The following is a 60,552-nucleotide window of genomic DNA, read 5'->3' as shown; positions in this document are numbered from 1 at the left end:
AGTTTTAAATACAGAGTCCCTTCAAGAACAGTTTTCCAAAGACAGTGTTTTCATCAAAACTTTTTGATGACTTCTTAGTTTTCCAGTTTAGTAGACTAATCTACTTCACGTAGATTAAAATGAAACAAAACCAACAGCCTTTAACATTTTTACACTTCTTAAAGATTGTATGCTGGGGCAAGTATTTGGCACAGTGGTCAGATTGCCTCTTGGGATATCCATTCCCCCGTTAGATTGCCTGGTTTGTATACTACTCCCTCAGTTTCTGAATCAGCTTCTGCTGATGGCAAAATAACCTTTTTAAAAATGTTTGCTAATTCAGATTAGTGATCTTGGAAAAGGCAAGCCTTCTTGAACTTGAGGTACTTTCTTCTCCATTAAAGAGATTAAATGAGTGCATTAATGTTATAAAATTCCTTCATTATGCTCATTCCAATTTACAGTTGGATGTTTATTCATTTTTTGTCCGGTTAACTTTTTCGTGTTTGTGTTCCCTTGTATATTGATAGTTTCTGTTTTTGACCAACAATGAAATTCATATCTCTGTTAGATAAAACCTGTACCAAAACAGTGACTAACTTGTTTGTTTTGCTTATTGGTATGGGACCTGATTAAAACAGTTACTTAAATTGGAGTACCTGAAATGTAAGTTACCTGCATGGGAAAGACAGTAGGTAAGATTGTGGGAGGGACCAGATGGCAAAAGATAATTTGAATTGTCTTTCATCTTCTAGACCAGACCAGAATTTATCAGAGTACCGTTTCTAGATCAGCAGTATCTGCATCACTGGGGGTTTTTTAGAAATACAAACTCTTGGTCCCCAATCTAGACCTACTAAATCAGAAACTCTAGAAGTGGGGCCCAAGAATCTAGAATAATTTCCAGATTGTTCTGCTATATAGTAAAATGGTAAAGACAGCATGGTTTTCTGATAAGTTAGCCTTTTTTTTTTTTTCTCCTTTTTATCAGTGTGATTTCTTTAAACATTTTACTTTAGAACAGTTTGGGCTTTGTATAAAAACTGTAAAAACAGTACATAGAGTTTATGTATATAACACACTCAGTTTCCACTATGAATAACACATTAGTAGGTACACTCATTAGAATTATTGAACCAATGTTGATTCATTATACTAACTACACTAAGTTCTTGTTTTAGTCAGATTTTGATAGTTCTTACCAAATACATTTTTTTGTAGTCCAAAAATTTTTTTGAAGTCTACCTAGAAGACCAGATTATATTTAGTCATTATGTCTCTTGGGCTGCTCTTGGTATTGGGGCAGTTTGTCAGACCAATCATTATCTGTAATCAGGGAAAGAAAAACCACAGAGCTGAAGTGCAATTCTCCCATTGTATCAAGGACAGACTATAAACATGAATTGTCATTTTGATCAGCTGCCTTACAGTAGTGTTTGTTTTTTCATTGCAAAGGTAGTTGCCCCAACCCTCTTCCACTGTTTGGAAGGAAATCAGTATATGCAGCTCATATTTAGAAGTGGGGTGGGGAGAAGAGACAGACAACAGTAGCATACTCCATTTCCTTGGGAATTTTCTACACAGGGTATTTGTCTCTTCCCCATTCACATAATTATTTACATTAATATGGACTCATGGATATTTATGGTTTGATATAATCCAGTATTACTTTGTTATGGTGTTCAAATTGTTATTGTGGCCTTATTAACTCCTATTTTCCTTGTGTCAGATTTTTTTGTATGTTTTTTTTCAGTGTTTTGTATTCAGCACTTATTTTCTGGTATTTCAAGATGTTTGAAGCATATTTAGTTTATTTACTGCCCAAATTCTAGAATCAGTCATTTCTCCAAAGATATCTGGTTTCTTTCATGGGAAAACAGTATTGGAAACCAGTATCTGGGTATTTATTGCTAGTGGGGTGTCTTTGGTTATAGGTACTCTATTTTATAACAAGGAAGTACATGTGTAGAGACTAACTTGTATGTATGTGTATATGTGTATATATACACACACACCTATATTTCATATGTACCGAAGTATATGTTAGGCTAACCATGAGTTCATACGTTTCCAATTCTAACTCATTACCACATAAATGATTCCAGCCTCTTCCTTCATCTCTTGAACTTCTCACTACAGTGAAAAATCTGGTTCCCAGTTTCTGCTATCCATTTCCTTAGTTATCTAGTTCCAGTATACATATCTAGCTTTTTCAGAGTTGTTTACCCAGGTCCCTATGAGAAAAACTTTACCAAGTACAGCACTGTGTATGTGTATGGGTTGGAGGAGTGCATGCATAAATGTGAGTGTATTTCAAAATGTCCACAGAAAAAGGAATTAGAAGTTTATTTTGATGCAAAAAAATTTGGGGGGAAATCCATGTATAGCATTTTCATTCATTTTCCACAAATTTTTGAGGGATCTCATTACATAATTTTTTAACATTCTTAAAAATAATTTCTAAACTCCTACAGACATAGTTAAGCACCTCCCCCACACACCTCTTTCATGTATTTGTAATAGAGCTTGCATTTTATTTTAGAAAGATCAGTTTGAAGGAAAGAAACAATTGGAGGTGTGTAACAAGACCAGTTAGGATGAAATATAGCAGAAGCAGTAGGTAGAGGAGATTAAATTCAGAAACCTTGGATCTTGAAATGAAAGGAATTATGAACTGAAGAGTAAAATCTTGGATAACTCCCATGTTTTGGAATAGAGGGAGAGTCTAAACAAAAGTAGGGAATTTAGACAAAGGTTTCAGAGACCATGTTTTTCTCTAGAAACTGCTGAGTCCAACACATTACAATTACATCCGCTTGAAGTCTTCCAAGGCTATTGGTAAGATCAGAAGCTTTCACTGAGGTTTTGCCTGGCTCTTAGGATTTGGAAGTCATAAGTAGACAGGCCATGTGATGCATCTAATACATCGCTTCGCTAACTTGGAGGATGCAATCATTCTGAACTTCTTTGAGGGCATATTGACTTAATTAAAAAACAATGAGAAGCCCTGCCTTTGAGTATGCTACAGTAGGAATACACAGGCTTGGAAATGAATAAATATAATAAAAGATTATTTGGGCACACATAGTAAACATTCACAGTGTGCCACCAAAATCATCTATAATGGATCTTAAGTATGAAAGAAAAATTATTCTTTAGAAGAATGGGAAAGGACACCTGTGTGGGTGTGACACAGACTTCAATTTTAATTCTTAGAATATCAATGATAAAACACTTTAGGCAGACATGCTGTATTTTAAGGTAGATGAAGTGTGAAAGTTGTCAACTTAAATTTCAATTCTTTAGACTGATCATAATTGAGATTGTTGCAATTACAATTTTATGAATAACCTTACAAGATTACATGGGTGGAGTTTGCATTGGGACACTTGCATCCATTTTGGAGTGCCTAGGTTTCGGTCAGAGCTCCTATCCCAATCCCGATTCTTGTTTTTTGTTACCATGTACCTTGGGAGACAAGCTGATGGCTCAAGTAAGGTAAGACCCATAAAAAGATTGATCCCAGACTGCCTACTTTATATTAGAGGCCAACCTGGACTGTTTTTGATACCTTAAAGATCCCTTCAGGTCCTCCCAATACACCACCTAAATTATAACTGGAAAAGACTGCATAGGGAAACAAATTTAAGGGGGTTAGGGAGACTGAAGCAAATGACAGGATAATAAAATCCGAATTATAAGATACTTAGGTGGAATTCTAGTCCAATTTTTTTAGGCAGTAATTTGAAACTTTCAGGAAAAGTGTGTAATCACAGGACTTTTACAATACACTTATTAAGAGGACATTCCAAAAAATCCTGTTTGTGATTGAGGTTTGGGAATTTAGGAGGCATTATTTGTAAGAAATAGTTTGAAGTTGTAGACAGTAATAACAAATTTTGAGGCACAATTAAAATATGACAAGCACTTTCCCTAGTGCTTCATGATGGCTTTAATTACTCTTCAGAAATTCCATGGTTGTGCTGTATATTGTTACCTGTTTTCTGAGGCAAAGGAAAGTTGCACTGTTTGCCTCAGGTCATAGCAAATGGTAACGGTTACTTTTAAGTATATGCTCTCAAATGAAGTGCTTTTGCAAGTATACTATGGCACCAAAATTAAATCCTTAGAATTGAGAAAACAGGAACTGTCACTGTGGTGTAGTGTGTGAAGCCACTGCCTGCAGTGCCGGCATCCCATATGGGCGCCAGTTCGAGTCTCAGCTGCTCTACTTCCGATCCAGCTCTCCTACAGTCTGGGAAAAGAGTAGAAGATGGTCCAAATTCTTGGGTCACTTCACCCCTGTGGGAGACTCAGAAGAAGCTCCTGGTTCCTGGCTTCGGATTGGCACAGTTCTGGCCATTGTGGCCATTTGGGGAGTGAACCATCAGATGGAAGACAGACTCTCTCTCTGCCTGTCTGTGATTCTGACTTTCAAATCTTTTAAAAAAAGAATTGAGAAAAATTATTTTCATAGTCTAATTTTATACATGTCATACATTCATTTATACTTAATAAATAGAATACAAATTAAGAATACTCTTCTCTTTAAGCAAAAGAAGAACTCATTTTTGAGAGAGAGAGATCTCATGTGCTGGTTCACTTCACAAAAGCCTACAATAGCCAGATCTGGAGCAGGCAAAAGTCAGGAGTCTAAAAGTCAGCCAGGTCTCCCATGTAGGTGACAGAGACCCAACTACTTGAGCCATCACCTCCCCCATAGGGTGCCCATTTGCGGAAGCTGGAAGCCAGAACTTAAAACCCAGGTACTTCAATATGGAATGTTGGTGTCCTAAGTAGCATCTTACTACTACTAGTACCCACTCCTGTGTTTAAAATGTATCTAGATGACTCAAGGTCATTATTGTGCATACTGTATATTTTATTTTGGAAAATCAGTAAAGTATCTTCTAGTAGTATTGAGATGTGTTGGAAATTTTTGTTCCTCAGCTAATTGCTACTCTTTAAAACATTTTTATTTCCTGGTTTTTTTTTTTTTTTTTTTTTAAATCATGGAAGACAGAGAAAGAGAAAGCTGTCTGCGGGTTCACTCCCCAAATGCTTACAACAGCCAGAGCTGGGCCAGGTTGAAACCAGGAGCTTCATGGGTAGCAGGACCCCAACTACTTGAGCCGTCCCCTACTATTTCCCAGGATTTGCATCAGCAGAAAGCTGGAATCAATAGCAGAACCTAGCGGCAGGCACCGTGGCTCACTTGGTTAATCCACCTCTGCGGCGCTGGCATCCCATTTGGGTGCCGGGTTCTAGTCCCGCTTGCTCCTCTTCCAGTCCAGCTCTCTGCTGTGGCCCGGGAGGGCAGTGGAAGATGGCCCAGGTGCTTGAGCCCCTGCACCTGCATGGGAGACCAGGAGGAGGTGCCTGGTTTCTGGCTTCGGATTGGCACAGCGCTGGCCTTGGCAGCCACTTGGGGGCTGAACCAACGGAAAGAAGACCTTTCTCTCTGTCTCCCTCACTGTCTGTAGCTCTACCTGTAAAAAAAAAAAAAAAATAGCAGAAGCTCAAGCCCAGGCACTGTGATAGAAGATTACAGACATCTTAAATGACATCTTAAAACTAAGCAATATGCCTGTCCCAATTGATTTTTTCTTCTGAGCATTTATACTACATCAAACTAAGCAATATGCCTGTCCCAATTGATTTTTTCTTCTGAGCATTTATACTACATCATTTTCTAAAAGTGTGCTATTCCAGTTTTTTAGATGGACTTTTGTATATTGTTTGTCTTTTGTAATCAGATTTACTGGGGCCTAGTTTTCCTGCAATAAAATGTACACATACATTTTAAGTATGAGCCGGTTCGACAAATGTATATGCCTGTGTATCCACCACTCAGCTTAAGACACCAAAAAAAAAAAAAAAAAAAGTTTCCTCAAGCTTCTTTGCAGCCATCCTCCTCTACTGACCACCTGTCTAGGCAACCACTGATCTAAGTACCAACAGAATACTATAGTTGTGCCACTTCTTTATATAACTAGATTTATATGCTGTGTACTCACTTGTGTCTGGCTTCTTTCCCTCAATCACAGCTGCCAGTAATATCGCAACTATTAACAGTTATTTCATTTGTATTGCTGATTATTATTCCACTGCAGATATATCACAGTTTATTCATTTATCTGATGATGCACATTTGGGTTGTTCCTACCATACGGTCAAGAAGGTTTTTTTTCCTTCTTGAGTAGACACCTACAATTGGAACTTTGTAGTCATATTTAACTTAAGAAGCTATCAAACTGTTTTCCAGCATTTAAAATGGTTATACCACTTTACATTCCCACTAGCGATTTCTGAGAATTCAAATTCCTTGTCATTAATTTCAGTTAAATTTCTGTTATTTTTTTTCCTGCCACATAACAGGGGCTTTTTGTTTTGTTAGACCAACACTTTTGTAATATAGTTATGAATATTTAAAGAGCCAAAAAGCTCTTTGCAGATGAACAAGATAGAAATCTAAAGTCAAAACGTGACATGTAAAGCAAGATTTTTGAACACTGGCTTCACGAGTTATTAAAAAGATGAATTTTATCTTCAGCAACACCTTTAATGGCTAGCCACTTGGCTAAGATCTTCTTATAATACTTCTTTGAGAGTTCCTGCTGCTGCTTGAATTGTGAAAGATGCAATAGAAATATGTTTTTTTACTTCTGTCCAGGCCAAATGAGGGTCTGCTTTATTTTCAATGTCAAACATAGCATCATAGATCCCAGGAAATGATTCTCCAGCATATTTGTTGTGACTACTTGGAGCAAAGATGATGTGCCTAGGAGAAAAGCCCACACACAAAAGTAAATTGAATACATGTATGTATATATATTCATGGAATGAATATATATATATATATATATATATACACACACACACACTTCCTTTTTACACCATATACCCTATCATTATGTTATTTGTTTCTACTGACTTTCACACAAGTTGTATGAAGCAGTTGTTGAACTGCTTGGGCATCCACAAACATGTTTGCTTTACGGATATTCTTAATAAGTGAGAAGGCAGAATTTTGTTGCATTTTTTTAGAGAATGCCATGGCAGTTGTTCCTGATACTTTTCAGACATTAAAAAGGAATTAAAAAGTATTCCAAAAATATAAATGATAGGATGATGAGTCACATTCCACAAAGGTAAAGTAGTTATATATGGTTTGCCCACAAAGACACTCAATTTCTCACCTAGAAGGAAAGTTTATTATTGCTTTACTATTTATCACATAACTAGTTCAAAAGATGCAGTTACTTTCCTCAAGTGTATGGAAGTTTGCCTTTTTTGAGAGGGACTTTTTAGTTTTTAAGATTCTATTTGAAAGGCAGAGTGACAGAGTTCTTCCATCTGCTGGTTCATTCCCCAAATGCTGGCAACAGCAGGGATTGGGCTGTGTTTTCAAATCAAAATACTGTATTTACCTTGTAACCATGTTCTGATTGTTGAACCTCCCTTTACCTGTTCCCTCATCTTAAAAATGACGGTGATACTATTACTATACTCAAAGAATCAAACTATGGAAAGCAGTCAGTATAACTTAGCATTTAATGAATATTAGCTATTATTCTGAGCCTAAACCCTTTCCATAATTCCCTCAAGGAAGAAGTAGGCAGTTAGCTAAAAGAAATGGTCAATCAGTGGGCAATGCTGAGGCAGTTCAAATTCCCTTTAATGAATGGTGAACCCAAGTCGCTATTCTAGCCCCATAATAATTCCAGCCCTAGTCTAGTTAGTTTCAAGTCTACCATGATATAATTCTCACCTTCCACAATGAACATTTCTGGCTTTGCAACAGGTAACTACTATAGCAGACTACCAAATACAAATGACACTCCCTAGTCCTATTTTTGCCAGCCTTTCCCTCAGAACATCACTGATGAGTTAGAATGTAAATAATTACATAAAGTATTTCTACATAATGACAAATATTATTTCCTTTTATAACTGACTATTTAATAGTTGCTGTTCTACATCAAGTATATCCCATGAAGTAAAGATGAAATACAACATTGTGTAGTAGCACTGAGCACTGGGTTTGGAAGCAGTTGCCTGGCTCAGACACTGATGCTGCTGTTTACTCTGTGTATCTTTGGGAAAGTTACTTAATCTTGCAGTGTCAGTTTTCCTATAAGTGAATTAATGAAAAAAAACCTATGTCTCAAAGATTGTTGTGGAGATTCAGGTCTTTATGAATCTATACATAATATATACATATATATAAACAGATGCAAATCACATGTATAAAGTTACATGTAAATTATAAATATACATGAGTGATTAGATATGTTAAATATATACACATAATATGTGTATGTAAATATAAATGCTTTAAAATTTAACACTATTAACAAGGATTTTTCTTTGAAAAGAATAATAGAAGTGACTGGTTATGAGTCACAAGAGGAAATTCTCAAGAGGCTTTGTCCATTTTTGTATCATGTAACTGCACAGAGTCTGAAATTCCTACATTGAAAAACAGTTGTTGGGGCCGGTATTATGGGGTACTGGGTAAGGCTGCCACCTGCAACAAGTCCTGGCTGCTCCACCTCTGATCCAGGTCCCTGCTCATTGCCTGGGAAAAGCAGCAGAAAATGGCCACAGTGTTTGGGCCCCTGCCACTCAAGTGGGAGACCCAGATGAAGCTCCTGGCTCTTGACTTTGGCCTGACTCAGCCCTGGCCGCTGTAGCCATCTGGGGAATGAACCAGCTGAAGGAAGATCTCTTTCTCCATGTCTCTCCTCTCTCTTAAACTCTGACTTTCAAATAAATAAATCTTAATAGGACAAAATAAGATGATTTGCTTGTAAATTATAAAAAAAGCTAATGATTAATGGAACTTAAAAGAACACTAAAATTGTATAATATTGCTTTATATTTTTATATAAAGACATAACTATTTCAGTTGTAATCAATGAATAAATGAACAATTATGTTCTGATAATGTATAAAAAGAGCTACCATTTACTGAGCACATCACACTGCGCACTAAATCCTTTATGTGCCTTAAGTCGACCAATCTATAGAGCTAAACAATTAGAATCCCCACTTGGAGCTGAGGAACCTGATGCCTAGAGAAATAATTGGCCATACAGCAGAGCTGGTTTCCAAAAGCCTATGTTAATCACATTTATTTTAAAAGGTATCAAATGGAACTGTGTTTTAATTGTAACTTGTTGACAATCTGCCTTGCAGAATAGCCACTATTGCCATATTAATTCATACAGGAAGACCATAGAAGTGACTTACACTAAATCACATATCTGTAAGTAAACTACAACACAGATTTTCTGGCTTAAATGCTAAAGCTTTTCTAATTTCCCACAAGGAACCATTGTATAAAACAGACCTTGAGAAAAGACTATCAGGGTCATGCAGATAAGATTTTGAAAGAAAACATGATGTGGGGGTACAAATAGAAAAACTGAGTATTTCTTTGGGAGAATATGGCAGCCACTTTTCAAAACCTAAAATGTTATGGATAAAGAGAGCTAGACTGAGTTTATTTGATTTTGGAGAACAGAATGGGGTCAGAAGGAGAAACTGCAGGAAATTGCTCTTTATGAAGTGAATTTTCTAATTATATTTTCCCTAAAATAAGATAGGCTTTCTTGGGGCTGGCGCTGAGGTACAGCGGGTTAAAGCCCTGGCCTGAGGCGCCGGCATCCCATTTGGGCGTTGGTTCTAGTCCCAGTGGGGTGCCAGTTCTAGTCCCGGCTGCTCCTCTTCCAATCCAGTTCTCTGCTGTGGCCTGGGAAAGCAGTGGAAGATGGCCCAAGTGCTTGGGCCCCTGCACCCACGTGGGAGACGCGGAGGAAGCTCCTGGCTCCTGGCTTCGGATGGGCACAGCTGCGACCATTGTGGCCATCTGGGGAGTGAACCAGTGCATGGAAGGCCTCTCTGTCTCTACCTCTGTAATTCCGTCTTTCAAATAAATAAAAATAAATTAGAAAAAAAGATAGACTTTCTTATGAGACCATAAGATTCCCATCTGAGATCTTATAAAAAGCATTCATGTAGAAGTTTGAACTAGGTAAGATCTATAATCCCTTCAAGAGTCTATGACTTGAGGTTGTTAAAAAAAATTCTTTTCCACTATCATTTTCTGTTTCCATACACAGCAACTCAATAAACAATGTGAAATTTATTTAGGGATACTACATAGTATATTATTAGATGCATCCTGTCACCCATATACCTTTAGTATATATTTTCACTTTCCACCTTCACACAGACTTTGGGTATGCTGTTTTTGGTCATAGTGAAGCATTTGGTGTTTGTTACTGGTGTTCTCCTTACCTGTAAAATCGCCTCCCTGGTAAACCAAGGGGATCAATGAATGCTCTTTCCAGTAGCATCAATTGGTCATTCATAATTCTCACTGCAATGGGACTTAAGAACAAGAAATACATAATTATAACTCTTACTATGGAACCATGTTTTAAAGTAATATTAAAGATAAAGCATGGGAAAATAAACTTCTAAAAGCAATGCATTTTTAACAGAATACACATCAATACAGTAATGATTTACATTGTAAGTTAAATATATCAAGGTCATCTTTCTAATATTTAAAATAAGCAGAGGGAGTCGGTGCCATGGCACAGTAATCTTCTGCCTGTGGTACCGGTATCCTATATGGGCTCCGGTTCTAGTCCTATCTGCTCCACTTCCAGTCCAGCTCTCTGCTATGGCCTGGGAAAGCAGTGGAAGATGGCCCACGTCCTTGGGCCCCTGCACCCGCGTGGGAGACCTGCAAGAAGCTCCTAGCTCCTGGCTTCAGATGGGAACAGCTCCAGCCGTGGCGGCCATTTGGGGAGTGAACCAATGGAGGGAAGGAAGACCTTTCTCTCTGTCTCTACCTCTCTCTGTAACTCTGACTCTCAAATAAATAAATAAATAAAATAAGCAGAAAGATTTATTGGGAAATTGTTTATTTTGGGGGGACCACAGATTTATGATTAAAAAAACAACAACAACAAAGTGATTGAGGGTCTTGGAAGTTGGTAAGAAGAGCCAGAGGCATGTGCACACCCTTGATGGAGAATTCTCTCTCTCATTCAAAATCTTCAGATTGTCTTTTTGAGGAGCTGAATAAATTCCCTGGGCTTTTCTACAATTCAAGGGAGAGAGAGGCTAATCCAAACAACTGATAGTGCTTTTTGCCAATATGAAAGGTGGAGGAGCTTATTCTGATTAAGTTCAAAAAAATAAATGTGACATGGACATTGGAATCCATGCTTGCTACAAAATGTTTTATTTGAATATGGCCATTTAAATTATTTTCAACCTTTAAGTGGCAAGAACTTATATGAAATACAAAAAAAGAATCAATAAAAAGAATTTCTAAATCGATACAAGCACAGCATGAAGGAATAAAATATATTACAAATGCATTACTAGACATAGTCAGAATTCTCATCACACAAACACCAAAATATATATCTCTGATGCTTGTCTTGACATGAGTTTTTAGCTTACTATTCAGAGCATCACTCCTCAAACTTTAATGCTAGTGTAAATCATTTGAGGATCTTGTTAAAATGCAAATGCACAGTTCTAATTCAGTATGTCTTGGGTGGGGTGGGATAGTCAGCCTTCCTGACATGCTCTCAGGTGATGCTGATGCCACTGGTTTGCAGACATAATGTAATAGCTATGATCTGGAGCCGGATGCTTCTAGGAATGAAAACAGTAACCAGATTGCTTTTCAGGTGGCCATCTGAACCTACTTCTTTAACTTACTTTGTGAGATCAGCTTGTGTAAGTCTTCTATGAAAGTCTGAAGCGGCTTCCGAGAAGTTTTTCACAGCAGAAAATAAGGAGTCTTTTTTGAAAAGAGAAAAGTAAATAAGCATAAGTGCTTCACAGTTCACAACTTCACTTTCCTGCCCTCTCCATTCCAGACTGATATGACTAAATAGAATTTGAGACCATCTTTATACTAAGCCTTGTACAGATTCATGATAAGTATTAGAGAAAAATCACACAAAGAAATATGGTATGAAAATAAAGAATAGCTAAACTGATCCTTAAGGAAATAGTTTTCAAATGTCTAGGATATAAATAATTCTTTAACACATAATTTAGCAGAAACCCAGCAATTATTATTTATTCATTTGTTCAGTATGTATTTATTGGGACAATTATTTTCTGTAGACATTGGCTATAGATATAAATAAGCTATAACCCTGGGGTTTATCACAGGAGAAACCAGAACCAATTCTTGTTTTCAAATAGTGTATTTTACATCTTGATCAAAAGTCAACCTGTGGGGGCCAGCGCTATGGCACAGCAGGTAAGCCGCCTCTTGCAGTGCCGGCATCCCTTACGGACGTCAGTTAGAGTCCCGGCTGCTCCATTTCCAATCCAGCTCTCTGCTATGGCCTGGGAAAGCAGTGGAAGATGATCCAAGCCTTTGCGCCCCTGCACTGCATGGGAGACCTGGAAGCTCCTGGGTCCTGGCTTCGGATGGGCACATCTCCAGCCATTGCAGCCATTTGGAAAGTTAACCAGCAGATAGAAGACCTCTCTCTCTCTCTCTCTCTCTCTCTCTCTCTCTCTCTCTCTTTCTCTCTCTCTCTCTCTCTTTGCTTCTCCTCTCTCTGTGTAACTCTGACTTTCAAATAAATAAATCTTTTAAAAGAAAAAAGCCAACCTGTGACAAACTAATGTATCCAGAATGATACATTTACTGATACTGATACATACAGACCAGTTTTGGTCTTTTTTAAAAAAAGATGTATGCATTTATTTGAAAGATAGAGTTATAGACAGGAGGTGGGAGAGGAGAGACAGAGAAACAGAGAGCAGGAGAGAGCTTCCATGAACTAGCATATGGAAGATCTCTTTCTCTGTGTCACTCTCCCTTTCAAATAAATCTTCAAAACCAAATGTCTCAAGAACTGATTTTGCCATATGCTGTATGACAGTTTTTGATTAAGAAGGCAATGGGGCACATCAGAAAGAAGGAATATTGCTTTTTCTAAGAAAAGATATGAGGGTATTTACTCATATACAAGTACAGATACAGATTTAAAAAAAAGATATGTTGCATCGCCATCAGCGAAGTATACAGTAAGTAAAAAAAAAACCTCCCTTTGAGACCAAAGGGAAAGAAAGTTTTAAAGTGAGAATATAATTTTCCTCATGGGCATTGTCTACCTTAGAAAAACTACTACAGAACATGCCTGTGACTATAGACTTGTAGTTCAGGCCACCAAAGATTAGAGATGGGACACGGGCACTCCCTTGATTTGCATCGTCTGGTCTGCTTTAACACAAACCAGGAGGAAAAGAAAGCTAGGCATCAGAAGCAATGGGTGGCAGGCCTATTAATGGCTGATCTGTACAGTGATCTGCCCTCAAGGAGACCCAACAGGCCAGTCCACTGCAGTGGCTTTCAATGTGGTAAGCCTGGGCTTCAGCAGAAGTCAGCTTGTGAAGAGCCCTGGCAGCTCTGCCAAGAGTTGGATCACTGGAAATGGACCTGCCCTGGAATCGAAGGATGCCCAAGTCAGAGCCACAGATCTTATTGGCTCTAAGCTGAAAAGCCCTTCACTCAGCCCAACTTCCAAAGTGACCACTGCAGCTGAGGGGACAGCCAAGTAGGGTCAGCAACATTGCAGGCAGAACTGTAAATTTCTTGTTAGAGATGCCACCTGCCTTTACCTGGCCAGCTCTCCTCCCAGGCCAGCCAAGTAATGAAAGTCAACAGAGTGCCTTCCCCTAGGAGGTTCACACCTCCCTTAGGATATACCCCATGTGAAGAGATAGATAGGTCTGGGCCTCTTAACTTACAAGGCCTAAAGCCCAACAGATTATTATCAAGCCCCTTCTATCAGGTTCTATTTGCCTCTCAATCAGAAAAATTACTTGTAGCTTAGACAGCACCTTTCTTAGCTCCTCTAATAATGACTCTGTCCTTTGTTCTAGACCCTGTCTAGCACACTTGGGCCTCATTCCTTTGTAATCGTAACCTCTACTCTACCACCAATGGCTCTACTCCCAACCTGTGTGTACTGATGGTCCTCTTCCCCACTTAATGCTGTATAATTGTTCAGACCTGGTTAAGGCCACTCTTAGGATCATTGGTTACTATCCTCAACCTGTCTTTTATGACCTTGTCTAAATATGATCAGAGTCGGCAAACTTGGAAGGCTTCCATAGCCTTGGCAACTCATGACGACAGCCTAGGGTGGTTACTGGCACCATAAACTAGAGTGTCAATTTGTTGGGTCAACAACAGGAGCCACTGTGCGCTTGCTCCTGATGTGGGATCTCTGTCCTTAATGTACTGTGCATTTTGATTTAATGCTATAACTAGTACTCAAACAGTATGTTTCACTTTGTGTTTCTATGTGGGTGCAAACTGTTGAAGTATTTATACTAAATTGATCTTCTGTATATAAATAGAATTGAAAATGAATCTTGATGTGAATGGAAAGGGAGAGGGAGCGGGAGAGGGGAGGGTTGCGGGTGGGAGGGAAATTATGGGAAGGGGAAGCCATTGTAATCCATAAGCTGTATACTGGAAATTTATATTCATTAAATAAAAGTTAAAAAAAAAAGATATGTTGGAGAAAAGTAATTAACAGATCATACAAGGTCCTTAAGAAAGTATGCAAGTAAAATTAACTTTGTGTAAAGAGAACCCTGCCACTGTTACTGTGTAGATTTGGTTTCTTAATTGACTCATACAAACTGGTAAGAGGTAATTAACCTGGGAAATCAGCATTTAGGAAAGCAACTGGATGCTGCACTGCCACAAAATTATGGATGTGCATCGTGCTGTAGGTTCTGCTTATTTCTCCAGGTTCATCCCCCTTCATTTGTTGTGGAGATACTGCAGTAACATTGATGGAAACACAATGTCCTACATTTTTTAGCTTCATTTAATTACAAGATTATAGTACAATCCTTCATAACATCATAAAGATTACTGATCCTTATAATACAAAGAAGTCACTACTGACTACTCCCTATCCATTCCCTGTGCTCTTATAGTACTTTCTTGTGCTCTATAACTTATCCTCCACGTTTTTTCAAAGATTTATGCATTTATTTATTTATTTATTTACTTGAAAGGCAGACTGACAGATAGCCAAGAACCCAGATCTCCACTATAGTCTCCCATATGGGTGTCAGGGACCTAGGTACTTGGGCTATTAACCCACTTCCCAGGCCCTGTATCAGAGAGCTGGATCAAAGCAGAGTAGCCCAGACTCAGACACTCCAACATGGGATTCAGGCATCCCATGCAGTGGCTTAACCTGCTGCACCACAGTACCTGCCCCTGCCCTTTGCATTTTGTCTTTCCATAACAGTTTATGCTCTTTGAGGACACTACATCTTATATATCCTAATATCTCCCAGATAACGACATGGTACAAAGTAGATGGTATATATTTGATAACTGTTTAACTGTAGTATATACTATGATCATGAACCCCTAGAAAACTAAAAAGAAAGTGGTTACAATAAAACAGTAATAGTAGGTAATACTTACTGAGCACTATGTGCCAGTCACCAGTGCTTCCATGTAACAGTTAACTGGATTTCAGGAACAATATTTGAAAATGTATTATTTTTATAATTTTTTATTATTTCATTTAAAGCTGACACACAGAGAGATTAGGTAACTTTCCTAAGGTTACACAGTCAACATAGTATAGCCAATTTCAGAAGCTGATAAACTGCTTCTGATGAAGGCAATGGGATAAAATCAATTAGATTTGTGAGCTGGAAGACCACACCTTCCCCACGTCCCTAGGTGATCTCACGCTCCTACCTGATCCCACCTGTATGCCCACCTGCCAATCAGGCTACATAACCACTCCCCTTTGGAAGTAGATAAAAGGCCTGGAACACGGTGGGCCCCTCCCTTATTGCCCTTGCTGGGCTTGTTGCCCTTGCTGCCCCGCGCTTTTGGGGCACCTGCTCCCTGCATTCCTGCCTGCATGCTTGCTGCACGTGGCTTGCTCTTGGCCTGCTCTCTGCTTGGTATGGACCCAACTTAACTTCTAGACTTCTCTTTCTCCCCTAAATAAAGCCCTCACTCTCCTGTGCATTTCTCTCACTGAATAAAAAGCTTAAAAACTTACCACGTTGTCTGATCTATTTGAGCCAGTATTCAGAATTCTCTGAATACATGACAAGAGCCCATAGACTTATTAATATTGGGAATTACTAATAAGCAGGACGGTATCACTTCTAGATTCAACATCAAATGCTATCATATTTCACTCCTACCTTAACAAGGAGTGAAGAGCAAGCGGGACTAGAACCCGGCGCCCATATGGGATGCTGGTGCCGCAGGTGGAGGATTAACCAAGTGAGCCACAGCGCCAACCCAGCAAAAACATTTTTAAAGGTAATAAGAGGAGGGCCCACACTGTGGTGCCGCAGGTTAACAACCTGGCCTGAAGCGCCGGCATCCCATATGGGTGCCAGTTCTAGTCCTATCTGCTCCTCTTCCAGTCCAGCTCTCTGCTGTGGCCTGGGATAGCAGTGGAGGATGGCCCAAGTTCTTGGGCCCCTGCACCCATGTGGGAGACCTGGAAGAAGCTCCTGGCTCCTGGCTCCTGGCTCCTGGCTCCAGATCGGTGCAGCTCCGGCCATTGCGGCCATCTGGGGAGTGAACCATCAGATGGAAAACCTCTCTCTGTCTCTCTCTCTGCCTCTCCTCTCTCTGTGCATCTCTGACTTTCGAATAAATAAATAAATCTTTAAATTTTTTTTAAAAAAGGTAATAAGAGGAAACACATTTACCAATCCAATATTTATGGCACTAAATCAGTCATAGTGAATTAACCCTACATAATTCAGATTAAATCAGGTTCTTTAGTAGGTGTTTGTTTGGAATATTTGTCTAGAAGTCATAATTAGTAAGCTTCACAAAGATAAAGGATGAAATATGAATTTATTGATCATAATAGGAGATGATATCTTAAAGATTATAAAATATCTGCATAACTGTTTCTTACCAAATGATACTCCATATTCTTTCAATTGTTGGTCATGTTTCTTGGATAAATTATAGATACTTGTTGCATAATTTTTCAAAGCTTTTGCATAGTCTTGAATATTGAAAGGAATGATTGTAGAGTCTGCAAGCTCATAAACCAATGATCCTCGTAACTGAGCCACAGAAAGCTGTTTTTTAAATGTGGGATCATAAAAATTCTCTACCAATTCAAATGTCTCATAAATTGTGTGGTATACTGGGTAGTTGCTGTACTTATCTGTTTTCTAAAAAAAAAAAATTGTGGGAAGAGTACAATCATAAACAAACATTAAATATTCAAGTTATAATATATTATGTGATCATAAAAAAGCTAATATGGCTTACCCTATTCTTAGTGTAACGAGCTCTGCCTGAAGCAATTCCAAGTCTCTGAAAATAAGCTTCAAAATCACTTCCAGATCCCAGCTTATTGATTCTAGAAGTAGAATATAAACAAATACATATGAACACATACATACACACACACACACACATACAAATAAATAATACAAAGTAAATAGATGAGCAATAAATCCTGTGCCAGGAATAGAAGGGAATTACAGAGTACTTTTATAACAATTAGAAAAAGGTTAACTGCCCTCAATACACTGTGTTATCATACACTGGAAAGTTGCTGTGATAAACCTACAAATCTGCAAACAAACTGCAAATTTGAATACAACCAGAGTGGGGCAGTGCAACCAAAGAATGCAGCCTGATGTTGGTGCTTTCTTCCATGTTTTCAGCATTTGTGGTTTTTTTTAGAGGGGAAAACAATGAAGATATGGGCCTCGTCCTGGGAGAACTATAGTAAAAAATTGCTACCAGGATATCTATATTTAAGCCAATGAAGAATCTAACTGTGTTTTATTTCATTTCAGAAATTAATATAATTACAACATATTTCTTGCATATAATTAAGAAATCCATGTACACAGATATATAAGATAAATATACATAATATATGATTTAATAATATGGAAAATTTTTGTGATATTATGGTAAACTCATAAAACAGAATATAAAATTATGTATGCATCGAGAACATAATTATATATTTCTCAACTATTAGATTATTCTATGTGTATTTGGAATTGAAACCTTGTATATTTAAAAAAATGTAGTCTCCTACTTTTGTTGAATAAGCATGTGAAACTTTAAATGGAAATACATTGAAACTTTCATAGAATTAATTTGGGATGTGGAAAAAAGTTATAAACTGCTACCATCATTTATTGGTTTTAGAAACAGCATTATATTGGGGCCGGCATTGTGGCATAGCAGGATAAGTCACCACCTGCAAGACCAGCATCCCATAAGGACTCAGGTCTGAATACCAGCTGCTCCACTTAAAATTCAGCTCCCTGCTAATACACCTGGGAAAGCAGTAGAAGATGGCCCAAGTACTTGGGCCACTGCACCCATGTGGGAGACCCGACTGGAGTTCCAGGCTCCTGGCTTTGGCCTGGCCTAGCCCTGGCTGTTGCAGCCATTTGGGGAGTAAACCAGCAGATAGAAGATCTCTCTCTCTCTCTCTCTCTCTTTCTCTGTTACTCTGCCTTTCTTTACGATTTATTTTATTTATTTGAAAGGCAAAGTTACAGAGAGAGATACAGAGAGAGATTGAGATCTTCCATCTTCCATCTGCTGGGTTACTCCCTAGATGGCTGCAACAGCGTCAGCTGGGCCAGGCCAAAGCCAGGAGCCAGGAGCTTCACCTGGATCACCCACATTGGTGCAGGGAGGGGCCCAAGCATTTGAGAGAACTTCCACTCCTTTCACAGGTGCATTAGCAGGGAGCTAGACAGGAAATGGAGCAGCCAGGACTTGAACTGGCACCAATATGGGATGCTGGCATTGCAGGCGCAGCTTAACCCATTATGCCACAATGCCAGCCCCACTCCTGCCCCACCGCACCTTTCAGACGAGATCGGGCGCGTTCAGGGTGGTATGGCCGTAGACCCACCGCACCTTTCAAATAAATAAATCTTTTTGTTTTTTTGTTTGTTTGTTTGTTTGTTTGTTTTTGACAGGCAGAGTGGACAGTGAGAGAGAGAAACAGAGAGAAAGGTCTTCCTTTTCCATTGGTTCACCCCCCAATGGCCGCTGCGGCCGGCGTGCTCTGGCTGGTGCACCGCACTGATTCGAAGCTAGGAGCCAGGTGCTTCTCCTGGTCTCCCATGCGGGTGCAGGGCCCAAGGACTTGGGCCATGCTCCACTGCACTCCCGGGCCACAGCAGAGAGCTGGACTGGAAGAGAAGCAACCGGGACAGAATCCGGCACCCTGACCAGGACTAGAACCCATGGTGCCGGTGCCACAGGCGGAGGATTAGCCTAGTGAGCCATGGCACCAGCCTCAAATAAATAAATAAGTCTTTGAAAATAATAGCATTATAGTAGAAAATAAATGAATATAAAGTAAATTCAAGGAAGCTGCTCTAGCATGAATAAGGGCAGAAAAATATTTGTATAAAATCTAAATGCATTATAGATAAATAAAAATACACAATTTTGTAGTAACTGATAATATATTTAGAAGCAAATAATGCATTTTTTTTACTTCACCCTTATCTTTAAAGATTTATTTATTTATTTAATTGGCAGAGGTACAGACAGAGAAACAGAGAGACAGAAAGAGATGTCTTCCATCCACTAGTTCACTCCCCAAAATGGCTGCAAAGGCTAGAGCCAGACCAATCTGAAGCCAGACCCAGGAGCTTCTTCCAGATCTCCCATGTGGGTGCAGGGGCCCAAGCACTTGGGCCATTTTCTGCTGCTTTCCCAGGAGCATTAGCAGGGAGCTGGACAGGAAGTGGAGCAGCTGAGACTCAAACCCCTGCCTATATGGAATGCCAACGCTGCAGGCAGAGGCTCAACCTATTATGCCACAGCGCAGGCCCCTACTTCACCATTATCATTTGAAGTTATTGTATTTCTTTTTTAAGATTTATTTACTTATCTGAAAGTCAGAGTCACAGAGAGAGAGGGGGAGCTTGCATCGGCTGATCCACTCCCCAAATGGACACAATATGGCACTGCAGGTGGAGGCTGAACCTTTTATACCACAGCACCAGCCCCTATTTTATTCCTTAATGCATCTACTACAAATCTAAAGAAACTTTATGCAAGAGTTAGTAAAATAATGACTAACAATGTAACAAATCACTTTGACTAAAAATTTGCAAAACTACATCTAGGTTCTGTTGTAGATTAAAAGATATGGTTGTGCTAATCAGCAAAACAAAAAGCTGGACAGAATTCCTTTGTTGTCTTTGCTCAAATCATTGATGAGACAACTGAGAATTTCCATATCTGGAGACACGAAGGGCAAAAGGGAATTAATAATTTATCCTCTGGTAGAAACAATGCATAATATGGGCCTGCACTGTGGCGCAGCAGGTTCACTGTGGCCTGCAGCGGCAGCATCCTATATGAGTAGTGCTTCAAGTCCTGACTGTTCCCAGTGCACCTGGGAAAGCAGCGGGCGCCCTGGCTTCAGCCTGGCCTAGCCCTGGCCATTGTGGCCATTTTGGTAGTGGACTGGCAGATGGAAGATCTCTCTCTCGCTCTAACTCTGCCTTCAAATAAATATTTTTTTAAAGATACATATAAGTAATTTACCTGGGCAAATCTTTATTTTCAGGTGAAGGGTCTTTTTCCAACCAGCTTTCATAAAGAGATTTACTCTCAAAACCATCATCAGGGCTAGAGATCTGGGAAGACAAATCAAACACTAAGAATTAGGAGTAGAACCAACTAAATATGCCCATACAAAACCATATATTTGTTGTCATCAGTTTACTGTGGATACATATACTTATCAGGCTTGTTTATAGAAAAAAATGTGCTTTTGCAAATGGCAAGAAAAAAATCTAGCACAATATCATTTTCATGTATGATGCCTACTACTGGTAATTTAGTCAAGTGCCTAAGAGAGAATTTTGGCTTATTTTCATAAACATTTTAATAGTCATTTTTTTTCACAAATATTTCTTTAGTGTTGGAAGCTTATATTTATTGTAGTGGGATGACATTGGGGAAAACTTGGGATATATTATTTCTTTTAGAAAATTCTTTTTCTCTAAGAACCACAGAAGGCCTCAGAATAGCATAGATGATACTGGATAAGAAGCTGAGCTTGAAATTGTTCATAAAAATCCTTGTTTTATTGGACAAACAGAAGGAGTGGGGGAAGAGCCTATTATTTTAGAAAACTTTATTACATTTAAATAAATTTGAAATTTTAGGATATAAAAATTCCACATAACCTCAGATTCCTACTTGAGAATTTAAGAGTATGTATGCTTATTGTCTTTGCTGTGGTTTGAATATGTCCCCCAAAATTCATGTTTTAGAAATGTAAAGCTTATTAATTTATTTATATTTATTTGAGTAGGGCAAGAAAAAGAGACATCTTCTATCCACTAGTTCACTTACCAAATGGCCACAATGGCCAGGGGTTGGGCCAGGCTGAAGCTAGGAGCCAGGAACCTCATCTGAGCCTCCCATGTGGGTATTAGGGATTTAAGCACTTAAGTTTATTATTTTGATTATTTTATTATCTGCTGCCTCCCAGGATCTGCATTAGCAGAAAGTTCTATCAGAGGTGAAGGCAGGACTCCATATCAGGTACTTTGATACAAGATGCAGGTTTACCAGGTGGCCACTGTTTAACCCATCATGCCACAACGTTGCCCCATGTGTTGGCTAAATGTAATCACTAGTACTATGGAAGGTTGAGCCTCCACCTGCAGTGCCGGCATCTCATATGGGTGCCAAATCAAGTCCCGGGTGCTCCACTTCCAACCCAACTCCCTGGTAATGCTCCTGGGAAAGCAGTAGGAGATGGCCCAAGTTTTGGGACCCCTGCACCCATGTGGAAGATCTGGATGAAGCTCCTGCCCCTGACTTCTGCCTGGCCTAGCTGAGGCTGTTGCAGCCATTTGGGGAGTGAACCAGCAGATGGCAGATCTCTATCTCCTCTCTGCTCTGACTTTGCCTTTCTTTCTTTATTTCTTTTTTTAAGGATTTATTTATTTATTTGAAAGTCAGAGTTACACAGAGAGAAGGAGAGGCAGAGAGAGAGAGGTCTTCCATCCTCCAGTTCACTCCCAGTTGGCTGCAATGGCCGGAGCTGCGCTGATCCGAAGCCAGGAACCAGGAGCTTCTTCTGAGTCTCCCATGTGGGTGCAGGGTCCCAAGGACTTGGACCATCTTCCACTGCTTTCCCAGGCCATAGCAGAGAGCTGGATTGGAAGTGGAGCAGCCAGGACTCGAACCGACGTCCATAAGGGATGCCGGCACAACAGGCAGCAGCTTTACCCGCTATGCCACAGTGCTGTCCCCTCTGCCTTTCAAATAAATAAATAAATCTTTTAAAGTGTATTTACAAACATACACTTTTCTTGTTTTTCTCTACTCTGAGAAAAGCAGGGCCATGTGGTAGGCATACTGGGATTGTGATGTCAAAAAAGGTCAATTTTAGTTCCAGACTATCATATTATTGGCTATATTTTATTTCTTTGCCTATAGCTCTGATTTGTTTACAAAGAGACCCAAGTCAACTCCACGTGTGGAACTCTAAAATCAGTTTAGTGTATTGTTTCCACTCTTTGGACCTTGGTTTTCTTACCTGTGAAGATAAGGATAATGGTACCTATATTAATCTTAGCATAATATCCTTTTATATGCTCTCTGGCCTTTATACAGAGTTATTCCCAATTCTGTTCTCCTATTCATAAAAAAATTCTAAAAATGTCTATTGGTGTTGAAATCAATATAAATGTGAGGGAAATAATGTAATTTCCATCCCCTTGGATCTCATAATATAATATAATTGGGGATGCACACACCAGACAAATAAATATGTAATACCCAATTATGATAAGCAATTCAAAACAAAAGAGAAAATTGTTATAAAGAGATGTAGATAGGAATGACAAAAAGATGTGTCCTCAGAAAAGGCCTTTTCTTAGAAAATGGCAGTGAAATTTCAGACTGGACTCTAGCCAAGGTGTTAGGTGTCAGCACATGTTTTCAACTTGCCCTGTTTCAGTCTCAGCCTATTTATTCATATGCATAAAACTGTTGTGCTTATTGATAACACAGGCCCTCAACAGATTTTAAGTAAAAGGTGAAAGTGGCGACCCCACCTCCTGCCACAGTGATGGCAGGGCTGGGGAACAATAACTTGTCCTGTTGCTTAGAGTGGATGAGATGGATGAAGTCCACAGCTTAGAAAAAGTCTCTTAGAAAAAGCCACTCCACAGGGACATTCCCATCCTCACCAACACATTGTGGCTGCAGAGATGGTCTATTCATCTCAAGCGAGCTGGCTTGGTTCTACTCTCTTCTCTGTTCTTGCTAATTTGCAGTAGCTGAGATTATACTGCAGTTTAAACATCCAGGTCGGATTGAATTCCCAGAAAAACCTTCCTCATTTACTGGAATTGTACTGTCAGTCTAGTTCTACCCAGAACTGCTTCACTTTCGCCTGCATAGTTTACAGTAGTCTTACCTGCCATCACTAAATGCATTGTCAAAACTAGTAGACATTCTCCGATGTGTTAACACTTTGCTCTATTTCTTGCTCCATCAGACACCTGATCTTAAATCTAAGCCCACTGCCTCACTCCTACCCTCCCCAATGTTGCCTACTTAGGGTTGAAAAAACTGTTAATAATCAGTTTGTAGGAAAGTAAAAACTTTTTTTCTCTGGTCCTGGTATGGCCACAGATAAACATTTGCTTTTGTTCAAAGAAACACAAACCTCTCTTCCTTATCAGCCCTCAAATTCTCATCTCTGACATCAAAGGCTGCTCTTTACAACCTCTCTAGGACAACAGAGTTCCTAAATGCAGATCCTGAAAAGTGGTCTCCCAAAAAGGGTTTTTCTTACTGATTGATTTTTATATAAGGTGATTTTATGGGATATTCTAATGAAAGAATAGAGGACATAAACTACTGAAGATGGTGAGAGTGTTTTGATGAGGATAATGAGACCACTTTTGCTTAGTTTTTAAAGATAATTAGCGGGGCCAGCACTGTGGCGTAGCAAGCAAAGCCGCCGCCTGCAGTGCCGGCATCCCATGTGGGTGCCAGTTCGAGTCCCAGCTGCTGTACTTCCTGTCCAGCTCTCTGCTATGGCCTGGGAAAGCACTGGTAGATGGCCTAACACTGTGGGACCCTGCACCCATGTGGGAGACCTGCAAGAAGCTCCTGGCTTCAGATGGGCACAGCTCTGGCCATTGCGGCCAATTGGGGAGTGAAGCAGCAGATGGAAGCCCTCTCTCTCTGCCTCTCCTTCTCTCTCTGCCTCTCTTTCTCTCTCTGTGTACCTCTGACTTACAAATAAATAAATAAATCTTTTTAAAAAATAAAGATAATTAGCAAAAAAAAGGAAGGAGCAAGAATAAGGGAGATTAGGAAATAGTACCTAGAGAAAAGTGATACCTTCTTTACACTATTGTCTAACACAGGCTTAGAAGCAAACATTTATGTAAGTAAATTCTATAGCAGACAACTAAATTAAGTATATAGATATTAAAAGAGCAGATTATGTAATTTCTAGAGATTCAGCATGCCCTAGTTTTTCAGCATATTGTTTACATTTATAGCATTTAAAATTCCTATGGAAAAGCAAACATGCAGAATGATTTGCATTTTGACTTTAGACTTAATACTATTAAATCTTTTCACTACTCTGACTTACACTAGTTAACAACCTTGTTTCAAGTTCTTTCATAATCGGGGCCAGTGTTTGGAGTAGCAGGTTAAGCTGCAGCTTTCAATGCCTGCATCCCACATCAGAGTGCTGGTTCTAGTCCCAGCAGTTCCACTTCCAATCCAGATCCCTGCTAATGTTTCTGGGAAGGCAGCAGAAGATAACACAAGTATGTGAGCCCCTGCCACCAACGTGGCAGACAGGGATGGAGCTCTTCGCTCCTGATTTTGGCTTGGCCCAGACCTGGCAGTTGTGGCCACTTGATTATTGAACTAGCAGATGGAAGAACTCGCTCTCTCTCTGTTGCACTACCTTTCAAATAATTAATTAATTTTTTTTTCATAATTTCTCTACCATCAGATTCCTAAACTCCTTGGCCTCTTTCATACCCTTTCTCTTATATTTTCCAGATCTTACACTTAGGCCATCTGAGCTACATTCTGGTCAGGAAATATGCTCTTTTATTTCTTCTTCTTTTTTTTCCTTCTTAGAATGAACTTTCCCTTATACATCCTTCCATTTGATAGTCTGAGTATTAATTATTCTGTTAGCCTCTTATGCTTCCCAACTTCCCCTGGATATCCTGAGATTTTAGATTCTCTATTCCATAACTGTTATATATAATTGCATACAGTGGCAATTGCTCTAGTGAGTTGTAATCTTCCACTCCCCCCCAGATTAAAAATATTTTGATTCAATGACCTTGTCCTGTTATCATTTTTGCAGCTAGAATTCATTTTACAGGCCCTGACAAATAGTAACCACTCAATGAATATTTGTTGAGTAAATGAGTAGTCAAAGCAATCTTTGAACTCAATGCTTTTTTATTCCAGTTCAGTGTTCCTTCCACTACATCAAAGTACCTCTGTCAGGTTAACATTATATACCCTATATATTATACCTACATGAACAATTATTATTTTTTTTTGACAGGCAGAGTGGACAGTGAGAGAGAGAGAGACAGAGAGAAAGGTCTTCCTTTGCCATTGGTTCACCCTCCAATGGCCACTGCGGCCGGCGCACCGCGCTGATCTTAAGCCAGGAGCCAGGTGCTTCCCCTGGTCTCCAAAGGGGTGCAGGGCCCAAGCATGTGGGCCATCCTCCACTGCACTCCCGGGCCACAGCAGAGAGCTGGCCTGAAAGAAGGGCAACCGGGACAGAATCTGGTGCCCCGACCGGTACTAGAACCCGGTGTGCTGGCGCCACAAGGTGGAGGATTAGCCTATTGAGCCACGGCGCCGGCCATACATGTACAATTATTAATAAGCACTATTGCTAGAACAATGAGACTGATGACACTATCTTCATAATTATGTAACATATGTAAACAGTGCATTAAAGGTTTGGTTTTTACTTGTTATTTATATAGTTAGATTCTGTCACTAGTTTCAAAATAAGTGCCTTTGAATAAGTGGGGAAGAAAATGTTATTCATTTATCTATACATCAAAGAACATATTAAGATAGGCGTCTTTATGTACCTCTTTTGTCAGTTTATACACCAATTGGTAAAGAAGGGGTGTACAGTCAACTCTTAGAGTATAATTGCCTGAAAATAAATAAAACATAGAGTATTGTTACACACTTCCAGATGAAATACCAACTATATTTAATTCTAATTTGCTTTCTAATTTTCAACAAGACCTAATAGTCTTCAAATTGAAGCCACCATTCCCAAGGACCAAAACGGGATGGGAATAGTTCTTCTTGATAGACTATAGCACATATTTTGCACAGAAGGTGGTCCAGGCAGATTCTAGTTGCTAAGACAGCAGCTCTCATAGTGATTATAAGGTCCTCTTAAACACAGAAGCTCTTAAGTTGACTTTGGCAAAGGAAGTGGTAGGGCTGCCACATTCCTTCCTTATTCTTTCATTCAATTCAACAGTACATAGTAATACGTCACACATGAACATGTCATATAACTATGTTCTGATACTTATCTAGAAATAATCACAATGCAATTGAAAGTCTAGAGACACAAAGGTCATATATCAGACTCAAAAGAAAGTTTGTAGTTTGAGCTTATTTCAAATTCATTCCAATAAAAAAAGGAAATATTTCTGTATGACATATTCTGTGAAATCCTTCTTCTGAAATATTTTAGCAAATTTATTTAACATCTCCATAGAAAGGATGTGGTTAATACTGAAGTTTTAAATAGTGAGCATACCAAAAAAATCACTAGCAACATGAACTCATGGCTTGGTTATGAATCATATTGATTCATATGAATGTAATTTTTAAATTTTTTTTCAACTTTTATTTAATAAATATAAATTTCCAAAGTACAACTTTTGAAGTATAGCAGCTTTTCCCCCCATAACCTCCCTCCCACCCACAACCATCCCATCTCCAGATCCCTCTCCCATTCCATTCACATCAAGATTCATTTTCAATTATCTTTATATACAGAAGATCAACTTAGCATATACTAAGTAAAGATTTCAACAAACTGCACCCACAAAGATACACAAAGTATAGAGTACTATTTGAGTAGTAGTTTTACCATTAATTCATATAGTACAACACATTAAGGGCAGAGGTCCTACATGGGGAGCAGGTGCACAGTGACTCCCGTTGTTGATTTAACAACTGACACTCTTATTTATGATGTCAATAATCACCCAAGGCTCTTGTCATGAGCTGCCAAGGCTATGGAAGCCTCTTGAGTTCACCAACTCTGATCTTATTTAGACAAGGCCATAGTCAAAGTAGAAGTTCTCTCCTCTTTTCAGAGAAAGGTACTGCCTTCTTTAATGGCCCATACTTTCCGCTGGGATCTCACTCACAGAAATCTTTCATTTAGGTCATTTTTTTTTTTTTTTGCCACAATGTCTTGGCTTCATATAAACGTAATTATTTTCTCTGTGCTAAAATGGAAAATTATTGCCAAGGATATCTGAAGCAGTTAATCTTTAGTCATTTACAGGCTAAAAGGATATTAACCACCTTAATCAATTAAGTCCCAAGTTTTCAATTCTAGGATTATTTCAATGACATTCAATTATAGGATTATTTCAAAGTTACCATAAATGGTATATTTCTTGCTCAATTTAAGTCTTCATATGTCATATGTATATATAACAATAAAACATAACATTAATAAGTCACATAAAATAAAAATTCTTTAACATTTTCTATTTATTTTATTTATTTGAAAGGCAGACAGAGTGTGTGCTCACAGACAGACAGGAAGCAAAGAGATCTCCTATCTGTGGTTCACAACTCAAATGCCTGCAACAGTGGGAGCTGGATCAGGCCAAAGTCAGGAGCTGGGAAATCAATTTGGTTGTCCCACTTGAGTGGTAAGACTCAACCATTTGAGCCAGCACCTTCTTCTACCAAGGGTGTTCATTAACATGAAGCTGAAATCAAGAGTGAAGCTGGGACTCAAACCCAGTTGCTCTGATATTGGGTGCAGATGTCCCACACAGTGTCTTAATCACTATGCCCAATGTCCACCCTGAAACAAAATTTAACTTTTGATAATTTATTTTAAATTAAAATGTAAGTTACCTTCTATAGATGAATCTGAGTTGATATAAGCAATGCTTCTCTCCTGGAGTATTTTTGCATTTTCCTACAGTTAAAGCAAAATTGTTATTTTATTCACAGTATTTATAATTGTGAAATATAAGCAAAATAATTTTGTGAAGAAGTATATAGAAAGTACCCTCATGAATCAAATACTTGTACCTACCTGAGACTATAATTTCTTAAAAAAATGCTTATAGCTTGTTGACTGACATTAATGCAATTAAGAAAGTATCATGAAAGATTGGCTACAGTTTATAGGAACAGCAGAGAGTTTCAAAGCAAGTATTTTCAAAATATGGCTCCTTGGGGCTGGCGCTGTAGTGCAGCGGGTTAACACCCTGGCCTGAGGTGCCGGCATCCCATATGGGTGCTGGTTCAAGACCCGGCTGCTCCATTTCTGATCCAGCTCTCTGCTATGGCCTGGGAAAGCAGCAGAGGATGGCCCAAGTCTTTGGGTCCCTGCACCCACGTGGGAGACCCAGAAGAAGCTCCTGGCTCCTGGCTTTCAATCAGCACAGCTCCGGCCCTTGTGGCCATCTGGGGAATGAACCAGTGGATGGAAGACCTCTCTCTCTCTCTCTCTCTCTCTCTCTCTCTCTCTCTCTCAATGCCTCTCCTCTCTCTGGGTAACTCTTTCAATTATATAAATGAATTTTTAAAAGAAAATGGCTCCTTGATTCTCTCCATCAGCATATGCAAAGATGAGGTCCCCAGATTTTGGGGCCAGCCCCCAACTAATGAATCAGAATTACTCATAGTAAGGCTTAGAAATCTGTATTTTCTAACAGAGGTCCCTGGTGATCAATCTTTATGTACACTGAACTTTGAGATCCACTATGGGGATATACAAGTAAAGTTATCATTTTAATGGTGATAAATAAAAAATTTCCACTGATCTAAATTTATTCAAAAAGTGAAGAAGTAAAATAATGTAAAGAGGATTAGAGGACAGGGACAATTAGAGGGATTAAAGGAGGGACAGATTAGAACAAAACCAAGACTCTCTCTCTCTCTCACACACACACACACACGTGCACAAATATACAGATTCAAGAAAAATAGACTAAAGTAGTCACACAGATGTGAACATGATGCTTCCATTTTACTAGATATAAGGTCATAATTTACATTATAATAGGTTTATAGTGAAAATGAAGAAGCTAAATATAATAAAGAATCTGCTATCTGGTAGTAGAAAACTAGAAAGAGTATTGAAATTGTCTTTTAATCCACATGTATGTAAATTAATGAAAAACATGCTTATTAATTTTACCTTAGATTTTTAAATCTTTATTTTAATCTGCTGAAATTTAAAAAAAATAGATGTATGCATGTGTGTATAACAAAAAATTATATGTATTTCCAATAGTAAGTGACCTTATGAATGAAATTTTATTCATCTAAATTGATGTTCTACTTCCAAAATGTATATTTATGGTACCAATTTAAGAATAAAAATTTGTAAGGTAAACGGAATGAACAAAGGATAAGTGATATCAGAGAAGTAGCTGTGTATGTATGAATGTACACCTGCATTTGTTTGATTTATATTATTAATATTTTTTATTTGTTTGACAGATAGAGTTAGACAGTGAGAGAGAGAGAGAGAGAGAAAGGTCTTCCTTCTGTTGGTTCACTCCCCAAATGGCTGCTATGGTCGGTGCTGCGCTGATCCGAAGCCAGGAGCCAGGTGCTTCTTCCTGGTCTTCCACGTGGGTGCAGGCGCCCAAGCACTTGGGTCATCCTCCTTTGCCCTCCTGGGCCACAGCAGAGAGTGGGACTGGAAGAGGAGCAACCGGGACTAGAACCCGGTGCCCATATGGGATGCCCGTGCCGCAGGCAGAAGATTAACCAAGTGAGCCACGGCGCCGTCCCAAATTTATTTTATTCTTAATTTAAAGTAATATAAGAGGAAATGCATCAACAGAAAAACATTTAAAAACTAAACATAATGCCATTACACATATACCATGTTTAATACAACTCTGTAAATCTGAACTCATAAATGATAAACAGCAGATAGTGAAGGGAAAGTAAGTACTTACACAGTGTACCTACCTTTATACAATGTATTAGCTTACCTTATACATTTAAGAACTTAGAGATTACTGAACAGAGAGGCTAAGGGAAGAAGAAAGAAAAGAGGTCTAGGAGAAAGACAGAAAAAAAAAATTAAGAGCACATGACAAGTGAAAACAATTATATCTGAAAGGGAAAGGAAACACCTCTGAAATTACAAAAGAAGTCAATTTATTAACAATCAGGCACACATCTGTTGTGAGTGGTAAAATTTACCTATGGTTGCAATTATATACAGAATCTAAATGTTAAATTATAATCAAAATATAATGAACTTAACAGAATATCTTATGCTGTTTTTCAGATGGAAAAACTGCACAGAATCCTCAGAAATGTGAAGATAAATTCCAAGGATCTGTACCAGTTCCTAGATCAGTTAATTGATTAAAACAGTTTCCTAATTTGGGAAATTTGGGGATATTTGAGCTTTCTGATTCAACTTATTTTTCACCAAAAAATTCAAATAGAAACTAACAAAGATCTTGACAAGAATGAATACATTTATTAGAGGTCTAGCAACAAGAAGGTATTCTATTTAGCCAAACTAGGTGTAAAAGTACATTTTACTGGATTTTGCTGGAAAAGTAAAGTCAAACTGTGTTCCTTAAGTTCTCTTGAATCATTCTCCAAATTATGATTCTATCAGACAATAGGATCTATTTGTGATCATCCTGAGATATATATACTTCTCCCCTGCTGACCAAGAAGGGAATAGGAACCTTTTCTGTCTGTCCTACCTCAGCCCATTCCGTGGAACCCAGAAGTCCAAATTCTTCTGCATCCCAGCTGGCAAAAATGATAGTTCTTCTAGGCCTCCAACCTGTAATCATTGTGAACATACATGGTTAGATACACCTGCCTAAAAATATAGGAAAATTAGGCCAGTCACTTTCTAACATCACCTACCGTTGGAATGTTATTTACCTTTAGTTATCAGTTTTCCAAAACTCTGGGCAATTTCTTGCAAAACAGCAGTCCCACTGGTTGGGTCAATACCTCCAAACACCCAGGAGTCCCGGTGACCTCCCAGAATAACATACCTGTCTGGAGAAGACAGTGTACTCAAAAAAACTACAACTTTTTAAACACATTATAAATATTTGTAATTCGTGTTTTAAAATTAAACTTTCTTCTCCTTCCATTTCTTCCATAGAAAAAATTAACATTATAAAGTAAAAACATTCCTGGGGCTGGTGCCATGGCGCAGTAGGGCAGTAGGTTAATCCTCTGCCTGTGGCACCGACATCCCATGTGGGCGCCGGTTCTAGTCCCAGCTGCTCCTCTTCCAGTCCAGCTCTCTGCTATGGCCTGGGAAAGCAATGGAAGATGGCCCAGGTGCTTGGGCCTTTGCACACGCATGGGAGACTAGGATGAAGCTCCTGCCTCCTGGCTTCGGATTGGCACAGCTCCAGCCATTGCAGACATTTGGGGAGTGAACCAGTGGAAGGATGTCTCTTCCTCTCATTGTCTGTGACTCTACCTCTCAAATAAATAAATAAAATGTTAAAAAAAGATAAAGTAAAAACATTCCTTCAGAGTTGTACACTTTCTTCCCAAAATTTAATAGTTTCAAATCAACCAGAAAAAGCATCAGTCATGTCTGAAATTTATCATGTTACCCTTTAATATCTGTAAAAACCAAATGTTTTTAAAAAGTTTGAAGACTCACCAGGTTCCACAGATCCTGTGATAGTTCCAATGACATTGTAAATTCTTGTAATTTTATTGATGTTGTGAACATGCATTCTAACCTTCCTAAAATTCCGGAAGGAATAAATTAGTTTGGATAGGGCATTATGTCTATATTTATTTCAATATCTTATTGTGAAAAAAAAATATCAAAACTATGGAAAACTGTACTTAGGATGATGAACTCTCATATACTCACCATCTAAGTGTAATAACTGTCAACACTATTGAACCACTTGTAAGGCAGTTACAGACATCACAACAATTTACTCTTGCATACTTAAGCAGATGCTTAAAGTTGAATTTTTAAATAAGATGAATATTTTACGTTCTTTTTCCTTGATAGTTTATTTTTGATATTTATAGTAATTCAAAATATTCTGTTTTTCAAAATACCTGGGTTATTCATTCTAAAATTTTCAAATAGTTATTTACAAAATAAGTAAGACAGCCTATTATGGAACAAAAGGAAAAGCATAGTCCTGTTATTTGGATGTGTGTCTTTACATTAATTCTGGCTGTTCAGGTGCTTTTTGCCAGATGATGGAAGTACCAGTATGAATGGACCTTGTTAAAAAAAAAAATGTCTGGGTGATGACTTTAAGAATGACAGTGAGGGGCCTGAGCTGTGGTACAGCGGGTTAATGCCCCGGCCTGGAGGACAAGCATCCCTATGAGTGCTGGTGCATTCTGGCTGCTCCACTTCCATTCCAGCTCCCTAATAATGTGCCTGAGAAAGCAGCTGAGGATGGCCCAAGACCTTGGGCCCCTGCACCCACAAAGAACACGCAGAAGAAGCTCAGCAGCTTCCTCTGAGTCTCCCATGCGGGTGAAGGGACCCAAGCACTTGGATCATCTTCCACTGCTTTCCCAGGCCACAGTAGAGAGCTGGATCAGAAGTAGAACAGCCAGGCCTTGAACCAGAGCCCATATAGGATGCTGGCACTGCAGGTGGCAATTTTATCTGTTATGCCATAACACGGTCCCTGACATTGGAATTTTTATATTTCTGAGTTTTCCTTGAACTGTGACTGAAATCATAGAACTGAAGCTAATGACAGTCACTCCCAAAAAGTTTGTAGGGGCAGGCATTTGGGGCAGTGTTTTAGCTGCCCCTCGGAACACCCTCATCCTATATCAGAGAGCCTGGATTAGAGTTGTGCCCACACTCTCCATTTCTGCTTTCTGCTAACGCCTACTCTGGGTGTTGGCAGGTGATAACTCAAGTACTTGGGTCCCTGCCACCCATTCATAGACTTGGATTGAATTCTCAGCTCGTTGTTACAGCCATGCCTGGCCTCAGCTTTTGTGGACACTGAGGAGTGAACCAGTGGATGGAAAATATCTGTCCCTCTGGCATTCCAAAATACATAAATAAATAAAAATAGTTTTTTGAAGATAGCTTTAAAAATTCATGGAAAGTGGAACTGAAATATTTTGGTGCAAAGAGTTTAAAAATCCACACATAGTTTTTCATAATGGGCATCTTCCATGAACCTTCTGAGGACACCTTGTGTGTTTTCTCTGTTTGTATAATTTTATGTTTGTAAAACAGAAAGGCCATTACCTTTCACTGTGTATGTTATATTTTCCTACCTCTTGAGAGTATAAATAAAATAGATAGTAAACTTAAATTAAATGAACTCTATTCTGATTGAATTATGAAAGTAAAGACAGAAATCAAATATTTCTAAAATTCTCATATAGTAAAAAAGGTGAACTTCTAATAGTGTAAATATATTGGAATAAAAATATTCCTACAAAAACTAAAAAACATTCTAAGAGTTTTAGTTCATCTAGTCAAAGTAAATTGTGAGGAAATAATGTGATTTAATAAACCTAGTTTAATAAAAACAGCTACATCTTCTTTGATGTGTCAGTGTTAACATTTTCCTCTCCTCCTGCATTTCAGGTAAATTCAATTCCTTAAGGTTCTGAGCAGACCCTGCTGTGTCACAGCACTGTACAAGGTGATCTTGCCACCTTTATCTCCTGCTTGCCTTAGAAACTCACAGTAAACGATCATTAAATGTTGGCGCCTTTCTTTTCTAACCCCTTCCTTGAGTTCATCTTGAGTTTCCATGCATAGATTTTGAAAATTGTTTTAAAACCTTTCAGTGAAGGCAGAACTAAAAAAAAAATTACTTAAAGCATTAAATCTCTAACTCAAATGTAATAATTTTTGAAACCCTATGAAACTAATATTGATATCACTATTGGAATAATCCAATAGTTTAAGTATTGTTTAAATCTTAAAAAATCAGTTGTTCACTAATGAAACAGAGAAAGAGATAAGCAAAATATTCCTCACAGAACAGTTATCTTAACATTTTTACATTAAAACACAAAACTTTTCCAGGCTATTAAAATAATACCACATTACCTGAAAGAATCACTGCCTACAAAGCCAGGCCCGATTCTGTAACCCACGTTAAGAGTTCCCTTCCAGCTCTCATCTGGTGGAGCAGTTCCTCCCAAATAGCTGTCAAGAGAACATGAAAATAACAGAAAAAGGCTGAGCATCACAATTTCCAAGGACAAACCATGAAGTTTGAAGATGAGATAATATTTCATTCATATATTTAAGAAATATTTATTGATCATTCATTAAGTTTCTGTAAAAACAACCTCCTCCCTGTGAGGCTTACATTCTAGTGACAGAGCTATAACTGAGATAAATAAATATAGAACATGCTAGTGATACGTACTAAGGAAAGAAAAAAAATAGAACAGTAACGGAAGATGGACAGAACCAGCCTTTTGGGGACAGTGTTGTGGTATAGCAGGTAAAGCCGCTGCCTGAAACGCCAGCATCCCAGATGAGGGCCAGTTCAAATATCAGCTGTACTGCTTTCCGTCCAGCTCCCTACTAACATGCCTGGGAAAGAAGAGGATGGCCCAACTGCTTGGGCTTCTGCATGCACATGGGAGATCTGGAAGAAGCTCCTGGCTCCTGGCTTTAGCCTGGCCCAGCCCTGGCTGTTGCAGCCATCTGGCAAGTGAACCAGTGTATGGAAGACCTCTCTCTGTCTCTCCTTTTCTCTCTGTGATTCTACCTTTAAAATAAATAAATGAATCTTAAAAAAAAGAACTAGCCTTTTTACTCTTGGCCTTACTACTTATATGGGGAACCATTGGGTGCAAGAAATCTTAATTCATGACTGTAAAGGGAGAGAAATTAACTTGCAAAGAAGCTGCTGATAACATTGTAGTCATTTGCTGAAGCAATTATTAAGCTGTGCTAATACAGACACAAGGAGGGGGGGTAGGAATGAGAGAGGGTAGAGCGGGAAGTATCATGCTCTTAAAACTGTATATTGAAACATGAAATTTGTTCCCTTTATATAAAACAAAACATTTTAAAAATGGAAGTTGGGATTAAATAAGCAACATCAGTTACAGAAAATAATAATAGAAAATGTTGTGCACCCTATCCTAGATACTGCACTAAGTACTTCACATATCTGAAGTCAAAGTCACACTACTGGGGAGAAACAATTACTATCTTCATTTTATAGATAAGAAAACTGATTAAAGAAAGATAAAGCCACTGGTACAGGTCACATCTCTAGTACTTGTCGGGCATTATCATAATTTGAATTATAGGCCAAGTATAAATATTTATTTAAGGGATATCTAAGAAAATCCAACCACTTGAAAAATCTCAAACTAGTATTCATTTCTTCTTGGAACATTTGACCATTTCATTTGTGGCCAACAGAGCACAGTATTATTTCTTAGTCACTAAATTCACTTCTCATTTTCTGTGGAATAAAAAAAAAATTGTATGGGTGTGGGCATTTAGCCTAGTGGTTAAGATGGCAGTTAAGATGATCGTGTCCCAAGTCAGAGTACTTAAACTGGATACTTCGCTATAGCTCCTGATGCCAGCCTCCTGCTAATGCATTCTAGGAACAGCAGTGATGACTCAAGTAATTGGGTTCCTGCCACCCACATGGGAGACTTGGGTTTAGTCCCTGGCTTGAGAAGTCAGCCTGTGCATGAGTGTATTCTCTCTCTCTCTCTCTGCCTCTCAAATAAATACATTAAAAAAAATTTTTAAGGTGGTATGTTCCATCATTCTTACTTCCAGAATTACTTTACCTTTAATATAATTATATTGGTTTTTGATTAGAAAATTGACACTCTCATTTGAAATATCTTAATCTCATATCTAAGTAGGAAACTATACCGTAATAGTATTTCTGCATCATTATATCCAATGGGATGTACAGGTATTTGGGGAATTCCCACTCCTTCTTCAACATTAAGTCTGAAAGTATACTCTGTAAAATCAAGCGCATAAGTGGAAACAATTGAGTAATATGAACAAGAGGTATTCAGGAATTTCTTTTAATACTACTTCAGATTCACTACACATTTGCAATTAAAGCAAAATTAAAAGTTACCCAAAAGTCCAACTATCCTGTTACTTAATACAGCCTATTTGATCAACAGTAAGGTTTAAATCATTCATACATTAAGGTAAAATCAATTACTGAGATTACAGTTTCCCAAATTTGTTTTGGCAGTCTGCATAATTCTCTTGAATTTTAAGAATATTTTATTTCCTCAAAGATATCTTGTATTCTTGTAGAAGCTCCAGCTAACCAGATATCTGGAAAATGTGTTCCAGATTTTGAAACTAGAAATGATTGGAAAAAATAAACAAAGGAAATTTGTAAGATCTTGGGAATTAATGATAAATATCTTATTCACAGTAACACAGCATTCTCTTTAAAGGTAGATTGAAAAGTATTGCCAGCCTTAAAATCTCACTGGGACTGGGGCTTTCAAAAAAGATGGAGAAAAAGAGACAGAAATTACCTTCATATTTGAAGCAATTTAATAATGATAAAAAATGTGAAACAATAGTTCTATTACAAGATTTTCTCCTTCTTTGTTTTTTATTTGGAAAGCAGAGTAACAGAGACAGAAAGAGTGACAAAGAGAGAGGGAGAAAGGGAGAGAAGGAGAGATCTTTCATCTGCTCATTCCTCAAATGGCTGCCATGGGCCAGGCTGGGCAAGGTGAAAGCTAGAAGCCTAGAACTCCATGTTGGTCTCCCACATGTGTGGCAGGGACCCAGGTACTTCAGCCATTTTCCGCTGCTTTCCCAAGCACATTAGCAGGAAGCCAGATCAAAGGATTATTATTATTATCATCATTATTAAGTATCTTTATAAAATAACTGACTGCTGAGGTCAGCTTTGTGGTGCACTGGGTTGAGCCACAGCTTGCAACACCCGCATGTGCTATTTGAGCTCTAATTCAGGTCCTGGTTACTCTGCTTCTGATCCAGTGTATTCTGATCAGTGTTTCTAAGAAATCAGTTCTCCTCAAATTAGTCTATATATTTCATTTATTTTGAATGTATGTGTATTTTTTTAACTTTTATTTAATAAATATAAATTTCCAAAGTACAGCTTTTGGATTATCATGGCTTTTTCTCCCCCATAACTTCCTTCCCATCTGCAACCATCCCATCTCCAGATCCCTCTCCCCTTCCATTCACATCAAGATTAATTTTCAATTATCTTTATATACAGAAGATCAATTTAGTATATATTAAGTAAAGATTTCAACAGTTTGCACCCACACAGAAACACAAAGTGTAAAGTACTGTTTGAGTACTAGTTATAGCATTAATTCACATTGTACAACACATTAAGGACAGAGATCCTACATGGGGAGTAAGTGCACAGTGACTCCTGTTGTTGATTTAGCAATTGACACTCTTGTTTATGGCGTCAGTAATCACCCTAGGCTCTTGTCATGAGTTGCCAAGGCCATGGAAGCCTTTTGAGTTCACCAACTCCGATCTTATTTAGACAAGGTCATAGTCAAAGTGGAAGTTCTCTCCTCCCTTCAGAGAAAGGTACCTTCTGCTTTGATGGCCCATTCTTTCCACTGGGATCTCATGGGATTTTTTTTCTTTTTTTCCAGAGTGTCTTGGCTTTCCATGCCTACAATACTCTCATGGGCTCTTCAGCCAGATCCAAATGCCTTAAGGGCTGATTCTGAGGTCAGAGTGCTGTTTAGGACATCTGCCATTCTATGAGTCTGCTGTGTATCCCGCTTCCCATGTTGGATCATTCTCTCCTTTTTAATTCTATCAGTTAGTATTTGCAGACACTAGTCTTGTTTATGTGATCCCTTTGACTCTTAGATCTATCATTGTGATCAATTCTGAACTAAAATTGATCACTTGGACTAGTGAGATGGCATTGGTACATGCCACCTTAATGGGATTAAATTGGAATCCCCTGGCAGATTTCTAACTCTACCATTTGGGGCAAGTCAGATTGAGCATATACATTTCATTTAATCCCAGTTAAATTCCTAGAAAGTCTTTTTGGTAGAAATTACCAAATTAGTTCTACAATTCACACAGAAAGGACCAAGAATAGCTACAAACATTTTGAAAGGGAGAAGTTTATAAATTGGAAGAATTACCTATTAGAACATTTAAATGATTGCTACATTGGGGTAGACGTTTAGCCTAGCTATTAAGACAATGCCTGGGACACTGCATCCAAATACAGGAATGCCTGAGTTCAAGTCTGGCTTTGATATCAGTTCCAGCTTCTGGTAATGTATGCCCTGGGAGGCAGCAGGTGATTCTTCAGGTAGTTAAGTCCCTACCAATGCAAGCATGTGATCTGTATTGAGTGGCCAGTTCCTGGCTTCAGTCTGGCTTTGCTCCAGCTATTGTAGGCATCTGGGGAATGAACCAGCAGAAGTGAGCTCTCTCTGTCTCCATCTCTATCTCTCTGCCTCTCAAATAATAAAAAATAAAGATTGTCATATTAAGTGTTGCTGGACGCAGCAACTGGAACACTCATACACTCCTGTTGGAATGTAATACGGAACAGTTGCTTTGGAAAACAACTGGAAAATATCTTAGAAAGTTAAACATCCATCTACGCAATTACCCAGCAGTTCTACTTCCAAGTATTTACTCAAGAGAAATAAAAAGTATACAGGGCCAGCGCTGTGGTGTAGCAGGTAAAGATGCCGCCTGCAGTGCCGGCTTCTCATATGGGCACCAGTTTGAGTTCTGGCTGCTTCACTTCTGATCCAGCTCTCTGCTATGGCCTGAGAAAGCAGTAGAAGATGGCCCAAGTCCTTGGGCCTCTGAACCCGCATGGGAGACCCAAAAGAAGCTCCTGGCTCCTGGCTTCAGATCGGCACAGCTCCAGCCCTTGCAGCCAATTGGGGAGTGAACCAGTGGATGGAAGACCTCTCTCTCTCTCTCTGTCTCTCTATCTCTTCCCTTCTCTCTATCTCTCTCTCTCTCTGCCTCTCCTTCTCTCTCTGTATAACTCTGATTTTCAAATAAATAAATAAATATTTTTTAAAAAGTATACATACACACATAATTTGTACAAAGCTTGTGATACACTTATATGTAATAGCTATGAGACTGAAAGTGACACAAATGTGCAAAAAGCAAAAAGATAAACAAATTTTGGTATAGCTATTCAATGGAATTCTAGTCAGCAATAGCAAAATGAACCATTGATGTAGATGGTGTGAGTGGGTAGGGGGTCGACAGGGGTACAGGCAGGAAGAGTTGAAAGAAAAGGATTCTAAAGAGATGACAGAAAACTTATTTTGCAGTAATGGATGTATTTTTTTGGGGGGGGTCTGGCTTGTGGGAGATGGTTTCACATATATCAAAACTTCTCAAATTTTATATTTTAAATAGCACTAATTAGAAAACTCATTGGTATTTTTAAAAATAAGAATATATTATCTAAAGAGTGAATTCCTTAGGGAATTCAGAAAACCTAATTCTACCTTGAGAACAGCCATATTCCTCTGGGTATGAGGATCTGTGTTTCTGACCTCTATTCTACTAAAGGTAGGAGAATGCAGCCCACACCTCACAAAAATTTAAAACTAAAACAATAGAAGAGACAATGCTTTCGATTTCCTAGTAATAGTAATCAAAAATGATAGTTTGAATGTTATTCTTTTGCTATTTGCTTTGATCTGATCAAAAAGGCAAGTGATATTTTGCAAAAACAGTGAACTGATAGGCTCATTCATTACCTTTAGCCGGATAGCCTGGAGTAAGTGGGTCACCAGCACCATTCAAGTTTAACACATTTCCTCTCTGGGCTGCAGTGCCAGGAAGATTCCATCCTTTGGGATATGGCTGTACCTCAGGGGCAAAGTAGTCAGCTGGATCTGAGTACAAGATGATCCCGATGGCTCCTGCTAACATGGCATTTTTAACCTGTAGGGACAGTGTGCAAGTGGTGATACAGAAACAGCACATGACTGGCTTACTAATATTAAAAAAGGACCGATCTAATAAAGTAAGGACACTTGAACACTACTTTTTGTTGTCCCATTAACACATTCTGTTATCATTGCCTTGAGTACATTTTCTCTTATACATGCCCTAACACATATCTAATTATTCTATATAACAAGTTACCATGTTTTATGTGAAGCATTTCTATTATTCCCAAAACTCAAAATTGATGTCTTCTTTCTTCTTTGTAATTCCATATTTTGTATAAATTTTTGTTATAGAACATCCTAGAGTTTATTGAAGTAACTTTTTTTTTTTGGACAGGCAGAGTGGACAGTGAGAGAGAGAGACAGACAGAAAGGTCTTCCTTTTCCGTTGGTTCACCCCCCAATGGCCACTGCGGCCAGTGCACTGTGCTGATCTGAAGCCAGGAGCCAGGTGCTTCTCCTGGTCTCCCATGCAGGTGCAGGGCCCAGGGACTTGGGCCATCCTCCACTGCACTCCCGGGCCACAGCAGAGAGCTGGACTGGAAAAGGAGCAACCGGGACAGAATCTGGCACCCTGACCGGGACTAGAACCCCGGGGGTGCTGGCGCCACAGGCGGAGGATTAGCCTATTGAGCCATGGCACTGGCCTTGAAGTAACTTTTAAGTTTCTGATTTTCCTGTTAGACTGAGAGTATTATTGAGAATGTCTTTTTCACATTTAACTATCTGTTCTAAATCTCACACATTATAGAGTAAGCACCTAACAAAATATTTGTAAAACAAAATATATTGTAAAACTGGTGTAGAATTTTATTGAGAAGAATCATAGGGTGTGAAAAACTGCCCAAATTGGTTTTGTAAGCATCTTTCTAACAATCCAAATTGGCCAAGGATAGAAAAATCTCGCACCCTAAGCGGGGATCATACCCCTAGACCAACGAGCCACTGTTTCTATGTGGGTGCAAACTGTTGAAATCTTTATACTAAATTGATCTTCTGTATATAAAGAGAATTGAAAATGAATCTTAATGTGAATGGAAGGGGAGAGGGAGCGGGAGAGGGGAGGGTTGAGGGTGGGAGGGAAATTATGGGAAGGGGAAGCCATTGTAATCCATAAGCTGTATACTGGAAATTTATATTCATTAAATAAAAGTTAAAAAAAAAACAAAACAAAACAAAAAAAAGAAAAATCTACCCTATGAGATACTGAATTCTTCATTATCAAAAATATTGTGACAAAAGATATATAACTATCAGGTATGTTTCATTAAAACATATTCCAATATTCAAGAAGAATTTTATTATATATTAGCAGGGGCGTAATGTGTCACAATTTCTTAAAAGGACATTTGATTGTGCCAATCAAAATTCTGAAAGAATATACACTTCAGCAATTCCTTTTCTAGGAATCCATACTACAAAATTCACACAAATCTGGATAAGGATGTTCACAGCAGAATTATTTGTAGTGGTAACAAACTCAAGATAAGCAAAGAATTCAACAGAGAAATGATTAGTTTATCAATGCTATAAAATGTCATGCTATCAATTAAATTAGTGAAGTATTTATTTTTTTTATTTTTATTTATTTATTTTTATTTTTGTTTTTGACAGGCAGAGTGGACAATGAGAGAGAGAGAGAGACAGAGAGGAAGGTCTTCCTTTTCCCGTTGGTTCACCCTCCAATGGCTGCCGCAGCTGGCTCACTGCAGCCGGTGCACCGTGCTGATCCAATGGCAGGAGCCAGGTGCTTCTCCTGGTCTCCCATGCAGTGCAGAGCCCAAGTACTTGGGCCATCCTCCACTGCACTCCCTGGCCACAGCAGAGAGCTAGCCTGGAAGAGGGGCAACCGGGACAGAATCCGGTGCCCCGACTGGGACTAGAACCTGATGTGCCGGCGCCGCTAGGCAGAGGATAGCCTATTGAGCCGCGGCGCTGGCCAAATTAGTGAAGTATTTAAATTAGTTTTACAGAAATTATTATTACCAGACATTATCTTAATAAGGACTCTATGAGATTGGTGCTACTAGTGTTTACATTTTATATATGAGAAAGCTTTGGCATACTTATGGTTGGTTACATAAATCACAGTAAAAAATCTGGAGAACAGAGTCCCAGACTAGACCAGCCCTCAGTGGTAAGAATCTTTGAGCTTATAATCTTTTTTTTTTTTGTTATTATTTGACAGAGTTAGACAGTGAGAGAGAGAGACAGAGAGAAAGGTCTTCCTTCCGTTGGTTCACCCCTCAAATGGCCACCACGGCCGGCGCTGTGCCAATCTAAAGCCAGGAGCCAGGTGGTTCCTCCTGGTCTCCCATAGGGGTGCAGGGGCCCAAGCACTTGGGCCATCCTCCACTGCCTTTCCGGGCCATAGCAGAGAGCTGGACTGGAAGAGGAGCAACCGGGACTAGAACCCGGTGCGCATATGGGATGCCAGCACCACAGGCGGAGGATTAACCAAGTGAGCCATGGTGCCAGCCTGGGCCTATAATCTTAACCACTATTTTATACAACTCTCAGTAAGCTGATATGGAAGGATATCCCTGAGTTATAGCTAAGGGTAAAAAAATAAAATTGTCTAATGTATAACATAGTATTTGTTTTTAAAATATGTATGTAAAGTGAGCATATACATAAATAAACATATGGTCATATATCTCACCTAATTGCTACACTTGATCTTAGACAAAAGGCCGAGAAGCAATATCTCACCTAATTAGGTTATGGAAATAGCTCTTAAGATTGATTATATCTGCGCAATGAATTTACATAATGCAGGGGAACTTTACATTTTTTAGTTCAGATAAATTTCCTTTAATCAAATGTTAAATAGCAAATATTACTTTTATAATAAAATCACTTAAAATTATTTCCCTTTATAGCTGCATGATGCTACATAAAAACAGAAATTTCTGGGCACACCTAGAAAATAGCACAAAAGGCAATTTTTAAAGCAATCTTGGACATCATGAAGCAATCTTGGACATCGTGAATCAAGCTTATTATGTACATTTATAGGACATATCCTCTCCTCTTTTCCTCTAGAAAAATAAAACCATACTTTATTTCCTCTGAAGATTTTCCCATATCTTGCAATAACAATCTTTCCAGTGCAGTTGATGTTCATCTCTCTTTCTAGTTTGAAAAAGTCTTCAGTACGAGCATAGTTCACATATACAAGATCTCCCTAGAGGAAGAAAGAAAGAAACAAATTCAATACTGCTGAAATTAAGAAGAAATAAAGAAGTCTGCTTACAGTATTGCATCACTGAAAGTTTTCTTTCCTTATTTGCAATTAATAAAAAAACCTATGATGGTTCTGTATTCTTTAGAGGATTTTCCAAGTCCAAAGAAGTTAAAAAATGTTAATATGAGACATATTTAAACAGTATATTATGTGGAAGAAATTATCAGTGTATTCTAGATCACAGGAGATAAAAGAAATGTCATTTTTAAGAGCTTCTGTGGCATGATCTACAAAAACAAATCTATCAACTATGATCAATTCAGATTATAAACAATTACCAGGGGCTGGCACTGTGGCAGAGCAGGTAAAGCCGCCAACTGTAGTGCCGGCATCCCATGTGGGTGCTGGTTCAAGACCTGGCTGCTCCACTTCTGATCCAGCTCTCTGCTTGGCCTAGGAAAGCAGTAGAAGACAGTCCAAGTCTTTGGGACCCTGCACCCATGTGGGAGACCCAGAAGAAGCTCCTGGCTCCTGGCTTTGGATCGGCATATCTCCGGCCATTGTGGCCAACTAGGGAGTGAACCAGAGGATGAAAGACCTCTCTCTCTGCCTCTTCTCTCTCTGTGTAACTCTGACTTTCAAATAAATAAATAAATCTTAAAAAAAAAATTATCCGAGCTTATAAAAGCATCTATTGGCATTAGTGAATTAAAAGCATGTTTAATTTTGTTATTTCAGAGTGGCATCTGCTTCACGAAGGTCTATTTTAAATGTACTTGCTTTCTTGATTTTTCTGGTATTTTCTTTTTGTAAAACATATTACTTTTTTTTAAGGGGATATGTTCATTAGTGCTCAGTAGTAAATAATGGACTAGTGTGTATAACTCACCTAATCTTTTTTATTTTAGTCCTCTACACAAGTTCCACATAACAAAGAAAATTTTAAACAAGAGAACAAACAAATGTCTTTATTTTACCTCTGGCGTGCCTTGGGCTGAGAAAGCATTATATGGCGGTACAATATTTGTAACATTCTCATATCCATCTGGTGCAGGTTCAAGGTATGTTGTTTTGAAAATCTAGCAAAAATTGAAAAACTCAAGTTGAAAAGAATAATTTCAGGTTGTTATAAAAGTTTAATCCATTTTGCCCTCAAATATACACTTTAGATTAAACATCCTGAAACTAGGTTCTAAAAATATGTAGACCATGTTGAAAAGCTTTATTATTTTTTTTGTCTTCAAAATAATAGAAACTTTTACAAATGCTAGCAATCCCAGGTAACTTAAAGCTCCTTTATAAAGTGAACAAAATGGGGCTTCAAAGGTGGAAGTCTCATGAGTTTCCTTTTTTGACTGTTTTTCCATCTTACTTTGTGGGCCTCTTTTTTTTCCTATCTTTATTTAAATAATTTTTCCCCATATTTTACCTCCAGTACACTACTTGACTCATTCTATGTTGCCTTCCTGTGAAAATTTCACAAACAGCCAGTATGCTTATGATGCCCAGTTTTAAAACTCATACACTCACATTTAAGAGTCTGATTGTTATAATCTCTCTTCTGACTCCCCAAATCCAGGCCTGTTTCTAGTCTGGGAGACATCCTGAACTCACTTTTTGCTTCTTTTCTCCAGTCAGTCACTGATTAAGTTCTACTAATATGCTCCCTAACTAGTTCGCAAATCCACCCTTTTTCCTCAATCTAGCTAACATCCTAATTCAAGACTTCATCATCTTTTATCTGGACTGTTGTCTTAAGATTGTAACTTTAGAGGCAGGTGCTGTGGCACAATCAGTTTTAAACCCAGGCCTGCAGCGCCAACATCCCATACGGGTGCCAGTTTGAGTCCCAGCTGCTCCACTTCCCATCCAGCTCCCTGCTATTATGCCTGGGAAAACAGGAGGATGGTCCAAGTGCTTGGGTCCCTGCACCCATGTGAGAGACCTGGAAGAAGCTCCTGGCTGCTGACTTAGGATCACAGCATTGCAGCCATTTGCGGAGTGAACCAGAGGATGGAAGACCACTCTCTCTCTCTGAAACTCTACCTTTCAAATAAATGAAATAAATCTTAGGGAAAAAAAAAAGACTGCAACTTTAACTCCTTTTCTAGTCTAGGTATAATCGGCAGACTGCCTAATCTATCTCAAATGCCTTTCTACCCACATTCTCCCCCTACTTTGGACTTTTGTCACTTGCTCTTGTGGATTAAAGTTAATTTCTAAGACCTTCAGGATAGCATGCAAGTCTTTTTATGACAGTCTGCAGAACATGTCTACTCGTTTTCCTTTAATCACAGCCTACTTTGTGTTTAAAACTTTTGAAATGCAGATCTTAAATTCTCCCAATGCTACTAAGCTAGTTTATATCTCTAAGGCTTTGCCAATATTTTATTTTCTGCCTAGAAAATTCTTATCTTGCTTTCCCACGTGAGTAATTCCTTGTGTGCTTTCATAACTTATCAACAGTTTCAGGAAATCTCCTCTAACTCACAGGCTGGACTTAGTGACTTTTTTTGTGTGTGTGTTGATAAACAGCCCTAATAATACTGTTCATAACACTTACCATATTGACTTGAAGCAATGTCTTTCATTGTCAGCCTCATCTGACTTAAGCAAAGCACCCATGTCCTAACTTTCCTTCTGACCTCAGGGCCTAGAACCATGCCTAATGCCTACTAGACTCTTAATATTTAGTTTGCATATCATTAATTTTTAAATGTTATTTTTATTGCACTATTAACAAACTTCTATTTTTACTTGATCCTACATTCCAATCCACATAAAAGGGTGGGTTTATAAAACATGAAAAATACCAACAATTCTACATCACCTCAATTCCATGTTCATTCACAATTGATATATAGTTGGCATTTGTCTCATTAGGGTAAGAGAGAAGAACATCATAATGAACCAACTTGGCTGAATCTAGCCCAAATTTCTTCCACTGAGTTTGGATTTTCTTGGCAAGCAGCAAATTTTGTTCTGTTCCTGCCAGATGAGGAAGTTTTGTAAAAGAGCTAAAACAAAAATAAAACACAAGAAGGAGTTAAAACTATATTCAGATGATGTGCTAAAGACTACTCAACCTTTAAGCCTTAAGTTATCATTTCCATCTCAGAGATATGAAAAACCCAGCCAGAGATAACAACTTGAGTATATGCCAGTTTTAAACATTTTTGTACACAACTGCAGTTTCCCCATGGTGCTCCCTCAGAAAAGAACACACTTCATGGTAAACAGAATCAGCACAGGCCCAGATGTGAGAAGACACTCAGGAAGTAGGCCACACTCCTACCCTCATGGTGCTCCTTCTTGCTGCTCATCCACAAATAGAGGGCATTTTGTAAAAAACAAAGCAAAATAAAAGTCTTAATGTTTACCAGGGACCAGAGAGACACACTTCTTCATATATCTCATAGTCATACTTCTATTAATTGTATTATGGCTGTAGTTGCTGAATTTTATCATTGAGCCTAACACTTCTGTCTGAGCTTGTTGAACTGAATTTAGACAGTGTCCTTTCAATTCTGTGGGTAAATCACTTGTAGTGTTGATGTGACCTCATAAATGCATTTCTTAGTAAAATCCATTTGCCTCAGGTAAATACTTTTTTAAAAATATTTATTTATATTATTTGAGAGGCAGAGTTGCAGAAAGGAGAGGGGCAGGATAGAGGTCTCCCATACAGTGGTTCAGTCACCAGATAGCCGCAACAGCTGGAGTTATGCTGATCCAAAGCCAGGAGCCAGGAGCTTCTTCCAGATCTCCCACACATATGCAGGGGCCCAAAGATTTGGGCCATCCTGTATTGCTTTCCCAGGCCACAACAGAGAGTTGGATCAGAAATGGCACAGCCAGAACATGAACCTGCACCCATATGGGATGCCAGCACTGCAGGTGGTGGCTTTACCCACTACACCACAGTGCCGGCCCCTGGGTAAATACTTTTTAAAAACATTTTCCCAACCCTCTCCCATTGATATTAGTAAACAAATTACTTTTATAAAGTGATTTTTAGCTAACTAAAAGACAAAAGTAAAAGGAATTCATATTTATCAAAAACTTAATATATATTAAGCCCTCTACAGACATGTTAACACATGTTCTCATTTATACTCAGAACTCATCTTTCACAGACCCCATTTTTCCAAACAGGAAACAGAGGATGGTTGAGTAACTCATTCATAACTTCACATCTAACAAATGCTGGGACTAATGTGTTAAAGTAATCTATTATGTTCTCTTGATGTCTGTTAAATTCTAATTGTTCAAAAACAGCTGAATTTTTATTAAGAACTATGGGTTATTTAAATATGTGCTTATTTTCAAAGATTTGAATAATCACCTTGTACCAATGATCAAATTTGGTCTATGTTATGTCATGATTTTAAGGAATCTTATTTCAACCAGATATTTTGGATTTTGAGCCTTCTTGGCATTCTTGACAGGCATTCAAAAAATCAAAGTTTCAAACAATCTGGACTCTAAAATTTCCAGTAAATCTTGGACTTTGGTTTTTCCAGTTTGGGCTCAACTGAAAAAATCGAAGGACCTATGTCTCTCATCTTATAGAGACATCAACTAATCAGGCTATTTGGATTATATTAGAAGTACTGTCAAGATGTGACATGGTACTAAATTTTAAGTTTCTATAATGGAAAATGCTATTAATACAAATGTTTGAGAATTAAAAAGTCTAATGATCTTGTGTTACTAGACATGATAGTTATCTTAATGAGAAAGCCCCAGAGGCCTAAAGGGTTAAATACTTGTAAAATCCTACAGGTGCTTTCAAAAATGCTGTGAAGTAAGCAAGTGCCTCTTGTTGGTTGATGAGTTTATAATTTTAAACATGGCAACTTAAAGTCTTTTGTCATCCACAGTTATATATGATTTGCTGCTCATAAAACTAAAGTGTTGTTGTTCTGTGTTTAGCTGTGCTCCTATAGGTTCCTATGGACCTTTTCCAGCCACCTCTATTGTATTTAGTACTTTGGGATGGCTCTGTAAACAGATGAAGCCAATAATGCATTAACAGTACCAACTGAGAGAAAGTATGATTAACTGAGGTTACTAAAAACAAAAAGCAATTCAAATCAATTGGCAATCTACAAAAAGAGTTAAAGATTTTAAAAGCTATTATTAAAATTGCTATATTGGTCTATTATGTTATGTTATATGTGTGTACATATTGTATGTCCACATGGGAAAATTTTATTAAGAATTTTAATTGGCTTATAGATAAGATTGTCCATAAATTTAAGCTGCTAAAATTAATCAAAGATACATTTTAATTCGTGTGACCTGAATCTGTGTATCATATGTTTTATACTTGTTGGTAGAAAGAAATTAAAAACATTTTATATGGTTGTGCTTAAGTTTACTGGTTAAACAAACTACATGATGTTAGATATTTGAGAGGTGTTTCCAAATACATGATTCTTGAAATTTATAGAAGGCATTGAACCTTCTGGTAAATGTTTTCTTAAGTTGTTATCTAATGGTTGAAACTGTTTGCTAAGTATTCATGTAATATTGCTATTGTCAGCAAGCGATCTAGGACTTGCTCCCTCATTTCTCTATTCTAAGCCCAACTTGTTCTTTCATTTCTCTATTCTCCTCAAGGTAGGAAACTAATTCTATTATGAAGGAATCTGTAGGACGCACAATTTAATCTTTAGACCTTATAAAAGAGATGGCTAACATTTTTCTGTAATAGCATAGCCAAAATAAGAGCTTAAATAATAATCTCATAGCTAGATTTACTTCGCCATCAGTGAAGTAAACAGTAAGTAGAAAAAACACCCTTTCAGACCAAAGGGAAAGAAAGTTTTAAAGTGAGAATATAATTTTCCTCATGGGCATTGTCTACCTTAGAAAAACTACTACAGAACATGCCTGTGACTATAGACTTGTAGTTCAGGCCACCGAAGATTAGAGATGGGACTTGGGCACTCCCTTGACTTGTATCCTCTGGTCTGCTTTAACACAAACCAGGAGGAAAAGAAAGCTCTGCTTCAGAAGCAATGGGTGGCAGGCCTATTAATGGCTGATCTGTACAGTGATCTGCCCTCAAGGAGACCCAACAGGCCAGTCCACTGCAGTGGCTTTCAATGTGGTAAGCCTGGGCTTCAGCAGAAGTCAACTTGTGAAGAACCCTGGCAGCTCTGCCAAGAGTTGGATCACTGGAAATGGACCTGCCCTGAAGTCGAAGGATGTCCAGGTCAGAGCCACAGATCTTATGGCTCTAAGCTGAAAAGCCCTTCACTCAGCCCAGCTTCCAAAGTGACCACTGCAGCTGAGGGGACGGCCAAGTAGGGTCAGCAACATTGCAGGCAGAACTGTAAATTTCTTGTTAGAGATGCCACCTGCCTTTACCTGGCCAGCTCTCCTCCCAGGCCAGCCAAGTAATGAAAGTCAACAGAGTGCCTTCCCCTAGGAGGTTCACACCTCCCTTAGGATGTACCCCATGTGAAGAGATAGATAGGTCTGGGCCTCTTACAAGGCCTAAAGCCCAACAGGTTATTATCAAGCCCCTGCTGTCAGGTTCTATTTGCCTCTCAATCAAAAAACTTAATTGTAGCTTAGACAGCACCTTTCTTAGCTCCTCTAATAATGACTCTGTCCTTTGTTCTAGACCTTGTCTAGCGTACTTGGTCCTCATTCCTTCGTAATCATAACCTTTACTCTACCACCAATGGTTCTACTCCCAACCTGTGTGTACTGATGGTCCTCTTCCCCACTTAATGCTGTATAATTGTTCAGACCTGGTAAATGCCACTCTTAGGATCATTGGTTACTATCCTCACCCTGTCTTTTATGACCTTGTCTAAATATGATCAGAGTCCGCAAACTCAGAAGGCTTCCATAGCCTTGGCAACTCATAACGAGAGCCTAGTGTGGTTACTGGCGCCATAAACTAGAGTGTCAATTTGTTGGGTCAACAACAGGAGTCACTGCGCACTTGCTCCTCATGTAGGATCTCTGTCCTTAATGTGCTCTACATTGTGATTTAATGCTATAACTAGTACTCCAACAGTATGTTTCACTTTGTGTTTCTATGTGGGTGCAAACTGTTGAAATCTTTACTTAATATATACTAAATTGATCTTCTGTATATAAAGAGAATTGAAAATGAATGTTGATGTGAATGGAAGGGGAGAGGGAGCGGGAGTTGGGAGGGTTGTGGGTGGGAGGGAAGTTATGGGAGGGGGAAGCCATTGTAATCCATAAGCTGTACATTGGGAATTTATATTCATTAAATAAAAGTTAAAAAAAAATGCTGGGACTGGCATCTGAAAGTATACCTGTCTGATCTTCAGAAATAGTGATATTTCTAAATAATTCATCTGTTCTTACTACCTAACTCCTTAAAATCCCTTAAATCTGCTTAAAATCTGGAAGTCATCCTGACCTCACTTTTTGCTTCTTTTCTCCAGTCAGTCACTGATTAAGTTCTACTAATATGCTCCCTAACTGGTTCTCAAATCCACCCTTTTTCCTCAATCTAGCTAACATCCTAATTCAAGACTTCATCATCTTTTATCTGGACTGTTTTCTTAAGATTGCAACTTTAGAAGCCGGTGCTGTGGCGCAGTCAGTTTTAAACCCAGGCCTGCAGTGCCAACATCCATATGGGTTCTATCCCTTCCTACACTTTGTATAATGAAGCTCACCGTCCCACATAGCATATAAATTCCTTTTAGATATGGTCCATTCTTCCACCTTTTCAGCTTCATTTCCGACTACTCTATAAAATTTTCTGCTCTACATCAGAGAGTATATCCATTTTCTCCTGAAGTGATTATGCTCTCTTACCCCTTACCTTTGCACGGGGCCTTCTCTCAGACATGCATATATCACATGTACTTGACTCTCCCTCCCTCACCGTTTTTACTCCTCTCTCTCTCCCACCTGCAAAGCACTCATCAGCCACTAGGACTCCTCAAACATCTTCTTCCCTAGGAAATTGTCCTTCCCTATATCATCAAATGAAAACTACACATTGTAGCTGTTTAATTCTTACAACTTTTTTTTTTTAAATGTACTAATGGAGTTGGCACTGTGGCAAAGCAGGTTAAAGCCCCAACTTGCAGCGCAGGCATCCCAAATGGCTGTCAGTTTGAGACCTGGCTACTCCACTTCCAATCCAGCTCTCTGCTATGGCCTGGGAAAGCAATAGAAGATGGCCCAAGTCCTTGGGACCCTGCACCCACATGGGAAACCTGGAAGAAACTCCTGGCTCCTGGCTTTGGATCAGCTCAGCTCTGGCCATTGCGGTCATTTGGGGAGTGAACCAGCAGATGGAAGACCTCTCTCTCTCTCTGGCTGTACTTCTCTCTGCAACTCTGTCTTTCAAATAAATCTTTAAAATGTGCTAATGTGTTTATACATATGATATTTTGTATACTCAGAAAAATATGAAGCCCAGCATTGGGGTGCAGGGGGTTAAGCCACAGCTTGCAAAGAATGCCAAGTCTCAGCTATTCTGCTTCCAATTCAGCCCTCTGCCAACGTGGCAGGGAAGCAGGAGATAATGGCCCGAGTACTTATTTCCTACAAGTTTCTCATCAGGGTCCAAGATGGGCATTATAGTTCCAGGCAGCACATATACACTGAATAATGTTTAAGAGAAACAAGTATAAGCAAGAGCAACTAGTACCTCTTGCATGTTTCATTTAACAGAGGAAAATACTTTGTAGAAGACCTTAACTAGATGTTTCTCTCATTTCATTAGGTCACTCTCCTCTACTTAAACCAATCATTGCCAAATGGAATAAAATTATTAACTGCCTATGAACAATCAAAAGATTCCTAGACCTGGAAGATGATAACATCTGCTAAATACAAGCCCTCCGGGAAGCAGGAAAATACAGTCGAGGCCCTGCCAATAAGAAAGTGGTTGGGTGTAATAAAATTGTTCCCCTCATTAGTCTCTTTAACCCAATGTAGAGCCCCTCATTTCCTTCCTGAACTATACTGTTGTGTTTACAAACCCTTTATATCTATAATGAATAGATCAATAATAAACCAACAATTCTCCCGTGTCTCCAGCCCCTTTACTGAATGTTTAATTTATCTGCTTTCTTTAACTGGTTTTCTCTGAGGACCTTGCCAAGCTGTTCTTTTTCACATGCCCCCATATATGTCAGAGCTAGAAGGCCTTTCTTATATTTCAATGGAATCTTTCTTATATTTCAATGGCTCTTCCTAATATTTGTCCTTCATTTTCTTTAAAAGTAACAGCTCTTTTTGAAGCTCATATCAAAAGTCACCACCTACTGCATGTTGTAGGTGTCGTTATCTCCAAAACTGTAGATCATTCCTCTACATTAAAGTTGTGGGCACCTAATTCATTGTATTTCCTTCTGTCCCTATTGGGTCACCGTTCTTGGCATGTAATTTCTGTATTCAGTTGGATGCAAAGGAAAAAAAAGCCAACACTGAAAAGAAAACTATTCACACATCACTTGTAACTTTATGGATATTAGAAATTAAAGAAAAGTGGGGTCAGCACTGGGTGCAACAGGTTAAGCCACTGGCTGCAGTGCCAGCATCCCATATGGGTGCTAGTTTGAGCCCCAGCTGCTCCACTTCCAAGTCAGCTCCCTGCTCATCTGCCTGGGAAGGCAACAGAGGATGGCCCAAGTCCTTGGGTCCCTGTATCTATGTTGGAGACCTGGAAGAAATCCTGGTTCCTGGATTTGGCCTTTCCCAGGCCTGATTGTTGCAGCCATTTAGGACTGAACCAGAGGATGGAAGGTCTTTCTCTGTGTGTGTGTCTGTCTGTCTATCTGTCTCTCTCTTTTTTATTTTTTTAAGATTTATATTATTTATTTGACAGGCAGAGTTACAGAGAGAGGTATAGACAGAGAGAGAGAGGTCTTCCATCTGTTGCATCACTCCCCAGATGGCCACCATAGCCAGAGCTGTGCCGATCCAAAGCTGTGGCGATCCGAAGCCAGGAGCCAGGAGCCTCCTCAGAGTCTCCCACGTGGGTACAGGGGCCCAAGGACCCAGGCTATCTTCCACTGCCTTCCCAGGCCATAGCAGAGAGCTGGATTGGAAGTGGAGCAGCCGGGACCAGAACCGGCGCCCACATGGGATGCCGGTGCTTCAGGCCAGGGCACCAAACTGCTGAGCCACAGCGCCGCCCCCTCTGTCTGTCTGTCTGTCTGTCTCTGTCTGTCTGTCTCCCTCTCTCTCTGTAATTCTGACTTATAAATAAATAAATAAATAAATAAAATCTTTTAAAAATGAAATTAAGGTATTAATAATATAAATAAGCACGACTTTTAAAGTTCAATTAAGGGGCCAGCGCTGTGGCCCAATAGGTTGATCCTCTGCCTGTGGCACAGGCATCCCATATCGGCACAACTTCTATTCCTGGGTGCTCCTCTTTGGATCCAGCTCTCTGCTGTGGCCTGGGGAATCAGTAGAAGATGGCCCAGGCACTTGGGCCCCTGCACCTGTGTGAGAGACACAGAGGAGGTTCCTGGCTCCTGGCTTTGGATAGGCTCAGCTCCAGCCGTGGCGGCCATTTGGGGAGTGAACCAGCGGATGGAAGACCCTTCTCTCTGTCTCTCCCTCTCACTGTGTGTAACTCTACCTCTCAAATAAATAAATAAATAAAAAATCTAAAAAAAAGTTCAGCTAAGAGCATCACCAAGTTTTACCATTGATAGCTCATGTTATTTTCTAGGTGCTCTCTTATCAACACTTCATGTTATTCTGCAGGTACAGTACAATAGTGTTAACGTCTTATCTCATTTTTTTAAGTTGTACAAATTTAAATATAAGCATCTTGTCCCACTTGGTAAGACACTCTGCCATTTTACTTCATTGCATTAACAATACAGACAGATTGTCTCTTCAAATGATATTGATCCCACTGCCTACTCATTCTTTTTTCTGTATCTCCAAAAAAAGCACCTAAAAGCAGACATTTTGAATTAGCTTCTTGATATGTGATTTGTTTTGGCCATAAGTCCGCTCAAATTTCCTAAGAACAGTACAATTGCTTTCACATGCTAGCTTATTCTAATTAAATTCACAGAATGAAACATTGTGACCTCATCAAATCACAGCACAGAAGAAGAAATGCACCATTGTGTATGCATTTCACTCTGTAGAGGATTCTCTAGGGCTTATCTGGAATCTCAAAGAACAGAAGAAAAGAATGTGTAGAAAATATTTTAAGAAATAGTTAGCAAAATCAAACCTTCCTAAGCAGGAAGAGTTATTTCAATGTATGTTGCAGGTGGGTGTTTAATCTAACAGTTAAGAGAGTCTGATTAAAATGCCTGTGCCCCACATCAGAATATCTGGCGTCACTACCCAGCTCTTATTCTTGACTTCAGCTTCCTGTTCATGTAGACCCTGGAAGGCAGCAAGGATGGCTCAAGTAGTTGGGTCCCTGCCACCCACAAGGGAGACCTGGATTTAGTTCCCAGCTCCTGGACTTAGCCAGGCCAAGCAGCCCTGTCCATGTGAACATTTAGGGAATGAACCAGTAAATGGAAGCTCTCTCTCTCCCATTCTATACACATTCTCTCTATCTCTCTTTCCCTCTGTGTGTGTGCATGCAAGTGTGTTTGTGTCTTATTTTAAAACAAACTGTATCATCAACCCTCACATCCAACCACCCACAAAAATTAACTTGAAGTGGATCTTTGACCTATATGTGTAAATTCCAATTATAAAACTTTATAAATGGAGACACACAAACATCCAATAGGCACCTGAGAAGATGTTTAATATCTTGTCAGAAGAAGAATCCAAATTAAAAACAGTACAATATCACTACTCACCACTAAAACTATTATAATTAAGACACCTGACAGTGCTAAGTATTGGGCAGCTGAGCAGCAACAGCAACGTTCACATGCGGTGGACAGGAACGCAATGTGATACAACCACTTCTGAAGTTGCCGTGGTGGGACTGCTGTTGTGGAATAGTGGATAAAACCCCAGACTGCAACACCAGCATCGCATATGGGTGCCAGTTAGTGTCCTGGCTGTCCCACTTCTGATCCAGCTTCCTGCTAATGGCCTGGGAAATGCAGCGAAAGATGACCCAAGTGCTTGGGTCTCTGCCACTCACAAGGGAAACGTGGATGAAGATCCTGGCTCCTGGCTTCAGCCTGCCCCAGCCCTGGTCATTGTGGCCATTTGGGGAGTGAACCAGTGGATTGCAGAGCTCCCTCTCTCTGTGAATTCACTTCAGCATTTTCTTAAGAAGTTAGACACATGTTTGTCATCCAACTCAGCTATTCCAACCCAGCCATTTCAAGGGAAATAAAAACATAAATCCACAAAAAGACTTGTAAACATACATTCATAGAAGCTTCGCTCACAATAATAAAAAACCAAGAGCAATCCAAATATCCCTTGACTATACATTGGAGTATATCCATAAAATGGAATACTATTCAGCAACAAAACAATGAATTACTGATACCTGCAACAACCTTAGTGAATCCAAAAACATTACTCTGAATGAAGGAAGCCGGACACAAAAGTGCATACTATCTAATTTCATTTATATAAAATTCCAGAAAATAGAGATGAATCTATGGTGACATAACAGTGACCACTGGTTGCCTATGGTCAAGGAAGAAGGGAGGAATAAACTGCAGAGAGAATGACAAGTTCTTTTTTTTTGTATTTTGACTGAGAAGGTTTGCTGAATACAGTATAATCTGTCAGAACTCAAATTATAGGTTCTATAGAGATGCAGCTTATGTAAATTATGTTTCAATAAATCTGATTTTTTAATGGCACTCCTTTGAAAGTCATCCCAGAAATAGATGTCATGGTCATTGACCTCAAGGAGTTCATAATCCTTCCCCTGAATGTCAGTAACTCTTGTTCATGTTTAGAAATTGAAGGATATGCATTAATGCCTCTTTGCTTTCATTTTGTTTTATTTGTGAACAACAAATGTATATTTGCAAGATGAGATAATGGTTTAACCTATGGTAGGCAGTTACCTTCTTTCCATTAAACCAGTGAATCAATACCACATAACTCTTCCTGACAGAATATGATGTGTTAAAAAAAATGCTGATTAAATTCAGGCATGAAGAACAAAGAATAACATTAAGCTGCAGTCCAAAGTTCCATGAATTGCATTTTAAGAAAAATATATTTTTATTCAGAAAATATAAACCAAAAAACCAATTGAAGTTGAAAAATCTCTCAATTGGACTACCAGATACCTTTTGATACATGAAGTTTTGGGAAGAAAGTTCTATTTCTGTAAAAGGAATGGATTTCAACTTATTAATGGTTTAAAGAGAGGCTTTAAACAACCATAAATTAATGACTGATACCTAATTTCCATACAAAGATGTCTCACATACATGTAACCAGTTTTAATACACATTTCACTCAGCAATGTTTTACACAGTATTTTAAGATCAAATATGCAAAAACAAACTCACCGAAGAAATGATTTAATGTTTTCAGCTTTCATTTCTGAGACCAGTTTCCACCGTATACTTTGATGATAGCGCACTGAAGTGGTTGTTCCTTTGAAAGGCTTAATGAACCAGCCTGAGGGAAAATACACACACACACACAATCGCTATGGTTTTTCAAAATCAGAAACAAAAAAGCCCCCCCCCCCCCCCCATGGATCATGGTAGGCTTTAAAAACAAATGGGCCCCGTTAAATGCTGAAAACTCTTTTAATTCTAATGTATGATGCAATTCTGAGTTGGTTGAAGTTTTACTTGAGTATCTGTTCTGGTTCTCTCCTGCAGATCTAATTTGCAAGACAGTGCTTGGCACACACACAGCCTCCTTCCACATACACTTAAAGGAGGAGGAAAGTTCAGTTATTTGCAGTGCCCTCAGATACGTTGGTATGTCTGACTCCGTATTGCTTGGAAATGAAACCATCTTTCCCATCTCTGAGAATAGTGACAGCTCTAAGCTGTCTTTCCAAAAGCCCTTAAGAGTAGCAGGAACTCAGCACTGAGTAACACAACACACTACATTGAATTTTTACTTCTGCTGAAATTTCCAGGGTTCCCCAGATGAAGCTCACTGGACCTGGCAAAGGCCAGCCTACGGCCCAGTCCCTTCCAGATCCATGCTTTCATTCCCCTCTGCGCGGTAGCCGCCTTCCCGAGGCTGGCCAGCCCTGGGTCCAAGATGCGGGGGTGGGGAGTTTGTAACTTACCCACCATAAATCCCGCCAGGAAAGATGCCAGAGCTGCAGCCAAGCACATCCAAAGGTACAGACGGCCCCTGGAGTTGGCCATTGCTTCTTCCGCGCGGAGCCTCGAACGCCGGCTGCTGTCGGTAGCCTGGGAACTGCAGAGAAGCCCAGCGCGCATGCCGGGAACGCGGTGAGCTTTCGAGTTGCAGCCGCGGACCTTGGCCAAACCCGCCCCCGCGCTCCAGGACGGTGCAGAGTGAAAAAAAGCAGGCAGCGCTAGCCAAGCTCAGCCTGGCCCCCGCGGTCTCCGGGGGCCCTCAGGGGTGGGAGAGAGAAAGCGCTGCAGTAGGAGGAGGAATTCTTCCTGTTGGCAGGCAATTTTCTTTGTGTGAATCCTGCAAAACCCCGGTAGGGGCTGCTGAAGTGTCCGAATCATTTCCTAAATAACTCAGCTACTGCTTCTTTGCCTTCTGTATCTCTAGAACTGCCGAATCTGGGCTCTGCATCACATGTCAGCATTGTTTTTCCTTCCCCATTCCTGACTGTTTCCAGGCTCTGTATCCTAGTTTCAAGCTAGTCTCAAACTCAGGAAGAATTTCTGGTCTTGGCTGCCCACTGCCACATGTTAGTACCTCAACACCAAAACTCACGCACTTGCCTTCTTTCTTTCTTCACCTAAACAAATCTCCAAATTTATATAACTCTGTGTCCTCTCCCTTAACTGAGATTTTTACCTAGCTCAAAGTAGTAAAATTAGCGACTGAAAAGGTTTTTTACTGTTAAAGCCATCCTTAACAAATGACATTCTTTCTGTCCTCACCTCTCTGTTCCAATTACAAACCGCTTCTCATTAAATATTTGCAATATTTGAAAAAAAAAAGATTCTTGGAAGTGGAACTCCTGCATCCATCTTTTTCACAGTGCAGAGGATAATTTTAGAAATCTGTGATTGACTTCCTATAAATAAGCAAAAAATGTTCAGGGGAAACAAAACTGTGGAGGGGACTTTGAAAGAGAGGACACAGCTGGGATTAGACTACAACTTTTATTGCATTGTCTGGAGCCCTGATGGCTTGAGATAAGGTTTGAGATAAAGCACCTTTGCTTCTAACAAGATGCCAGAAAAGTGTAATTTATTTTCTTGGATGTAATTGTTGAAAATATCTTGGAACTTTCATAGGATTTCTAACAGCTAACCAGCTATCCCTTATGGTTTGACCCAAGTATCCATTGTGAACTAATTGACTTGTAAATATTTATATGTCATTAAGGCCCCAAGTAATCCCAATGCTTTCGGCTGCAATTCTAATGTGGTTTGGATATGGCTTAAGTGTGTCCCAGGATGGTGATGTTGGGAGGTGAGATTTGTAACAGGTGAGGCCTGGTAAGAAGTTAATTAAATTATTCAGAAGATACTGTTGCTAGTGAAGTAACTATACTCGTGAAACGAGAATTGAGAAACACTTCCTAGAACATCCACAATTATTGTATACATTATATTATTAAAGAATATTGGGGTTTGGCCGGCGCCGTGGCTTAACAGGCTAATCCTCCGCCTTGTGGCGCCAGCATACCGGGTTCTAGTCCCGGTCGGGGCGCCGGATTCTATCCCGGTTGCCTCTCTTCCAGGCCAGCTCTCTGCTATGGCCTGGGAAGGCAGTGGAGGATGGCCCAAGTCTTTGGGCCCTGCACCCGCATGGGAGACCAGGAGAAGCATCTGGCTCCTGGCTTCGGATCAGCGCGATGCGCTGGCTGCAGCGGCCATTTGAGGGTGAACCAACGGCAAAAAGGAAGACCTTTCTCTCTGTCTCTCTCTCTCACTATCCACTCTGCCTGTCAAAAAAAAAAAATTAAAAAAAAATTAAAAAAAAAGAATATTGGGGTTTTTATAACTATAAAGTGTCTAGTTTAACAGTTAGGTAACAAGGGTCTCCTCTATGCCATTCACAATATCAAGTGTCATTTGTGTTACATGTAAACCTTTTCATTTGTAATTAATTAAATTCTAAACCAATGGCTTTTTTAATATGCTATCCCTGGGGCCATTTACTATATATAATGTATATAATATTTGTATATACAAGAATATATATATATATAATTAGCCAAAATCATCTATAGAAAAATTCTGAGGCTTTGATCCTTAATTTTAGGAAGACTACAATACAATCAGAAAGCAAATATTGAATAAGCAATCAAATGTAAATTTTTTTTAAAGTAGTATTACCTCAAATGTGAACGTTGTCGGTGCCCCAATAGGCGGCATCTGCAATCTGTATCCTGGCAATCCATTGTAGAAAGCCGAGCTAGATGATTCAACAAGTCTTTGATCTTTTGTTAACGCAGAAGCTGCAAGCATTCAGAATTCTGCCTTAATTAAGCTTATAACAGAGGGCTGCCATAAAAAGTTTCTAATTATTAGTATCTCTTTAAAAATTATTAATTTATTTGTTCATGTTCTTGGGTGGGGAGGAGAGGGGCTAGGGACTGGGGTTAGGGCATTCCCATTTGCTGGTTCACTCCTTAGATGCCTGCCATCAGCTAGGGCTGGGTCATTCTATAGCCAAGAACTCAGTCCAGGTCTCTCAATCATGTGGGCCACCCCAACTACTTGAGCCATCACCTATTGCCTCCCAGACTGAAAAAATAATTATTAGTATATAACTTTAAAATAATTATTAGTATCTTGACAGGTACTTGTGACTTGCATAGCATGCTTTGAGAAACACTGTTTATTTATGCTAACCCTTTTTCTAATTTTCTTCAAAGTTAAAAGGTCTAAGAAAAGGCGCCGGGTTCTAGTCCCGGTTGCTTCTCTTCCAGTCCAGCTCTCTGCTGTGACTCGGGAGAGCAGTGGAGGATGGCCTAAGTGCTTGGGCCCCTACACCCGTGTGGGAGACCAGGAAGAAGCACATGGCTCCTGGT

At 39.1% G+C, this 60,552-nt stretch overlaps 1 protein-coding gene across 3 annotated transcripts; it reads right to left on the bottom strand.

Annotated features, from left to right (window-relative positions):
• Nucleotides 1-2,308: 2,308 nt before the first annotated feature.
• Nucleotides 2,309-57,771, bottom strand: NAALAD2 (N-acetylated alpha-linked acidic dipeptidase 2). 3 transcript variants are annotated; one of them, XM_062196855.1, is made up of 20 exons: nt 57,649-57,771; nt 56,906-57,017; nt 46,291-46,477; nt 44,438-44,539; nt 43,335-43,460; nt 40,079-40,265; nt 36,213-36,306; nt 34,404-34,502; nt 32,001-32,086; nt 31,256-31,375; nt 31,069-31,151; nt 28,232-28,295; nt 26,194-26,261; nt 20,612-20,703; nt 17,336-17,426; nt 16,971-17,235; nt 11,731-11,812; nt 10,285-10,377; nt 6,539-6,760; nt 2,309-5,468 (listed from the first exon to the last, which is right to left on the bottom strand). In XM_062196855.1, the coding sequence occupies exons 1-19, from the start codon at nt 57,728-57,730 to the stop codon at nt 6,571-6,573; spliced, it is 2,223 nt and encodes a 740-aa protein (XP_062052839.1). In that variant the 5' UTR covers nt 57,731-57,771; the 3' UTR covers nt 2,309-5,468; nt 6,539-6,570. The 3 variants fall into 3 exon arrangements, with proteins under 3 accessions (XP_062052839.1, XP_062052838.1, XP_062052840.1); XM_062196854.1 differs by having other exon boundaries at nt 2,309-6,760; XM_062196856.1 differs by having other exon boundaries at nt 2,309-6,760; nt 57,653-57,711.
• Between the last annotated feature and the right edge of the window lie 2,781 nt (nt 57,772-60,552).

The sequence above is a fragment of the Lepus europaeus genome, chromosome 7, assembly GCF_033115175.1.
Source record: "Lepus europaeus isolate LE1 chromosome 7, mLepTim1.pri, whole genome shotgun sequence".
NCBI classification, from domain to species: Eukaryota; Metazoa; Chordata; class Mammalia; order Lagomorpha; family Leporidae; genus Lepus; species Lepus europaeus.
The sequence above is the reverse complement of the archived record's forward strand: the minus strand, read 5'-3'. Positions and strand labels throughout refer to the sequence as shown.

What these genes read in the sequence shown, in the direction of transcription:
- NAALAD2 (XM_062196854.1), bottom strand. Translation starts at nt 57,730, where the DNA reads ATGGCCAACTCCAGGGGCCGTCTGTACCTTTGGATGTGCTTGGCTGCA. An exon ending in TGAATGAACATGGAATTGAG is followed by an intron (nt 44,540 to 46,290) that starts GTGATGTAGAAT and finishes AATTTTTGCTAG; the next exon opens with ATTTTCAAAACAACATACCT. An exon ending in CACAGGATCTGTGGAACCTG is followed by an intron (nt 31,376 to 32,000) that starts GTGAGTCTTCAA and finishes TGTCTTCTCCAG; the next exon opens with ACAGGTATGTTATTCTGGGA.